Consider the following 64,326-nt stretch of genomic DNA (forward strand, 5'->3'; position numbering starts at 1 on the left):
AAATCAGAAGGGAAGGAGGGGGAAGGCGCCCTCTGTCATCTGAAGACACTCTGAAATGGCAGGCCTTAAATGTACAGCAAGCGGGTGATGTAATCACTCAGGGGAAATAACGAACTGGAGAGGTTTTTCCCTCGGAACCCGTGGACCAGACATCCTGAAAGAAATGTTGTCTGAAGAGAAAAAGTGCTTCCAAGGAGTCTTAAAACTTCATCTGAAATCCTCACTGTTAGGATCAAAAAAAAAAAAAAAAAAAAAAAAAAAAAAAAAAAGCCAAAAAACAATTTATTTTTGAAACTATTTTTAAAACTTTTATATAAAAAAACCACAAGGTAATATAAATAAGTAATTATGCAAACGCTGAAATCTGAGCTCGTCGGCGTGCAAGAAGAGAGATCTGGGGAAAAGATCAAAGAGACTAAGTAAAACCTCGAAATGTTGTATTAGACTTGGAGAGATCAGCAGACATACATTATTCGTTCAGGTTTTTCTGTTTGAAGGTGTGGATTTGCTGACTCCATCCACCAACAATCTTCAGAAGGAGTAAAAATCCAGAGTCACTTGAGCACAGCCTGGGTCAGAGTTTGTTCTCTGAACACCAGGAGGCAGGGCTCCTTGGAGAAATGACTGAGTTCAGGGTTGGGCCAGGAAATAGGTTATGGAAGCTTGAGATATCTCATTGGGCCAGAAAGTGATGACCCTGGATAATGCTGACAGAAGGCCTAAGGGAAGGGGTGCCCAATGGGGAGGGTCAGAGGGCCTAAGGGAAGGGGTACCCAATGGGGAGGGTCAGAGGGCCTAAGGGAAGGGGTTCCCAATGTGGAGGGTCAGAGGGCCTAAGGGAAGGGGTGCCCAATGGGGAGGGTCAGAGGACCTAAGGGAAGGGGTGCCCAATGGGGAGGGTCAGAGGGCCTAAGGGAAAGGGTGCCCAATGGGGAGGGTCAGAGGGCCTAAGGGAAGGGGTGCCCAATGGGCAGGAACAGAGGACCTAAGGTAAGGGGTGCCCAATGGGGAGGGGTCAAAGGGCCTAAGGGAAGGGGTGCCCATTGGGGAAAGATGAAAGAGTGACTGAGTTTATTGAAATACATATAACATATAAATACCCATCTGTTCATGTGTGTGCTAGTTCCTTCTGAGTTGTGTGACAAGAAACCAGTCAGAGAGGATTTATAAAAAGAAGGATTTATTTTGGCTCATTGTGTTAGAAGGTTACAGTCCACCAGAGGCAAAGGCATGGAGGAATGGGGGAGCCATGATGGCAGGAACCTGTGTTCACATCTCTGTTACAGTGTTGCTGTCTAGGAAGCATAGTAAATTAGCCAGGGTTGGATTCTAACTTACAAAGGCCTGGTCCTAGTGACCTCCTCTTTCTAAGCATTTATTCATTATCATTATCATCATCATCACCACCACCACCATCACCATCATCATGGGTGATATGTCTTTGGGTATGTGTGATCAGAGGACAATTCTGTGGGCTCAGAACTCCTCTGCTGCCTCCACTTGGTGTGTAGGTTAGCTTTATAAACTTCACACAGAGTCATATAAGAGGAGGGAACCTCAACTGAGGAGTTGTCTCTATCACATGGGCCTGTAGACAAGTCTGTGGGACATTTTCTTGATTGATGTGGAAGGGTCTAGCCCACTGTGGGCGGTGCCACACCCAGGTAGGTGGTCTTGGGTTGTATAAGAAAGCAGACTGAGCAAGCCAATAACCATTATTCCTCTGTGGTTCCTGCTCTCACTTCTCTCAGTGACCAACTGTGACTGGGTCATGGGAGGCAAGCAAACAGTTTCTTCCCCAAGGTGCTTTTGATCATGCTGTAAGCAATCTAGATTGGGTGGTAGCGGTACACACCCTTTTTAGTCCCAGCAGTCAGGTGAGTTCGAGGCCAGCCTGGTCTTCAGAGTGAATTTCAGGACAGCCAGGGCTACACAGAGAGACCCTGTCTTGAATGAATGAATGAATGAATGAATGGATGAATGAATGAATGACAAAATAACTAAATAAATAGCAAATTTGGGTCCCAGGGATTGAACTCGGTTGTCAGGTTTGCCTGGCAAATGCTCTCTAATATGAGCTATACTGCCGGCTCCTTTTCTTTCTCCTTTTCTTCTTCCTCCTCCTCCTCCTCCTCCTCCTCCCTTGTGAGTTCATATGTGAGAAGGTCCATGGGGTGGAGTCTACATGATGTGTGTGTACAGAAAGCCACGTGTTATTTCTTAGGTGCCATCTAGCTTGGTGTTTGTTTGTTTGTTTGGTTGGTTGGTTGTTTCAAGATTAGGTTTCTGTGTGTAGCCCTGGCTCCCCTGGAACGAACTCTCCGTAGCCCAGGCTGGCCTGGAACTCACAGAGATCCACCTGCTTCTGCCTCTTCAGGGCTGGGATTAAAGGCATGCACCTCCACACCCGGACAGCTTGTTTTTTTGGACAAGTTCTTTCACTAACCTGGAGTCTGTAGATTATTCTAGGCTGGCTGGACATCAGAATCTGCCTGCCTCTGCCTCCCCAGCACTGGGAATTACACATGTGCACCCCAGTCCCAGACCTCTGTTTGTGGGCTCTGGAGCCTGGACTTGGGTCCTTGTGCTTCCAAGACAAGCACTGTATGGACGGAGCCAGTTCTTAGGCCTCTAGAGACCCAGATCCATCAGCCTAGCCTGGCCTTCTAAAGACTCCACTGCCTCTCAAAGTTGAGCCACCAGGCAGGAGACAAGCACTGAGAGCTACAAACCCATCAAGTGTCATAAATACCATTAGAAGTATCTAGGGCACAATTCCTCATCCTGAGAATCAGCAATGAGGAAGAAAAGAATAAGGCCCTTAGCCTGTCCCCTCCTCTACCACTTCATCTCAACCCAAAAGTCCTGCCTTATGAGGAAAGTTCTTTTTGTATATATAGATATAGATATATGAATGCTCCCAGCTAAGAAGGATTGATAGAATTTGGAAACCACTTTCTTTTTATATCCCTTAATAAAATAATTGATTCAGGCAATAATCACTGATGGATGGAACAATTAATCACAGAGGTTGATAATGAATGTTCTAATGGGAAGCAGGTCATTACCTCTGATGGCACCGACACTTGAGAACTTCATGTGTCCCCTGAGATGCTATGACACCTGAGACCCTAGAGAACGGGTTCGGGTCCAGGTAGTTTCCCTGAGATATGGTTGTAGGGATTAAGGAGAAGGGTGCTTCTAAGGAGGAAGAAAGCCAACAACAGAAGGAAGGATCAGGGCTGCAGAGGTGACTACACAAGCGTGAAGACCTGGGTTCAGATCTCCAGCACCCTTACAGCCTGGTGGAATGGGATGTGCCAGTGATCACACCCCAGAGGAGGTGAAGCCGGGGGACCCCAGGACCTCACTGGTAGTCAACCTAGCTATATGGGTAAGCTCTAAGGTATGGTGAGAGACTCTGTCTCGGAAAAATAAGATGGCCAGCAAATGAGGACGACATCCAAGATTGCCTCCTGGTTCTATATGTATTCACATGTCTGCACACATCTACACACACACACACACACACACACACACACACACAAGGTTAAAAATGAACTGTTGAGTGGCTTACACTCAGGCAACGGAACCTCAAGACTACAGAACATTCCAGAAGCCTCCCCTAGAGAAAGAGAAGGCTTGGGATTTAGCCTCTGGTTCCCGCTCTGTTCTTATCTAAGTGTCTTCCAGGGATGCTAACCTCCCAATAATTCTCAGGACCAGAGAATTCCCTTGAGTGGCTGGTTCAGAACAATGGGTAGAGTATGCTCAGGACCTCCAGGACCAGCTCAGGACATGTGGCCGAGCATCATCAACGCTGCTATGGAATCTCACCAGAGGGTCAAACCTCAGACTGACCTTTAGTTACTGGAAATAACAGGACAGGAAGAGGAGATGAAGGTCACAGTGAAGAATCCAGTAGATGTGTTTAGACAGGAAACATCCCACAGAACACAGGATCCTCCACCAGGGTGATCTCTGAGCTGGTTCCCACTGTGAGCAACTGGACTTGATCCCAGTGGGATCTCTCTGAGGAGTGTAAGGGAAAGCCCTCACGAGGTCTGGAAGCTAAGGCATCCCTCCAAGGACTCTGGACCTCTACTTCCTGGATCTCCAAAGTTGTGCTGCTCAGGACTGAGTGGCTTCTCACTTAAGCCCTAATATGGAAAAGCAGGTTATGGTCAAAGTGGGTCTCAGGCAAGCAATGGTTTCCTCAGCATCTGCAGCATCTTGACAGATTCTCAGGGGAGCTTGAAGCTCAGTTATTCCTTCCAGGCACAGTACCTGCCCCCCCATTACCTGGACCCCCTAGGCTGGTGTCTCAAACATTTCTTTAGGACTAGGGTTCTTGTGACTGCAGTCATGTGCTGTGAGACCCCCGTGGAGCCCAGCTTTGCTCAGGATAACCCAGTACTTCCTGGGCCTGATCTTTCTCCTCGCAGACTTGGGCTCTCTGTGAATATCCAGGTTTGCCCTGGTCATCTGAGCAAATCATCTGGGTTTGTTCGAGGTCATCTGAGAGCCACCCATGGTCCCTGAGCACCCTGGCTCTGAAACACTGGGTTGAGGCTGAGGATGGCTCGTTACTCAGTTGCCGGCCTCAGGACCCGAGGTCTGTGTAGTTGGTGTAAGCGTCAAGTGCTGATAGGGTTTCAGGGTACTGAGTTTCTCCACAGGCCACGCAGGGTCCAGTCTCTGCCCTGACTCTGTCAGGTGTCAGGACCTCCCATACCTTCCTTCTCAGGTTCCTCCAGCTCATGTTCCCTCTCTGCCCCCCATTTTTGTACTGTTCCATTTACCCCTGGGGACATTTCTGCAGTCTCAGCCTCTGGCCTCTTTTTTTCTAACTGTCAGTTGCTCAATGTTCTTTCTCCCCTGAATTGCAACCTGTGACCCAATTCTTCATAGCAACCCCACAAGCATGGCAGGCGGGCAGAGCCATCATTGGCCACCTTCTCAGCCATCTTCTGCTGGACATGTTGGTAGATGTAGGATTGTCAGTTTAAAGGCAGGCATATTTACAGTCAACAGAATTGCCAAACCGTCCTTTATAAAGGCCTCACCAGTGAACTGTCTAAAAAATTTTTTTAACCTTTTATCCATTTGTTATCTTTACATCATGGACCCCCCAATTCCACTCATCTCCTCATCTCGGTGTCTGCTCTTACAACCCCCCCCCAAATAAACTTAAAAGACAAACAAAACAGAACAAAATAATAAACAAAAAAAAATCTTCTCATGGAAGCTGTAGTGGGTCCCACAGTATACCCCTTTCCCACACATCTTGACTTGCAAATGTTCCTTGCAATGAGTCATTGGTCTGGCTGGAGGCCTCTGGCTTCTGCTACTCTGTCAATACTGGGTCCTCACCTGGACTCCTTACCCATTGTTGTCCTGTGCCACAGAGAGTCTGCTGCTTTAAGTCTGCAGGACCGACCCCTTTATGAGCTCTCGCAATTCACAGATGGGGTAGATTTGGGGTGGGCCATCTCAGAACCCCGGATCTGGGCCTGGGTGGTAGCTGAGATCAGCCCACCAGCTCCCCACACCACGGGAGTGAGCTGAGCTCTTCTGTATCCACGGGAGTGAGCTCTCCAGCGCTGCTCCGCGGGCCCAACCCGTGTCACAGCCAGTGTCACAGCCAATGTCACAGCCAGCAAGGAACAGGATCAACTCTCCTACTCTTGAGCCCTTGGGCTGGATCACCCACCCCGATGCCACTAGGGGCAGTTCTTTTGTGCTACCAAGGCAAGGTGCAGGGCCCACTCTCCCGAGTGCCGAGTGCCGCAGTGAGAGGCAGGACTAGCTCTGCACAATCCTTGGCCATCAATAATACGTCCCAGGCAGCAGCCCAGACTAGGGATATCTGCATGGATTTGGTGGTAATTGAGCCACAGACATCCACACAAACCTCTGCTACTGCATGGCCGTGGGCTCAGACATGGTCCTCTGTGGCACCTTGGGCTGGAACTTCCCCATGGCTTCAGGCAGCAGGGCAGATTGTTCACACCAGGCAGTTTCTCTCCACCCTCTCTCTCTACCACTTGCCCATGGTAGTGGCTCCAGTGGTGGGAAGGGTCTGCAGACTTTATCTGCTGAGCTGCCTCATTAGCTCTTTTTGTGGGGTTTTGAAACAGGGTCTCCAGATGTAGTTCAAGTCAGCCTTGAACTCGCAAGCCTGCTTTAGCCAGCCACAAGTGCTAGGATTCCTGGTGTGACTATCTAGTATCTTCCTTTAATATCGGGTTTTCGTTTGATCCCTTTTGCTCATTTTTCCTATTGGGTTGGGGATCTTTTCATCGATGAGGTGGTGCCTTTTCTGAACTGTAGAGCTCTCTAGGCAGGGACAATCTTTTGCCTAGGCACAGGTTGCAGTGGGGAGTGTTCGTACGCAGACGGATTTCCTCAGAAAACCTGAGTCCTGGGTGGATGGGTATCACTCCTGATGGGCACCCCAGGCACCTCTCTATGGAGGTCCTCAGCAGACAGTGAATTACTGCTTGGTTACTGTTGCCCTCCAGCCAAGGTGGCCTGTTGCAGACAGAGAAGCTACAGAGAGGACCAGTCAGGGGTGGGAGGTAAGTAGGGCTGGATCCTAGAAGTTCCAGATGCTTGGGGCAGGGGGAGGGGGAGGTTAGCGACCTCTAAGCCCTGACCTCCCCACTTTGAAGTCCTGCTGCGACTATTTCATCCTCCCACATCTCGTGACCTCTGCCAAGGTCACCTCACTCCCGCTTGCCTGCCCGGGTGCCCCGCGCACTTCCCCAGGGGCACACAGCCCGGGTCTTCTCAAGTCCTGCTCGATATCTAGTTAAGGCGCCACGTCTATCTCCAGCTTTCCCGGGACCTTCCCTTTTGATTTTCAAGAACATTTTCTTCCCTCTGCCAAAGCAGTCCTTTCGAATCAAAGGCTCGGCTTTTCTAAAGCGTGGTTTCTGATGTGGGCTTCAGTGGACTGGCTGCGAAGTTACGGAAACAATGAGAAGCAACGCCGGCTGTCTCTCTCTTTATCTCCTTGTTGTAAAGCTCTAATTCTCCTTGAGGTAAAGTGGAGCCTCTGACTGACGCGAGGACACGGGGAAAATGAAAGCCAAATTATTATTATTTCAAGTAGTGTTCTTGCGGCGTTCCCGAATGTCTGTGGTGCGTCTGTGTTCCGTGTGTGTTTGTCGTCTTTTAACTTTAGTCACAGAGTCTTCTGTCACTTGCGAGTTAAGTGTTTTTAGTCAGATCTAGATGTTTTTCTTATTTTTCTTCTAATGCTGTTCTGGGGTTTGCTTTGTACATTTAGTTCTTGAAATCAAAGGGACTTTGTATGGGTGTTGAGCGCGAGGTGGAGTTCAAATTTTCTACTCTTCTAACTGTGTTTGTTAAATTATATCTTTATCCAGGGCTTAAAATCCTTCGCTTCCAGTCCATAGATGGAATTCATCTATAGTTTTAGAAGATATTTTTATTTATGGCTTGATCAGTCCCTCATTTTTCCGTGTGTGTGTGTATGTGTGTGTGTGTGTGTGTGTGTGTGTGTGTGTGTCTGTGTGTGTGTAGGCCAGAGAAGGAGGTCAGATGTCCTCTATAACCTTCTGCCTTGTGTCTTTATTTTCTGGACACATTCCCTCACTGAATCTCTCTTTTATTTATTTATTTATTATTTTTGTGTTTTTAAATTTCTAGTTAGGCTAGCTAGCCACTTCCAGCTATCCTCCTGCCTCTGCCCCTCGCAGCCACTGGGGTTATAGGTGTATGTGGCCAACCCCACCTCTTTGTGTATGTGTCTGAGATTCAAACTCATGTCTTCTTGCTTGTACAGGACGAACTCTCACCCACTGACCGGTCTCCATCCCTGACTCCTCTAATTTTCACTAGGGGAAAAAAATGTGTTTTTGAGACACGGTCTCTCTAAATAACCTTGGATGACTTGGAATTCACTATATAGACCAGGATAATCCAGGACTCAAGGGATCCCCCTGCCTCTGCCTCCTGAGGGCTTCACTCTGTTATTTTCCTTTGATGGTGGCCCATGCCTATAATCCTAGCGTTCTGGAGATGGCTGAAGACTTTGAGTCAGGCTTATGTGCTGAGGGCTACATGGTAACTCTGAGGCCAGTCTGGGCTACGTAGCAAGCCCTATCTTCAAACACAAAAGTGGGTAAAAGCACTTATGGGAGGGCCCCAAGGCCAAGTCCTCAGAGCACACATGACCTAGTTCTTTTCCATTGCTTTGGTGAACTGTACAGCCAGAAGTGACTTCAGAGGGAACAGTTTATTTGGCTCACACATCCCAATTGCAGTCCATCATTGAAGGAAGCTAAGACAGGAACTCAAAGCAGGAACCTGGGGGCAGGAACTGATGCAGAGCCTGGGGAGGAGACTTGCTCAGCAGAACTCAGAAGTGGTGCTGCCCACATGGGCTGGTCCCTCCCACACCAATCCGGATGAAGAGAATGCTACAGACATGCCTACAGACAAGCTGGACAATTCTCCAATTTCAGTTTCCTCTTCCCAGGGGACCCTATTTATGGGAAGTTGGCAGAACTAATCGGCACACCTTCTGTAGTGCTGCAGCAGGACGGAGATGCGAGAGAATCCTTGGAAGCTCACGGGTGCTTAGCTGGTGTGCGCAGCTCCTTAGCAATGGGCAAACAAGACAGGTCATCTTCCAGTGACCTCGTGTGTGCACTCACACACAGGAGTGCATACAAACATGTGTGCACTCACACACAGGAGTGCATACAAACATATGTGCACATACATCAGACACACAAACATAAATAAAGCACATGTGTTTCCTTTTCTGCAGGTGGAGTCAGTGCTTAACAGGCGCAAAGTCTCTATTTGGTTCTAGAGATGATGGTACTGATGGTTATTGGGCGTCTTGAATGGGCCAAATACCACCAAACTGCACAATTAAAACAGTTAAGATGGCGAATGTTGTGTGTATTTTCCTATCATGGAATACTGTATTTTTTTCCCAGTAGATCTTATTCTTGTGCAATCAGCTTTGTGGTTTTTTTTTCCCCCTTCCAGATTAACTTGAGAATCAGCTTGTCACATTCTATTAAAAGTCCCTTTGATATTTTTACTGCAGTTACATCAAGTTTATGGATTGCCTTGGGGAGAAGTGACATTTTTATGGCCCCGAATCTTCCCCCAGGTGGAGGCCTCCTCATTGACTGGGACCTCTCTTTATGCCTTTCAGAAAAGTTGTATAATTCTGTTCCTACCAGCATATTCTTAGCTATGTGACAGTTTTAGTTGCTGCTGTGAAGGGAATCTTAGGTACTGCAGAGGTACCCTTGCTCGGGTGACTCAAGCCCAGCCCTGGGAGTCATGGCTGGCTCTACACGGACGTAGGACAAGAAGCACACACGTTGGGAGCCATTTCACCAAGGTCCCCATGAAGGCAGCGTGTGGATCTGTTCAAGGTTTCATAGCAAAAGCGAGAGGAGGGTTGAGCTCAGCTGAAGGGGACAAAGTCAAGAGGAGGGACTTTCTGGAAGGTTCCTCTAGATCAGGGGAACCTGAGTTTGTCACCAAAGGGGTCACAAAGAGGATGCTGGGAGGCTGAGATGGGAGCTGCTACTCACTGCTCTTGAGGATGTGGTTCAAGCTGAGGTGCCAAGAGATCCTGCCATGTGCTTATTTCGGTAGTTTCTCAGAAACCTACTGTCCTCACCAGCAAACTAGGGTGAATTCTAAGGGTAGGTTTCACTGTCTCCACTGAACTGTGTGAGCTGACTTCATTCTTGGGCGGGGTTCCTGCTGGTCCCCAGTGGACGCAGGTGGCTTTGAGTCCACAGCTTGGCAAATGGCAGGGCTGGGGCTGTGCCCCACTTACTCTTGGGCCAGGTTCCTACCCAGTGCACAGTGTGAGCACGGGGGGGGGGGTGTGTGTGTGGGCAGTGTGCAGAAAAGATGACTAGATAGATGTGGGGCTTTGAGAGATGAACAAAGTATTTTTCCCCGTGAAGGGTCCTAACTTGTGTCCCAAAGGAAATCCTTCTGTAGAACAACATGGAATCCTACAAGTATCTCATTTCATTTTCTTTCTTTCCTCCTTTCCTTCTTTCTTTCTTTCCTTCCTTCCTTCTTTCCTTTTTATTTATTTTTTATTATAAAGGGTCTTCTGTAGCCCAGGTTGGTCTCTAATTCAGCACATAGCCAAGGGTGGCCTTGAGCTTCTGAGTTAGCAGTTAACTCAGTGCTGGAGATTGTACCCAGGACTCCATGCACGCTAGGTAAATAGTCTACAGAATGAGTTACATCCCCAACTCTGGTTCATGCATTTCTGCAGAGGTCTGGTAGGATGGGTGCTCTCACGCACATTAGTCATGGACGCATCTGCAGAGGATTCACCCTAGGTGAGGTGGATGCTGGTCACAAAGCCTCGAACAGTCTGGGAAGACAGTCATAAAGAGCACTCGGGGAAGGAAGCTGTATGGGAAGGAACAGGCTGGTGGTGATCCGCACCTTTAATCTCAGCACTGGAGAGGCAGAGGCAGGCCATTTATCCGATTAGAGCCTAGCCTGGTCTACACAGTGAGTTCCAGGACAGCCAGGATTATTTAGAGAGATAAAATAAATAAGAAATAAATAAATGGAATTTGAAAGAAAAGCTGAGAAGAACATCCTAGGCTAGGGGACAAACTCACAAAAGACCTGAGGCTGGATGAGGACTCTGGTACCAAAGTGGCTGCACCTCCTTAGAACTGCCACCAGTGGGAGTTCCTTGGGATTTCTGCAATAGTGAGTTTGAAGAATTGATACACACCTGTTTCTGCCTCCCTTTCCCCAGTGCATGTTACCTCTCTGTGGCTGACAGAGCCATCTCTCAGTCAGGGAACAACAGCTTGTGTTCCCCATGGACCCTCCTCCTCCATCCATAAAATGGAAGCATGGTCGTTGAGTTGCTGGAATTTTCTGCTATCAGCAAGGCAGGAGCAGAAGACCTTGCTCAGTCAGGACACTGCTGGCTGTCACTTGTGAGGACCTAGGGTGATGGTTACCACTCAGTATTATCCTCAGCCCTACAGAAAAAGCTGGGCCTGGTGGTGCACAGGGGAGGCAGAGTCAAGACAGTCCTTAGGGCTTACAGCGCAGTGGCTGAACTTAATCAGAGAGCTCCAGTCCCAGTGAGAGACCCTGACTCCAAACACAAGCTGCATGCCTTAAGAAGAACAATGCCTGAGGTTAACCTCTGGCCTCCATGTGCAGAAGCACGTACACACCCATGCATGCACGCATGCACACACAAATTTTATATGTGTTAAAACATCTATCCAGCACCTCCTTCCCTCCATTTGTCAGCTGACCTCCTGGTCTGGCTACCCTCTCCCTATCTCCTTTTCCTCTGTCACCAGCCACTCACCCCACAGGGAAGTGTTCCTCTCAACTTTTCTTTTAGAAAAGAATTCGTCTATAGCCTTGGACATGGGGCCAAGCACATACTCACATCGACAAGCACCAGAGACCCAAGGATGGACCTCGGTCTAAGATTTCAGGTCACGGTAAGGAAGAAATCGGGCTGTTCAAAGCTTTGACATACTGTTCCCCAGGTTCCAGACTTCTTGTAAACCTCAGACATATTGCCTTTGCTTTTATACTCAAACAACAGTTTGGCAAATGAAGTTCTTGAGTCATACACACACATACACACATACACTCACACATACACACACACACACACACACACACACACACACACAGCTTTGTAGGTACTGCTGTATGGCTTTTTCCACTTGGTATGACTTGTTCCATTCTGTCTAGGCACCCAAAGGATTATTTATTAGCTTTACAACCTAATAATTTTTTAACCAGTTTTTCTGGGTCTCACTAACTTTTCAATACACCTCCCTTTTTTCTAGAACATTTCCTTATGTCTTAAAATATTTATTTTATGTTATCTTGGTTGATTTTTTCAAAGACTTTTTTATGCATATATGATCTGTGTTAGCTCTTTGTCTCTGTAATGAAATACCCAAGGCAGGCTACTTTATAGAGCAAAGAGGATAATTTATCTTACAATTCTAAACTGCATGACACAGACTCTGGAGAGGGTCCTCCTGGGATATCTCATGAGGGAAACATTGATCGATCTCTGTTTCTGTGTCCTGCCTCCCCTCCCTGTGTGAAGCCACTTGGGTCCAGTCATGTGGATTTCACCCACATGAAGTAATCTAATTGATTTCCATAAGCTACACTTCACAGTCAGCCTGAGTTTCCACCTTCTTTATATCATTAACCTGTCACACTGTGGCTTAAACTCCTGCGTGAGCTCATGGTCCCTGACTGTTGCTACCTGTGTGCTAGTATAACAAAATACCCAAATCTGGGTACTTTATAAAGAAAAGAAGTTGGTTTTCCGTTCATGTTCTAAAGAACCAAGAGCACAGCACTGGTCTGCTGGCTCTGGTGACAGATGGCTTCGTGGTAGATGACACCTCAGTTGCCGAGTGGCCACCTACAGCCCAGCACCTGTGCAGTTTGGTTCCTGGAACCTTGACTAGAGCCATCAGAGGCATGAAACAAGTACAGACACAAACAGGAAAGGTCAGGTGGGATTCTGCTGCGGCTACACCAGTGCCTTCAATTCTCAGTGGTCTCTGTGGCTGAGCAGTCTGGGGCTGTGAACATGGGGAGGAGGAAGCTGCGGTTGCTAGTCAAGTGATCTATATAGGTTCAGGACCCCCAAGACCAAGTCCTGAGCACAAAGGAGATTTATTTGCAGCAGAGAATCAGAGGGCAGGGAATAAGAGACAAAGATTGGAGACAGAGGATGAGGGAGAAGGGGAAGAGAATGAGAGAGAGGACAGGGATATTTGTCTCTGAGGAATGGGGACAAAGGACTGTCTCTGGTTAGAGGGGAGATAGACAGATGTGGCTCATAGCAAAAGGCAGTTTATAAAGGGGAAAGGGGAAACCCCAGGGTTAGGATGAGTTAGTTTGTTTTGATTGGGCATGTTAATTAGGGCTGCCAATGGGGGCTTTTGATTGCTGACCTTCATTACCTTCATAGCTGGACCTTGATAGTCAGCCTCAGGAGGAGGAAGTAGCCAAATAAGGGACTAGGCCTTGGTGGCTAGCTCTAGGAATGTAATAGAACGGTTTTTTAGCAAGGCAGGGGGAACTGGGGAGAAGGGCAAGGCCTGCCAGAGCCATGTTTGCCATGCCTGAGCTGGCTGGAGTCCCTACAGGCTACTCACCGTCAATCTTTTATAAACACTTCTCCTCCTTTATCTAATTGCCACCCACTAAGCCCCACCTGGAAGTTACCCTGGGGGTGAGCTTCCAGCAGCTGTGCCACATACCCAAAGCTCCCCCAACTACAGTAGTCATTTTTTTCCTTTCTAATCAATCAATTTAAAACAATGTACCTTCCTTTCCCCTGCCCCTGTGAGTTCAATCCCAGCCCCGCCCATGTTCTGCAAGCCCTCCAACACTGCACAGCACCCTACTCTCAGCCAGTCCTCCCCCACCCTGCACCCCCTCCCAAGTCTTTCCTGTTTTTCCCCTTTCCTTTGCACCTGCGTTTTGGTGTAGTGTTTCTTTGTGGCACATTCGTGCAAACTGACTTCTGTTCTGCAGTCTCGGCCATCTTCGTCTGCTCCCGAGGCTTTGCCCTTCCCTTATCTTGTTATTATCTCCCCAGCTCTCCTATCAAGCACTTTATCTGGGCGTTTGGTTTGTTTCTGCTCCAGTGTTCCGGTTTATTTGACTGCCTGGTTCCTCTTTTCATCTCCTTGCTTGTCCTTGCGCTCCTTGGCTATTGTATCTGGGTTCAGATCTAGAGGAGGTTCACTGTTGATTGCAAATATTTGACTGACGTGAACTTTCTCTCAACAAGCACTGGCAAGAGGTCAAAGTGGGGAGGAGCCGGGGCTGTTTCGAGATAGCAGAATTTTCTGTATCAGTTTGAGCTTTTGTTTCCCCACAGGTAATGACTGTCCCCAGTTGGGAACCCTCCTTCTCCCCACACCTCAGCTGCCTGGGTGGGATTTTAATTTCATTTTTCTATATTTTTAAAGATTAAATAAAATTATACTGTGTGTGTGTGTGTGTTTGTGTGTCTGTGTTTGTACCTGAGAGTAGAGTGCCCATGGAGGCCCAAAGAGGGTATTGGATCCTCTAGAGCTATAGGTGATTGTGTAGCAACGGGGTCTGGAAACCAAACTTGGATCCTCTGTGAGATTAGTGTGTGCTCTTAACCCCTGAGCCTTCTACCTCTCCAGCTCATCTTTCTTTCTCTCTTTCTTTTTTTAAAGATTGATTTATTTATTTAATGTATGAGAGTACACTGTAGCTATCTTCAGACACACCAGAAGAGAGCATCAGATTCCATTACAGATGGTTGTGAGCCACCATGTGGTTGCTGGGATTTGAACTCAGGACCTCTGGAAGAGCAGTCAGTGCTCTTAACCCATGAGCCATCTCTCCAGCCCCAGCTCATGTTTCTTTAAATGAATGTGGATTGTGTGTATGCACATATATGTATGTGTGTGTGTGTGTGTGTGCATGCACATGAGTGTACACATGTATGTATGTATGTATGGGTACATGTATGTGCATGTGAGTATGGAGGAAGACCTCAGGTGACTTCCCTAAGAATTTTGTGCCTTTGTTTTGTCCTTCCTTCTTTCCTCCCTCCCTCCTTCTCTCCTTCCCTCCCTCTTTCTTTCTTTCTTTCTTTTCTTTCTTTCTTTTTTTTTGAGACAAAATTTCTTATCAGTCTGGAGCTCACCAATGAGGCTTGACTGACTGGCCAGTGATCCTGAAAGATTCTCACTTCCCCACCTCCCAACTGCTGCCATGTACAGGCAAGTATCACCGTGCCTCGGGTTTGCACGGCAAGCTCTTATGTGTAGGCACACACACAGGTGGCCTGTGGAGGGTATTTTCTCTGTTCACTGTAACACGGTATGAGGCTGTTGGGCTTGCCAAGTGCCTTTACCCACTGGGCCATCTTACAGGCCCAGTTTTGCTTTCTGACACAGCATTTTGTTGTTTTGTTGTTGTTGTAGTTTTGTTGTGTTTTTAAAAACTCTGTCACCCAGGCTGACCCGGAATTCACTGTGTAGCTCAGGTTGTCCTTGAACTCACAGACTCACACTTCTGAGCGCTAGAATGACAGGTGTGTGTTACTATGCCCAGAATGGGAATGGTTTTCAGTTCAGCTCTAGTTCTTTGATGAAAACCTTAGGTTGGTCTCTATTTAGAGATCCCCCTCTCATCCTACTCTGAAAGGGAAATTCCCTGCCACACCCTTCCCCCAGTTTCCTTCGGAGGCTTCTCTTTGTCTTCCTTGGGGCTACACAACTCTGCACTTTGTTGACCTAGGTGGTCTCATCTCCTATGGTCTGTGCTCTGTCTACATTAGCTGACATCGTTCCCTTCCCTTCCTTCCCCTCCCCTTCCCTTCCCTTCCCTCCCCTCCCCTTCCCTTCACTTCCCTCCCCTCCCTTCCCCTGCCTTTCCCACCCTCAGCTTTACTCCAGAGCTTCTGCCCCTCTTGGTGTGGCTGATTCTATTCAGCCTTCAGTTCTCAGCTGAGGTCAGTCTTCCAGGAGACCAGACTCCCAGTGAGGCTCAAGCCAGGGCCACACAGAGTTAGGACAAACAGGGCTCTAAGTCCACCCAGGGAGTGACTGGCCTCTTCACTGTGGTGTTCACAATCCAACAGTAGCCTTGGGGTCCCCACAGTGGGATCCAGGCAGCTCCTGGCGCGGAAGGACAACCGTTGCTGAGGATGCACAGTAGTAGAGGAAATGCTTCCTGTTTCCTGCGGGCTTGAGTTTCTATTTTCTTTCTTCTTAAAGAATAGAATCTTATAACGTAGCCCAGGCTAGCCTTGAACTCGTCCTTCCTACCTCAGCCTCCCTGTTTCCTGTTCACCAGTGAAGAGGGACAGAGAACACAGAACTCCCTCAATAGTTTGTAGTTCCGGCCTGACCCTGGGTGCTGGACGATGGGGCTGTGGCTGTAACCTGTGGAGATCTCGGAGGAAGCAGGGCCAAACTGCAGCCTAGAGTCAGCTTTGGTTTCCCTTTGAATTGTGTTTTCATTGTGCAAGTGGCATTCAGGCAGCAAAAGGCTATGTTCAAGAAGCAGGAAAGGCACTGTCCCCTGTCTGTCTTCCCCGTCTGATCTGTCGGGAAGAGCACCAGACCTGGAGTCCAGTCCCAAGACTGTTATGTGTCTGTGGTCCGGGCCAGGCCACCTCCGTGCCTATCTCTGTGCCTTGCTGACTCTCTTGCCTGGCTCACAAGTGTTTGAAGGCAGCTGGGGAATGAACCGAGACCCCTCGGTGGAGAGTGCAGCCAGCACAGGGCGAGTACTCCGTACAGTTTCTTTTTTATCAGAGCAACTACTTTCATTTTTTTCTCGTATTTCCTGCCAAGCTTTCATCAAGTCCAGATGAATGTTTTGCACACTGTGGCCATGCTTTAAATTTAACTCTGCAGTTATCCTTGCCTGTACCAAGGCAGTGGCTTTGACGTTGTCATAATTATTTTGTGGCGGAACACCTTGCCACAGGATTGATTCATCCTTATTTACGGAGCCGACCTTCTGCTCTTGGACTCTTTCTGGCGTTATAAAAGATTCTGGGCTGAATGATTCTGCACTCTGCCTTAGCAATCCTTTCATTTGTATCTGTTTGTATCTCTTCTGCTGAAGCCAGAAGAAGTTACTGTTTCTGTCTCCTTTCTGGAATTGTCTGTCCATGGCCTTGGGGGTGACTATCACTTAGCAACTCAGATTTCTTTTTCTTTTTTAAAGTGGAGTTTAGAATCTATGTAATGCAAATGCTCAGGTGGATTTTTTTATTTTTATTTTAAAGATGTGTGCCACCATATGCTTCCTCCTGTTCTTTCCCCTCCCCCACCAACCTCCTTCTCTCTCTTCTTTCTCTCTCTCTTTTTGGGTCTCATTGGATCCCAGGCTGGGACTCAAACTTGCTGTGTAGCTGGAAATGACCTTGAACTTCTGATTCTCTCACACTTACCTCCTGAGTGCCTGGATGATGAAGACACCACCACCACCACCATCACCACCACCACCAACCCACACAGGTGCTGGGACTGACCTCAGGGCTTTGTGCTGGAGACATGAACACCCTACCAACTGAGCAACATTCCAAGATCTAATTTATAGTTTCTTTTATTAAATTTATCCAACAGACAGGATGCAGACTTCTGATCTGTGCACCAGCTGCATGAGGAGACATGGAGCAACAGACAGGGCAGGCTCTGGTTTGCAGAATGGGATGCAGCCATGGAAACCATTGCAGTGTAGCCTGATAATTAGATACAGAAGATCAGCAGCAGGGGTTGTGGGACTCTGCCAGCCTCACCCGAAGAACTTCCATGTGCTAGTTCCCTCAAACTTCACGGAAGTCCCGAGGCCTGATAACTATTTTTATTTTCCCCATTCTGAAGTTGAGGAGGATGGTCACATGTTTTTCTCAAGAACCAAAAGCAAGTTACAATCAAGCCAATAGCATTTGAGGTTAAAAAAGGGGGGACTTCAGGGATTGCCTTCTTCATCAGCCCAACAACAACACCGAGAAGCTAGTGGTGGTGGTGGTGGTGGTGGTGGTGGTGGTGGTGGTGGTGGTGGTGGTGGTGGCAGCTGTGTCAGTGGAGTCCACTTGAGGGAGTGCCTCCAGGGATCGTGAGTCAAAACTGAGCATTGGAAAACAGAAGACAACTTCAGAAGCAGGTGAGGGATCAGAGAGAAGTGGTGTGGCATAAAGCAGGGCTGGTATCCCAGTAACCTGATTATTCACCACAGGTTCCATGTAGGACACTTGGAATATGGAGTTGAGGAAGGCTCTCAAGGTCCTGTCTTCATGGAGTTAGCAGTACTGGAAGAGGTGTGAAGGAAGCTGGTTGGAGAGTATTTGCCATTCATCAGTGCTCAACAGACTTTAAGATTCCTTCCTGGGGCCAGAGAGATGGCTCAGCAGTTATGAGCATTGGATACACTTCCAGAGGACCTGAGTTTGATTCCCAGCACTAACATGGGAGGGAGCTCACTACAGTAAGTCTGTAACTGTACTCCTGGTCAGATCTCCAGGCACTGTGTGTGCATAAGGAGCATGGACATACCTGAAGGTAGAACACTCATTACACATAAAAAATTAATATTGCATAGAAAGATTATCTTCTGCATTTTGGATCGGTCCCAGGAACTTCAGTTGCTCCTTATCAAAGCCCAAGGCAGCCTCCCTTGCAGCTGCAACCTCCCTTGCAGCTATAGCCTCTTTTGAAGCTGCATGCAGGTGTGTGACCTAGACTTCTCCAGTAGACTTTTTGGTTATGATGATATGCTAGTACCTCTGTTCTAGAATCAGCAGTGGCTCTCCCATGGGTCCCTGCAGTTTGTGACTTGGAGAGACCGTCTCCAAAGCAGTACCTAGAGCCTGTTACTCTTAACATTCTCAGTACTATCTGATTAAACCAGCTGCCTTTGAGTAGGAGTACTAACATGTGTTCAAAGAAAAAAAGCATCTATTTAGATACCCAGAGGACCTCACGGGTTGAGAGGCTAAGAGCCTGGTCCTACCCACAGAACCCAAACCCACTAGAATACAGGTGTTCCCGGGTGGACACTTTCTTGGTATTCTTGGTCCAGCTCCCTACTCTGGTGCTGCTGGGTAGATACTCCCAGTATACTTAGTTCCTCAGGGGATGCTCACAAAGTTGATCATTGGGCCTCTCTTTTTTGTGCTCATCCTGGATGGACAGAACAAAGCTTTTCTTTCCCCTAGTGAGGCACACAGGCTGCCACTGTCTGGGAAAAGCCTCTATCCATGCTGCCCAAGTACAAGGCTCTGGATCTCTTGCAAGGACTGCCATTCGGTGTGTGTTGTCATATGTCCTGTATCCAGGTCAAGGGTCATGAATGAGGGGCTAGGATTTAAAGCCTTATGGACCTATCCCAGGACAAAAGGACAAATAGAGTCAATTCAAGTCTGTGGCCCTGGGCTAGAGCTGTCAGCTCTAAGTACATCTCTCAACAGGCTGGCTCAGTGCCCCTGGGAGCCAGACTTGTAACCTTGAAATCACTGTGCTGGTCAGCTGTGGAGAGATAACAGGAGCCCTTGCCTACCATTCTGGATCTGCTTTAATGAAATCATGTCCTGCGGGGATAAACTAACTGGAAGGGAGTTAGGGAATCACACAAACGGGTTTATCCACAGGCCCACAGCCTGTTAGCAGCCCGAGAAGCAAAGCTTTCTTCTGCCGGATATATTTCTCTGCATTTCCCAAGGCTGGTGGATCAATAGCTACAAACAGCCAAAATAAATTTCTGTCTCTGCTCTTTATGCCCTCAGATGGAGGGGTGGACGGTTAGAAAACCCAGGTTCGCATCAGGAGTTACGGCTCTTTATCGGTGTGCACAGCGAGTTGTAGCAGTGCTTTGTCTATCAGGGCTCCAGTGCTTGTTTCAAAGACTTAGAGACGGAGCATAGGAGAAGAGGTACCTGCACCTGCCCTGTTGGCCTGGGGACTCTGTGAGTGTCAGTTATTCTGAACACTGTCAGTGTCTGCAGCCGGAAGCTATACCCATCCTCTGGGAAGGGAAGGCCCCTGTTCAAGGTCACACAGCTAGTGCATGACAGAGCTGGGCAGAAGCCAGCATATGGGCTACAGTATCCTTGCCCCAAAAGCTTGTCCTCTTGGGTCATCTGGCCTCTGTACGAAGGCTAGGGGAGAGGCTGGAGTCTCCTACAAGTCTCTGCAGGAAGAAAAGCCTCCTCCTTCTGGTTGAGGCACCAGGGGTGAGGAGAGTGATACCAGGCTTCAGAAGGACCTGCTCCCCTGGGCGGCAGCTCTATTTTTAGCCTCAAATCCATCAATAAATGGAGCCTGGTGGAGCCAGAGACTCCTGGCTGCCTGATACTAAGAGCAAGAGGATCATTTATTAAGCACTTCCCGTGCGGGGTATCATGTGGTGCCCTGGACTGTCAGCCTCGGTCTGCACATTATTGCTGTAGTCACCAGGATAATCCCTATCTATCACCGCATACACAGAAGGCAAATGAAGCTCAAAGGGTTGGGGAAGCCCGGCACCTTATACACTGAGCCATGATCTAGAAGCAACTCATACTCCTCAGGCCTATGGCCTCCTTATTCATGTTTCATGGTCCTCATGGCTACTCTGACAAAACTGGTTCTGGCTAATGGCAGGATGAGCAGTGAATAGTCACAATTCTTAGAAGGCGTTGTCACACAGGAGGAGACACTAGCTATCTGGGAAGGGTTTCCACCTGGCCTGAAACCTGGGAGTGCCCAGATGGAGGGAACCTGGTGGTGTGAGGAAGGAGAACACAGAGAAGGGAAAGGTCGGATGTGCCAGCATACATCGAGTCTCTCACATATACTGAGATCAGAGAACTAAGGGTACAGGCAGGACAAGATGGAGAGAGATGCTGAAGACAGGTTCGAGGAGACAGCGGTACCTGTTGTGCAAGTCTGAGGACCTGAGTTCAAATCCACGGCACCCATGGAAAAGCCAAGAAATGCAGTGTGCACCTACATTCCTAGGGCTGGGAGGCAGAGACGGGAAGCTACATGGAGCTCCAGGGTCAGTGAGAGACGCTGTCTCAAGGGGTATGATGGGGAGAGACTGAGGAAGACAATGGACTCCCATGCACAATCACACAAACACCCAGACACCGGTATACACAGGGGATCTTGAACACAGGAAGCTGTCATGTCTGCACTTTATGTGCAGCAGACATATGTGGGTAGAGCTGGGGTTTGAGGGACAGACTGGAGAGAAGTTGAGACTTCGGGGAAACAACAGCAGCAGTTTATTAACTACCTGCTGTGTGCGCTGTGTGTGCTGTGTGTGCTGGTAGGAGCTTCCCAGAGACATCACGTAATTCCCAAGTCAGGTGCTCAGCCAATATCAGCCATTTGGGGATCTTGTTATCCCTCTGTGACAGATGAGGAAACTGAGGCCATGAGAGACTAGTGATGTTCTGATCACCACAGGGGCACTCCAGTTGTATGATTCTGGAAATGCTGTCCTGTTAAGTGAGAGAGGGTGTGACAGATGTTCTCAAGGGGGAGGGCGATTACCTGACATCCAGGAATGGGGACAACACAGCAGGCTTCAGAGGTGACTGTGAGGCCAGTCTTGTTATTTAGCTACCTTCCTTTCTCCTCCCTTGTCCCTCTCCCTTCCTCCTTCCTCTCCCCTCCCTCCTCCTCCTCCTTCTTTTTAAAGGCAGGATCTCACATATTCCAGGTTTGCCAAAAGCTCTTGGATAGCCAAGGGTGACCTTGAACTCTTTATCCTTCTCACTTCACAGCCTGTGGTCTCTGCAGGGCTAGGGATCAGACACAGGGCTTCTTCGTACATGCTAGGTGAGCACTCTACCCAGTAAGCCACACCCCAGCTGTTGTCCTTTAAATATATTCATTCACACCCCTCAGAGGGTGGCAGTTAGGTTCTCTCACTTAGAAGTTCCCTGAGTCTGAGATAAAGGAAAGACTTTCTGCAGGGGTGAGGAAGGGGTGAAGGGCAGGGTCTGAGGTTCCCACTGCAGAGGTGTAGCCAGGGATCAGGGGTCAGACCTCGGAGCAAGCCTGGGAGTGAGTGGAGAGGAATCAGTACTTTTCTTAACTGCATTCAGCATGACACAATCACACACACACACACACACACACACACACACACACACACACACACACTCGCGCGCACACACACACACACACACACACACACACACACACACACACGGCTGTGTACAAATGTCAAAGAGATTAGAGTCAACTGAAAGAGCAGGTAGTGGCCCAAACACGACTTTTGTTTGCTTTGCTTTTTAAAATGTATTTGTTCATCTGTTGTATGCGTGTGAGTGCTGTCTTCACGCACATCAGAAGTTGTCGGATCCCATTACAGATGACCGTGAGCCACCGTGTGGTTGCTGGGATTTGAACTCAGAACCTCTGGAGAGCTGTCAGTGCTCTTAACCACTGAATCATCTCTCCAGGCCCATTTTGCTTTGTTTTTGAAACCGAATTTGCATAGCCCAAGCTGGCTTCAAATGTACGACGTAGTTGAAAATGACCTTGAATGTCTAAGCCTCCTGCCTTCACCCCGAATATCGGCTTTGCAAGCATGGGTCACCATCGCCAATTTACCTCATGCTAGAAAACGAACCTCATGCATGCTAAGCAAACACTGTGCCAACTGAGCCATCCCTCCAGTCCCCAAACTGGATTATTTCCAACACAAAATAAAGTACTATTGAATTAGCTTCCATAGATAAAGCATCTCCAAGTCCACACTGAGGTAAATGGTAAATCCCTGGATGATGTAATCAAGGAATTGAGACAGAATTTGCCTGTGACATTCCAAAGGATAGATGCAGTTTCTGCACCTGTGAGGAGGTGGGACACAGACCCCTCATGTGGAAGATGGTGCTTGCACAGTGGCCTCCCCTCCCTGTCAGAGTTCACCGTGGGCAGAGGGAGGGGGAGGGGGAGGGAGAAGAATCTGTTTAGTGGCGAAAGCTGACCAGGTGATCCAGGTCAGCATCAACAGTGATATCCTACATGTCCACTGTCAGCTTTGATCAGGGTGCCAGCAGCACCAAGCCATCTTGGAAAAGGGCCAGCTGTCATGTCATATGGGCCACACACTTAACCACCAGCAGCAGCTGCATCCTCTGTTGGTTGTGGCTGTCAATGTCCTTGCAGGATAAGGACCCGAAGCCCCTGGCTTTGAACCCAGAGGCATAAAGAGTTCAGTCCCTTTACTACTACCCAGGACTCAGAGGTGTAGTCATGTGTGCTATGTCTTCAAAGGACAAGGACAGTGTCATCTGGTAATTTGTAGTTATGGGGTTGGCACCTTCCAGGGGCAGCACCCTGAGTGCTCAACTGTGTCTACAGGAGTACCTGAGAGGTTAGAAGGAGCCTCTGGTTGGGGGCTTCCAGGGTCTGCCTTTTGGTTTTCTAGTTCATGAGTTTGGCTACTACAAATGCACCCACCAGCAAGCTCAGGAGCCCAGGAATGGGCCCATCTCACCGGCATCCCTGGTTGTTTCCTGTGGTTGTCAGAGTAAGAGTGACCCCCATAGGCTCATAGATGCACGGCCTTGTTGGAGAAAGTATGGCTTTGAGGGTTCAAAAGCTCATACCCAGGCCCTGGCCCAGATCCAGGCTCACTCTCTCTCTCTCTCTGCCTGTGGATCACGATGCAGCTCTCATCTACTGCTCCAGGGCCCTGTGTGCTGCCATGCTCCCTGCCGTGACGATAGTGATAATGGACTAGACCTCTGAAACCATAAGCAAGCCCTCAGTTGAGTTGCCTTGACCACGCTGTCTCTCCACAGCAATAGAACATGCGCTAAAACATCTCTCCTTTGCAAATTCTGCCTTCTTTCCTGGATGCCATCTGTTTGTGTCCTCATCCCTGTCTCTACCAAGCCTTTAGCTTCCTCTCCTCTGTCACACCCGCTCTTACACACTCCCTCAGTTCCTCTGACAGTCCAGCCTTCCAGCCCTGCCCCGCTACTCCGGTCCAGCGTCCGACAACCCAGGGCCGCCCAAGCCCTTCCTTAGTCTTTCACTGCCGGGCCCTAATGCCACGATTGTTGTTGCCTAGGAAACATAAAATTTGTTTCTACTCCCGTAAGCTGGGCAATGGTGGAACTCACCTTAAATCCCAGCACTTGGGAAGCTGAGGCAGGAGGATCTCTAGGAGTTCTGTTTTTAAATGTAAAAGAAATACAGGGGGTGAAAAAGTGAGATGTGTTTCTGACAGGAGAGAGGGAAGTAGAGAGAGAAAGAGGGGACTGTATGGGGGGGAGGAGAGAAGGGGACCCCAGCTGTTGCAGAGGGCATATGATTACTGCTAACAGAGTGCAAACTGGCACCTCCACTTGGGAGCACAGTTAGGTGTCAGCAGAGCAGAGCATTTGTCGTTTCTACCTGGCAGTTGCCTCTGGTACCAGAGTCACCCTCCCTCAGCCCCCTCTAGTTTAAGCAGTTAAGAGCTTGTACTGTTCTTTCAGTGGACCTGAGACCTGAGTTCAGTTCCCAGCACCATGTCTGGCAGTTCCCACCTGCCTGTTATTCCAGCTCCAGAATGCTCTGGAGTGTTCTTATGGCTTCTGGAAGCACGTACAAACGGTGAAATGCACAGGTACATGCACACAGACACACACACACACACACACACACACACACATTTAAAAATAAAGTAAAAAAAAAAAACCTTTCTTTATTTTTGAGACAAGGTTTCTACGTCTTAGAAATCATTCTGTAGAACAGGCTGGTCTTGAACTCACAGAGATCTGCCTGCCTCTGCTCCCCTGAGAACTGGGGTCAAACGTGTGGGCCAACACTGCCCAGCAGAAATTAAAGTAAATCTTAACAAAAACAAAAAGAAATTTAACCTCAGCACGGAGGAAGTAGAGGTAGGTGAGTTCAAGAACAGCCTGGTCTACGTAGTGAGTTTAGGACAATCAGGGCTACATAGAGACCCTTCCCCCCCCAAATAAATAAATAAATAAATTTCACATCATATATATTAATTGTGGAGCAAGGAAAATACAGAAAGCAAAGTAGAATGTTTGAGGAGCCGGCAGCAAGAGCCTTCCACCCAGGCCCTCTGATGTTTTCCTGTTTTACGTCATAGGATGCCACTTTGAAATAGCCTTTGAAAATACTACCTCTCCCCATCTTAAGACTCTTAAAATAGCAACTTGGCCAAGGCCGATTCTGGAAAACACTCTACCCGTGGTGAAGGTTAATGTCACTGGTAGCTGTCATCTGCCCCAGTAGGACGTGACAGAAGATACTTCCCTCAGTGGCACTCTGAAACATGCTGACTGCAGGAGGAAGCCGTCAGAGAAGCCCCAGCTGATAAACATTGTACAGGCCTGTGGGTGCCCCTCAAAACCCGTCAAGGTCATGAGAAACAAGGAGTGACAAGGACACCGTAGAACAGGAGATGACAGAGCCAAGGGCACTCTGGGGCCCAAGCTGGAACCTGAGACCTAAAGGTCACGGGATTCAGAGCTTAGCAGACAGCCCTGTGAATGGCTGCTGAACTATAGGGACTGTTCCTCGAGAAGCGGAGAGCAGGCAAGGTGTAGACGGAGCTTCTAGAAATATATACCCCCCCCCCCCCCCCAGCTGGAATTACCCTGAAGTAAGTAAGCTTTTGGGACAAACATAATCCTTGGGTTCCACATTTCTTTTTTAAAAAAGTATCCTTTGTATGCTTCTTTAAAAAGTGGTTTTGAAATATTTAAAGCAGGAATTTAGACTCTTAAATCCACAATAGTAATGTGAGATTTAAAAATACTACATTGACATAGGGGGTAATTTTTAACCCATGACTGATATTTAAAAATACCCACGGAGGGTCTGGAGATGTGGCTCAGAGGGTAGAGTGCTTGGCCAGCATCCCTGAAACCCCAGCTCTGTCCCTTGCACTGCCTAAACACGAGGTGCTGATCTACACCTGGGACCCCAGCACCCTGGAAAGTAGAAGATTAAGGTAATCACTGGCTACTTACTGATTTCTAGGCCAGCCTGAGATTCATGAGGTCCTGTCTCAACAAACCAAAACAAATCAAACCAAAATCTATAAGAGAGAGAAAGAAATTGATATATCAATTAGACAAAAAAAAATATTTTCAAATATTGCTTCCGTTCTCCCATTCCAGTGTGCCTTCCTGCTCTCTTCAGAAGAGGGGAAGTGGAAAGTGGCTTCCCAGAATCCCTTGCAACTGGTACAGTATTTGTTCATATCTGCTGAATTCAGGACAGGGTCTTATACATCCAGGCTGGTTTCTGAACTCGAAGGCAGCGGATGATCCTAGGCAGCCTTCACATTTTTCTTTTCTTTTTTCTTCTTTTTTAAAACCACATAGCTTTGGCTATCCTGGAACCTACTATATAGCCAGGCTGACCTTGAATTCAGAGATTCATCTGCCTCTGCCTCATGAATGCTGGTATTAAAGGTGTGGGCCACCATGCCCAATAAATGCAATCTTTAAAAGTTAAAAAAATATGCAAAAGTTACAAACTGGGTGGAGGGGGGAAGAATAGTAAATAAAGTCACCATATGTAGGATCGATAACTAATTAATCATAAAATATAATGTGTATATCAAACAATGAGTTATACTATTAATAATACATATAAACAATTATTATTAATAAGCTAACAAATTATTAAGTACCATATTATTTGGTTTTAAAAATTTAAGAACCAAGTAATACAGGCATGGAACTGTTACCCACAGTTACGAAATCAGGCAAGCTAAATCGACCACAAAGAAAAACCTCAAAGTTCCCCAGAGTGGAGGGCTGAGAAATGAGAGGAAGTTTAACCTTTTCTATTTCTAGACGTTCTATTGGACTAGAAGGCACACGTGTATCTAGATATATTGTATTCCAGACAAAATATCTAATTAGGGAAAAAATATCAGATTTGAGTTTAACAATCCCCTGGGGGTTCAGACACCTCCTCCACTCTGTTTATGTTCTCAGGAAGCTTTCAGCATCCAGGGGGCCTGGGGCTCCTTTGCCCACGCACCCCGCCCCGTCGCATGAATGATTGGCACCTCTTCCCAGAAGCCCTCGGCAGTGAGCGAGCGCCTCCTGCTGGACAAGAACACCAGCACCCCTAGGGAACCGTTGCTGCTCACCATCAGGCCCGGCCTCCCACGTCTGGGATCAAGGACCATCTCCCCCGCATCATCACGTGCTTCTTCCCTCATCGCCCCCTCCCCCCGCTCCTCAAGAGTAGAAAGAGAAGGAGCTGTAGTAACTCAGGAGTAACTAGTTGGAGTTTTAGGCCTGAGATCCTAGGGCGTTCAGGGACTGACTTGATTCAGAGGGGTCTATAGGGGTGGGGTATAGGGCTGACGGTTTCTACTCCGTGCTTAGAGCTGGGCTTTGCATTTCTAGGAGTATCTCCTCTTTTCTGTTCTTGGCGTGTTACTGGGCAGTGTCTGAATCAACTAGGATGAAGCGAGATACCTCATTTCACAGTGTCACTGATAAGCAGTGACTTTTACCCTATTCCATTTAAGCAGAAAGCTTGTAGGGTAAAGAAGCCCTGTCTGAGAAAGCTTGGAGGCACTGGCCCTATCTGGATAGCTTCCCTTCTGCGCGCGGGGGCGGGGGGGGGGGGAAGAGGGAGGGGGCGGGCGTGGGGGGGTACTTCTAGGAGGTGAGGTTGCCAGCCCAGACTACCCAGTCAGATTTTCCTGGAGACCTCCCTCTTTTCCACATAAGCCTATTGACCAGCTTGTGGACAATAAGGTGGACAGAGGACCTTGTCTAGGTTCCAGGACTCTTTGTGACTTCTTACATCACTGGAATTCCCAAGTAGAGTACTGGTCTGTACAGAGGGACCAGCAGGGATGGAAGGGGCCAGCAGCCCCAGCCTTACACAAGCCATCATGGTCGAGGGGATGGTTTTCCCAGAGGGTGATGTTAGAGTCTCTAGACTAAGCAAAAAGGGGCTCAGTGAAAAGGGCCTGCCCCCCTCTCCAGTCCTGCCCCCTCGGAGGAGCCGAAGAAAATGCAGGAAGTGTAGCATCTGCCCCCAGGATGAGGAGGAGCCAGGCTTTTCCTTGAGGCTTGGTCAGAGACCGGATGGGGACTGCCAGCCTACGCGAGACCCTCCGGAACTTGCTTCTCCAGAGGCCTTTGCTGGTCCCCAAAGGCTTCTTCCTTCTAAGGACACTGAGCCTGAGGAGCCAGGTGGAAGCTGGGTGGAATGTGCTCTAGAATCTGAGGTTGAAAACATGTTCTTTTCCAAGGACGTGGTTCCACCCGACAGCCTCGATGACCTTTTTGAATTCCCGGGGCTCTTTGGAGGTGAGCCTCTTAGTCTGGTCACACAGGATCCTTCCCAGAGTCCAGTACTGTGCCCAGGGGTGCTGACTGGAGATTCTACAGAGCAGCCCGAAATGCAGCCCAGGCTTGTGGTTAGCAGCCCTGGCACTCCACCTGTCCCAGAGGATCCAGAGGACAAGGCCCAGGCAGGGTCCAGGATGGAGCTGAGGCAGGGACTTGCTGCTCCAGCTGATATCTGTGCCAGCTCCCCAGAGCCCTTGGGTGGGCTCGATGATGCATCCCAGGAGCAGAGAAGACCCAAGCATGTGAATAAGCGACCTTGGGCAAGTCTGGAGGACTCAAGCCGGGATCACCCAGAGGAAGCCAGTAAAAATGATTGCCCCAGACTGGTAAGTTGGAGCTGATAGTTTAGGATAGGATGGCTCCCACGTTTCTCCTCCAGAGCGTGACACTTAACAGAGGTAAACTTCAGTGTCTCTTAGTGAGCATTTTCTCTCATACTTGTTCTGTTTGGTTTGCTGGGAGCTGAACTCAGGGTCTCCTGTACACAAAGCAGACGTTCTAGGACTCAACTGTATACACCAAACCGCTTCTATTTGGATGTGGGGGTGCGGGGGTGTCATTAAGTTGCTGGCTTTGAACTCACTGTAGCCTATGGTAGCTCTGGTGCCTCAGGTTCTGTGTGTGGGATTACAGATCTGTGCTACTAAGCCCAGCTTCCCAGAGTCTAGCAATTGAAATTTTGGAATCAGGAAAGGAGAAATAAACTGCATTACATCCTGGGTTCAAATATTGCTCCAGCCTACTTCCTAGAGGAGCTGCCTCCCACTGTTCTTTAGGAAGTTTCCTCACATTTGAAAACAGGAATAAGTTGGGTGAGATGGTGAATGTCTTTGATCCCAGCACTCTGGAGGCAGAGGCAGGCCAAAGGTAGGTCTGTGAATTTGAGGTCAGCCTGGTCTACAGAGTTCCAAGCCAGCCCGGTGAAACCCTGTCTGAAATAAGAACACACACGTCGTTCTTTAATGGGATAATGAGATAGGACATGAAATCATGTGTCCAGCATAAGATGGGAGGTAAGTCACTCCATTCCTGACATGTTTGCTTTTTCCATAGTGTTAGTAATAGTCCTGCAAAAACAGAAATTGGCCCACTTTACTAGATGGGGAAACTGAGGCACGGGGGGATTAACAGACTTCTACGGGTACACACGGGGATGGAGTTAGGGCTTAGCCATGTTCCCTCTAGTCACTGTCTCTCTTTGCGTACATTGTCTGTTTAATTATGATGCTGATTTTGTTAATAAACATATCTAATGCCCTCAAACCAGGGATGGAAGATGGCACTTATTTTTTCCCCCACATAATGATTGTTTTTATATTTGTTGAGCATGTATTAAGTGCTATCTGCTTTGGATATGATTATATGAAATATAGAAAAGGAAATGACAGCAGCTCCCAAACCCAGGTAGTTTGTCATGTGTGTGCTTGTATGTGGTGCGCTTGTGTGTTCATGTCACCATCCAGCTTGTTCAACGTGCTGGGTGCTGAGTGTGTTATCTGAGAACTTTGTACAACCTCTGAGGTAGACACTGATGATGTACCCATTGCACTGATTTGGTCACCGAGGCTTTAAGAGATATAAAATGACCAGTCAGGGTCAAAGAGCTCATTAGTAACATTGAGACAGGACACAGTGAGCTGCCTGTGTATTTATTCTTATTTGTAGGATATTTGCATCCCAACCCTATGATATTGTTCTTGCCAGCACCTATATTTTGGCTTTTGTCGAGGTGGTGGGTCAAGGTCTTAGGTAGCCCAGATTAGTCTCAACCTCCCTATGTAGCCAAGTCTGGCCTGAGTTCCTGACCCTCTAACCTTCACCTCCTGAATGCTGGGATTGTAGGCATGTGTCACCACACTTGACTTAAAACCATCCATCTGCTTGGTTGTTGTTTAGACTTGTTTTATTCTCCACTTTGCACATGTCTCTGTGTGTGTGGGAGTGTACATTCCTGAGTGCAGGAGTCGGAGTAGGCCAGAAGAGGGCACTGGATTCTGGAGCTGGAGTTACAGGCGGCTGTAACCCTTGAAGTGGGTGCTGGGAACCGAACTTTGGTTCTCTGGAAGAATAAGAAGCATGCTTCATCTCTGAGCCGTCTCTCCAGTCCCCCAATTAGTCATCTTTAATTTCAAAAGTAATTTTAATGTGTCTTAGAAAATAAGGAGGAGACAGAGGGGGCGCACACCTTTAATTCCTGTACTCTGGAGGCAGAAGCAGGCGGATCTCTGGAGAGTTCGAGGTCAGCCTGGTTTACAGTGTCAGTTCCAGGACAGCGAGGGCTACACAGAGAGGAACCCTGTCTTGAAAAAAAAATACATACAAACAAAAAACAACAGCAAAGACAAAATAACAACAAGAAAGAAGATGAAGAAACTGCATGTCCCAGCATTCAGCGTGACCTCTTGGCAGCGTTTAGAACAAGCTTTGTACAAATCTTTTTTCTACACATGGGTCTTGTTTTACCCCAAACTGGCATAATTGTATCATATTTTATTTTTCCTTTTGATATTTAAAATATGTTCCAGTTAGGGTGAGACTTGGCTCAGTTGGCAGGGTACTTGTATACCGTGCACAAAGCTCTAGGTTCACCACTGGACCATTCCAGTACTTGGGAGGTGGAAGGAGGAAGATCAGGAGTTTCAAGTTACCCTTGGCTACAGGGCGAGGTGGGAGCCAGTCTGGGAAATGTAAGAGAACTTGTCTCAACAAAAGAAACACAGAATAGAACCCTGGCGGCATAAAATACTTTGCAACCTACTTTTAATAAGGGTTCAACCCCTCCTCTAACCCACCACCCAGCAGAGGTAGTGGAAGAGAAAAGTTATTAGAAATAGTTCTTTGGAGGCGGGCTCCATCTTTTTTGGCAGCAGTTCAGACCTGCGGCAAACACCAAATACGACTCAGCAGCTGCAGACCAGTCCTGTAGGCAGGCAGCACACACGGGAACTGGCAGCTACAGAGCCATCCTTTTAGCAGGCTGACACCAGGCATGAACCAGCAGCTGTCCTTCAATCTTGAAGGAACCATCAGGCTCACCAACCGGCCTGAGGTGAGGCCACGCTCGGGAGCCATTCTTGGGTGAGCAGCCTAGCGATGAGTGGCGAATAAGGAGGCAGAGCGAACCAACCCAGTGCCCCATGCTTGTCTCCCGCTGTCTGTGGGGTCATGCTTTTCCTCCTTCATTAAGCATCTGCTTCAGGAAGACAGCCTTTCCCCTGTGTCCCCCAGCAGAACATCATTAGACATAACCGACTTTCCAAAGAAACTAGAAGTTTCCACTTCAGAACCCAGAGCTGGAGAAATGGCTCAGCAGGTGACAGAGTTGAAGCTGAGTGAACCAGTGTGCATGTGTCTCCTGAGTGCTGTGGGGGATGGAGGGCTTGCTGGGGCTCGCAGGGGCTCCCTGGGGCTCACTGGCAGCAACCTGTCAGCCTACATCCAGGTTTAGTGAGATACCTTGTCTCTGAAAATAAGGTGGAGGTAATAGAAGGAGACATTTTGCTCCTTCCTCTGGCCTCTGCACCTTCACGGATGCACTTTCACACACACACACACACACACACACACACACACACCATACAAAAAATAATTTTTTTAGTAGAGTAAGAAGTTTCTTTGGATGCCTTTGAGACTTCGTTGAGAACTGTTTGAGACCCATACCCTCCAGGCTCCTTTTCATGAGTATCTATATAGATGTGACCATCTGCTCTTGGCCTTTGTGTGTGTGTGTGTGTGTGTGTGTGTGTGTGTGTGTAGGTTGTCTGATTACACAGCATGGTGCTGGGTGGCTTTGCGGTTTAGGCTCTGTACCATTTGAAGGTCTTTCCAGGTTGGTGCACATGGCTCTGCAGAAGTTGTGCCTTTCCTGACCCTGCGTCACAGCTGCATCTCGCTTTATTTGTCACGGCCGTGGGCTCGTTGCTGAAAGAATGGGCAGGGACTGCCTTTTCTCGTTTCCAGCCACTGGAAGGTACTGAGGGCTGCGGCTCAGCCTCGCTTTGCCTGATGACCCACGGGATGTCACGTGGGCGTTAATAATACTCACCTCATGGGGTGGTGGTGAGGAGTCACTGTGGTGACACACTTGCCATTTAACTCGATCTTGTGACAAGAACTACGCAGTTTTGTTGTGCAGGAAGGGCTGCTGGGGAGAGGTTTCTAGTACATCTGGCTTCTCCCCACGTCAGACAACCTACTTGGATTGAACGCTGGGGCTGGGGTTCCTGGGGTTACAGCGTTTTCAGAGGGGAGGGCTTGTTGGACTACTGTGTCGGAACCAGGTTTCCTGCCTGGCTTGGCTGGATGCAGCCCACGACTGCTTGCTGCTCCAAGCGTCATTCTGGATACTGCAGCTCAGCCTACCATCCCACAGCTGCCCAAACAACCCGTTTCCATGGAAACCGGTGCCAGCTGCAGGAGAAGAATTGGGGCTGGGTTGTGACAGGGACGGGCAGTGTGGGTGGTTGAGGACAAGCCGAGTGGGGTGTGGGCAAGCATGGGTACAGAGCCCACTAGTTATCTGCCAGAGCCCCTGGGGGACCCCACAACTTTTCGCTAGAGAATGCCTACGTGGAGGCCAGACTGAAGAGTTCAAGGTCAGGCTCTTGGTACACAGAGATTGTCCTCTCTGAGTCGGCATTGCCTCCACTGTGGAGTCGAGAGCACCCACTCAGACCGAGGACCACCCAGCTCTGACAGGAGAGCTTAGCCATGTATTCTGCCTTGAAACGGAGACTCCTAGAGGGGAGGTGGGGTCAAGATGCCATCCTTTCCTCTGTGCTGAGTTCTGCAGTATCCAGAGAGGTCAGGAGCTGCTCTGGGATGGATGGGGTAGAAGGAGGTACGGACAGGGTGGTCTGCCTGTCTGCCCTCTTCTCTGGGGATGCCATCATAGCTCCTCTACCTTGACCCAGATACCCAGGCACAAGGTGCAGCCTACTGCTGTCAAGTGTCAAGAGGCAGGGAAGAGTGTCACCCAGCGGGTGACCTAAAAATGCCACTTTATCTGGGAGTGTAGATCAGGGGTAGATCATTTGTTTACCATGCACAAGGCCCTGGGTTCAATTCCCTGCACTGAAACTAACCAAGCAACCGATTTCTCTCTCCCCCTCCTCAATTCAGCTTTGTGTGTGTGTGTGTGTTTGTGATACAGGGTCTCCTGTGTCCTAGGCCGGAGCTATGAATGATTATGCACTTCTGAGCCTCCTATTCCTGACTCCCATGTGCCGAGCTTGCTGGCATATGCTACCAGGTCTGTCCCATGAGGTGCTGGCAACTGAGTCCAAGGCTTCACGGAAGGGAGGCAAACACTTCACTGGCGAAGCCACACCTCAGCCCCAAGCTCTTTTTTGATTAGCGAATTTATTTGCTCTAACAGGAGCTCCACACACATGATCTCATTTAATCCCACAAGAGCATGATAGCCAACGTTAATATCTCTGTCCAACCGATATTAGAAAATTGGCTTTCAGAGGTTATTGACTCAGTCAGTTTTACATGGCTGAAGTGGGCAGAGCTGGGGTTTGTAGTTGGGCTTGTGCAAGTCCAGAGGCTGTCCATGGCCTGGGTAAGTGGTTCAGGTGTGTATGGAACTCGACTGTAATTTGTGGGATGATTGGAGCAGAGTTGGGGTTGGGGAGGGTTCCTACCTGGATCTCCCAGTTTGGGAGGGGCACAGACACAGTAATCAGAAAGCTGAAGTTCAGAAGATCACAGATATGCAGATGGTGGAGTAAGGCAGCGGGTCCGGCTGTCTGAGCTGGGCGGGTCTGGACAAGGGACATGGGTGCTCAGCGGGCAGAGGAGGTAGGAGGAATATGCTGGAAAAGGGAGGGAAGAGGGCAGTGCATGGGCCAGAGCCTTGGGGCTGGGGCAACTGGCGTGTTACAGAGGTAGAATGGTAGGTGGGATCAGGGGAGACTGAGAAAGATCAGCCGAGACAGCATTAGTTGGAAGAAGAGCAGAGGTGTTTGCCAGGAGGGAGACCTGAGGTAGGAGCCAACGTTGGAAGAGAGCTTGACATGTCTCAGGTGCTGATGCCATGGTCCTCAAATCAACACTGGGGGTGGGGGAGCTAGTATTATCCCCATTTGGCTGATAGGAAAACTGAGGCCCAGAAAGACTCAGTAACATTCTCCTGATTGCATCAATCCTAAATGCTGGCAGCAGGTACCCACTGCACGCAGATGCCAGATGTATTTACAGTCTACGGGACTTTGTCATGTTTATTTTTGTGTTCAGCTTATGTTCTTCGGCCTAGTTGACCAAGAATGTCTTCAGAGGGCACAGCATCTGGAGGCGGATGTCTAGATTCTAGGGCATGCACGTCTTTAGTGCCAGGTACACCAAAGTGCCAGAGGTCAGGTGTATGTCGGGGTGGTGTGACCATAGAGTTACTGAAGCAGCGTGTATCCCACCAGCAATGTAAGTGTGTGCTGGTCATTTCACATCTTGGCTGACATTTGATGCTATCAGCTTTTGATGTTTGCCAAAGTAAAGATAGATAACACGACTCTGTGGTCTTGATTTTGTCTTCATGTTAATTCCTTAATATAAGAAATTTTCATCTATTTTAGCAATCCCTGTTAAAACTTTGTCCAGTATATATATATATATATATACATATATATATATATATGTATATATATATGTATATATATATATATATACATAATCATAGACATATGTGTGTCAGTGTCTTATGAACTCATAGGAATTCTTTATATGTTCTGAATAAAATTCCTCTCCAGTTGTGTTTTATTGTTATTTTGTGGATGTGTGTGTATCTGTGTGTGAGTTTGTGTGAGTGGAAGGCATCATATCTGCAGGAGCCAGAGTTACGGGAGATTGCGAGGCACCACATGGAAGCTGAGAACTGAAACCAAGAATATCAAGCATTCCTAGCTACAGTCAGTTCACAATTTTGCTTTTCTTACAGCATCTGTTGGTGAAAGAAATTCCAAAAATTTTAATGGTGTAAAATACACATAACATAAAATTTGGGGGTTAATCCGTTTTTAAGTGTGCAGGCCAGTGGCATTTAGTACACACACGCACACACACATACCCTGTTACTGAATCAACCTATCAGACAGTAATTCTCTGTTCCCATTCCTGCTTACCTCTAGACCCTGGTAACCACATCTATCTATCTAGATGTCTTTTTTCTTTCTTTTTTCAAAAAAAAGATTTATTTATTTATTTATTTTATGTGAGTACATTGTCTTTGTCTTCGGACACACCAGAAGAGGGCATAAGATCTTATTACAGATGGTTGTGAGCCACCATGTGGTTGCTGGGAATTGAACTCAGGACCTCTGAAGGAGCAGTCAGTGCTCTAACCACTGAGCAATCTTTCCAGTCTCCTTCCTCCTCCTCCTCCCTTTTTCTCTGTGCAGCCATGGCTGTCCTAGAACTTTCTCTGTAGACTAGGTTGTCTCCATCCCTGCCTCCCAAGTGCTGGAATTAAAGGCATGCGCTGCTGCCTTTCTGTACAGAAACAATTGTGCATTTTAAAGAGCAGGCAGGAACTTGGTCAGGGAAGTGAAAATCCCAACGGTTTGGTTGGTGTAAGTATCAGCAGAATAATTTTTCTTCTAGATGACAGATACAAGTCTGGGAGACTTGTCCTGTCTGCAGATGTTGGCAGAACTAGCAGTGAACTTGAAGGTCTCCACTGGGATTCCTCAGGCAGTTGATTTAAGTCTAGGGTCATCTTAGGGGGTGGTGTTGAGCTTTTAAGTCCTTCTGGGCCTGAGTTTGAGAATGGGTGAGAAGAGTCCTTGCAGGAACCTGGATAGAGTTTGGTCAAGGGAACACAGTCTTTGTCATTGGCCATGTTCTCTGTGTAGCCTCTTAAAGTAATTTCCGATTTCTGGGATGAAGTCCCTGTTCTCCCACCCCATTCTAGACACCAAATGTCACCTTTCTTTCAAGATGGCAACGATTCCTTGATAGTCTTAACAATTAAATACTCATTCAAGCCAGGTGGTGGTGACATGTGCCTTTAATCCCAGCACACGGGAGGCAAAGGCAAGCAAATCTCTTTGTGTTCAAGTCCAGCCTGGTTTGCAGAGGTAGTTCCAAAGCTACACACGGAAAAACCCTGCCTTGGCCTTCCGAGTGCTGGGATAAAGGTATGTGCCACCATGCCCAGCTCCTGATTTATTTTTAATATTTTGCCTTTTAATGTTGGCTCCCCTGGAACTTGCTCTGTAGATCAGGCTGGCTTCAAACTCAGGCTGCCTCTGCCTCCTGAGTGCTGAGATTAAAGAAAGGACCACACTGCCTGACCCTGTGTGTGTGTGTGTGAGGGGGTGTTGTTTGTTTTTTTTTTTTTTTTTACAGTTTCAAACATCCTGGAGAAGAACCACCCAAGGAGGACTTATTCTGGCAACTGATTTCAGAGGTTCTAGTTCATCACCGCAGAGAGGTCAGGTTAGGGCAGAGTCAGTGACCAGGAAGCCAAGTGGTCTCCCTTACTCGTTTGGTATATCTAGGCTCCCAGCCCATGGATGGTTCTGCTCATATTTAGAGCGGTTCTTCCTCTTCTGTGCATCTTTCTGGGAGACCCCAGCATGGGCCTCCAAGAAGTGTGCTCAGAACACTCTCCTGGTGGTGTCAGTACAGCTGGACTGCAGGTGGGCTGACTCCCTTTCTGTTCCCTGTAGTCCCTCCAAGGTGGTATCTGGGTCATCAGTTCTGGATCTCATGTCACTTCCTAGGGAGTGGGGGTGGTCTTCCCACCGCAGGGCTCACAGTAACTACTCACACTGCTTGATATTTTCCATGCCTTTCTAACGTGGTAACTTTAAAAAATCGCAGTGTCTGGCTGGTGCTGGCATATTAAAAAAAAAAAAAAGACACATGATTGATTTTTGCTCATTGATTTTGTACGCAGGAATCTTGCTGAACTTTTACTAATTCATATAATTTATCTGTTAGGCAGTTGCTGTGTTCTATAGATCCAGTTCCGTGCAGACAGATGGCAGTTGTGCTATTTCCTTATAATCCTTTGTCACTCACACACACACACACACACACACACACACACACACACTCACACACCATCCTTACCAGGGAACTGTGACTTGTCGTGAGTGTTAAATGAAACTGTTCAGGGTTTCACGTGGCAGTGATTCCCTATTGATGTTCTTTGGCATGCCGAGGAAGCTTTCTCCATCCCTGTACTGCTAATTATTCCAAATGCACAGTGCATTTGGGGAGATAATCGTATGATTTTTACCTCCTAATTTATTAATGCAGTAGAGTTAATGAGTTTTTAAATATTAAGCCAATCTCGCCTTACTGAAACAAGCCCGACTTGATAATGTCCTGGTGGGGTTTTTCTGTGTATTCGTCCTATTTGCTAAGTTCTTATTAAAAATTTGCTTGTAATTTTTTTATTTTTTTTTTGCATTTCAGTTGATGAGTTAATTGTCCCGAAATGACTGATCTGTGGGTTGTTCTGTCATCTGGAGTAATTTCTATGAGGTTGGAATTATTTGACTTTTGTGTGGGAATAGAGTACTGGTTTAAGAAAAGAGAAAAAAACCCCATAACTCTTAGAATTATTTTTTTTTTCGGGAGAGATGTTTCCTCCCTGTGGATTGGGTGTCTCCCATGGTTGTAGGTGTCTAATGAGTAGCTGGCTGTTCTTTTGCACTACACAGAGAGAAATGGTGGACCAGGTGCTGGTCCCTCTTAGCACTGAAGGAGGCAGTAAGCAGGTGGGAGCCACAGCAAGGTACCTTGTGTCTTGGGTTCTCCCGCAGGCCTCAGGTATGAATGCTTTGTCCTATAAGGTGATGATTTGTGGATGGGCCTAAAAAGCTGGGATTCCTTAGCCCTTGCTTTCAAATGGCTTTGCAACTTCCAGACAAGCCTAGGTGGAAATAGTTGCAGACTGTAACCCTGGCTGCTGTCAAAGGCGGAGTTCACTGGGATATGTGGTGGTAGCATCTGACAGAGGCTGTGCCTTAAGGGCCTGGACAGTGAGCTGGTACAGCCTGCAGTTTGCTAGTTTTAATGATTTATTCATTTTTTTAAAAATTGATTATTTTATGTATATGAATACACTGTAGGTGTCATCAGATACACCAGAAGAGGATTCCCATTACAGGTCCCATTACAGACGGTTGTGAGCCACCATGTGGTTGCTGGGAATTGAACCCAGGACCTCTGGAAGAGCTGTCCGTGCTCTAACCACTGAGCCATCTCTCCAGCCCCAGGTTCACTCATCTTTATTTCTTACGTGCATGGTGTTTTACTTGCATATATGTCTGTGCACCATGTCCATGCGCGATGTCCAGAGGCTGCAAGAGAACACCAGATCCCTGCAAATGTAGTTACAGGTAGTTGTGAGCCTCCACGTGGGTGCTTGAAATCAAACCCAGGTCCTCTGGACGAGCATTTGGTGCTCTTTTCTGCTGAGCTTTCTGCAGACCACCTGCAGTTTTTAAAAGACATTTATGGGGTATTCTGGTCCTGATGTAAGGCCATTAGTCTGCCTATTGGACTGATTGTTCAAGGTACCGAGAGTCCCAAGAGCTGCTAACTAAGGAGTCCGGTTACTCATCATCAGCATCTTGTCAACTAGAAAGTGACCTTTGGAAGGGATCCTTACAGGACAGACTTACAGAATATGGGGCTAGCGAGGTAAGTCAGGGTGCCTGCCGCCAAACCTGAGGGACCTGAGTTTGATCTCTGACATCCAAATGGCAGAAGGAGAGAGTATACACAAGTCCAACCTGTCCACAGCATGCCCACCCCACCTAAATAAATAGATGTAACAAAATTAAAACTGCCCCTTTAACATGTCGTTAACACCAACAGTGACTTGGACAGAGTCTTTGTTTGTTTGCCTTTTGAGACAGGGTTTCTCTGTGTAGCCCAGGATGTCCTGGAACTTACTCAGTAGATCAGGCTGGCCTCGAACTCGCAAGATCTGTCTCTGCCTTCTGACTGCTGGGCTCAAAGGTATGTGCCATCAAAGGCATGTCCCACCATGCCTGGCCGACTTGGACAGGTTTTGCTTCACACCTGTCGGTTTTGTTGAGTTGTATTTTTCTGGATATGTGTCTCCGTGATACACACTTATAGATTCATTGGCATATTGGCATATATATTTCACAATGGCTTCTTGCCACTGACACACCTCCTCCCACAAGACCACACCTTCTAATCCTTCCAAACAGGTCTAACATGTGACCCTATGGGGGCCTTTCTCATTCAGACCTCCAGGGCTGGTTTAATATTAAGAGGCGCTGCTGCTTTTGTAGAGGCTCTACTAAGTTCAGTTCTCAGCACCCACATGAGGGTTCACAGCTACCTCTGAACTCTAGTTTCAGGGAACCCTCTTCTGGCCACCTTAAGCAGCAGGTACACCCGTGTTCCACTTACCTGCTGGCAAACGTGAACACTAACCTTTGGTTTATGGCTCAGGCTGTGCAGTGTTTTCATGTGCGTTGCATGTATACTTAAAAAGAAGGTGTGGCCATACTTTGGAGAGAGAAAAGCCAAGCAGCCAGCCTTCAGGATCACCTCCTGTATTTCTAGCTGGACAAAGAATCATCCAGCTATGGGGGAATCAGGGCTCCAGCCATGATATCACCGGGTGGTTCTGCGGGGGAGTCAAGGAAGACTCGGAAGAACAGTGTGATGTGAAAGCGGGGGTCTTCTTTCAGGCTGGAGAGGGGAGAGACGAGAAAGGTGCACAGGGCCAGCCTGGAGTGGGAGCGGTGGGAAGACTCCAATGGAGAAGGCCACTTTGGTCCTGGTGCTCCCGGTCCAGTGGGTGATGGGGACAGGGCTAGTGGCATGGAGCAGGAGCAGAGTGAGCCAGTTGCCCGAGGGCACTGGGAGCCAGGAGAGAGTAAAACCAGAGGGTGAGCCGATGCCCCTCCACCGCCCTGGGTTCACCCAGCAGTGGCTGGAGGCATTGGAGACCATTTTGCAACGCAGTGATTCCTCCAATGGCCCAACAAGGGAGGATCTTGATGGATGGATTTCAGCGTGCCCAGAGTGCAGAACTGGTTTAAGATTAGGAGGAAGAAACGGGAGGAGAACACCGATCCCTGAATATTTTAGAGGAACATTTGAGTGCCCTGCTTGTCTTGGCGCAAGATGTCCTTTTGCAACACCGAGATTTTTGACCACATATGCCGGCCATGACAGTTCTTGCTCTTCAACAGTTATGTCAGCAGTAAAGAGGTGGATTCTCAGTTAAAAAAAAAAAAAAAATGTGTTCAGCGGCAGTTGTTGGAGCAGTGTTACCCATGCAGGGTAAAAGAGCTGATTATTTGTTTTGCCAAATCTTTTTTATTCCTAGTGATTGTCTCCTCAGCTTGACTCAGAGACACGGGCTTGTTGTGATAGTGGATTTGTCTTTTTCTTGTAGGTCTGTCAACTTTTGCTTCCTGGCTTTTGAGATTATGTTATTTGATGCTTATAAGTTCCAAGCCGTAGCTCTGTGGTAGACCCGAGTCTCGCTGAGCTGTGAAGTCTTTGGAATGAAATTATTCTGGCTCCGAAGCCTCTTCTTTGCCGTTTACATCACGCCGGTGTTTTGTGGTGCTTGGCATACTTCCTGATCTCATATTACTCCATTTTTGTCTCTTCGCCTCGTTATATTTTAGAAATAATGCTTATTTTTCATAACGGGATTTTCTTTTTCTTTTTCCCTCTGCCCCCTGCAACTCCTTGAAGTGGGACAAATACACTTTTCCCCCAATCAGTGAATAAATAGCTAAAAACCTGATCACTTTTGTAATTGTCTGGAATACTGATTCCTTTATGTATTGTTTTTTTTTTTTTTTTTTTTTTTTTTTTTTTCAGTTGAGACATGAAATCAGTATACATCCCAAGCAGGCCTCTAACTCATGATCCTCCTGCTTCGGCTCCTGAGACTGCAGGCATGTGCCACAGACCAGAGTACACTCTTGCCACTGCTGGTTTGTCTGCATCTGTTCTGTCTTGCTTGGGCTGGTTCACTGGCTCTCCTGGGGATTTTGACACGAATAATTCACTTACCCAAGGATACATCTTCCCCGGAGTGGAGCAAAGGGTCTTGGGATGTTTTAATGCTAAGCACGCTCCTTCCCAAATTACGTACCATTGTTATCTGGTAAATCGGTCCTTTCTTATGTTTTTAATTCTCCAAATGACACAGCATCATTGTAATTCTAGACAATGTTTGGGTTCAACATGGTATTTTTCTTTTTCCTGGCTCAGAGTGTCTCATTTCGACTCATCTTTCCTGCATGTGCGATAATTTGTTTTCCCTTCCAGCACAGGTTCATCCTTCAGCATTTTTACTTTTCTTCCCCCCTTGATCTTTTTGGTCCATTTTGCCATAAGTACATTTTGTTTACTGAGTAACATACAATTACCGAGAAGAGTAACTTCTGTTTTTCTCTGCCGTGTCTTTTCTCATTGTATTTTCAAAATGGATTTTGCCCTGATCTACAATGGCTAGGGATGATTGCTTTATTTGAGCTCCTTAAAAACAATATCCCGCTGTCTTCTGCTTTCCCTTCTTGACACTGGGGAGCCAGCTGTTTGGCTAAGTGCCTGCCCTCTTCATAGGCACGGTGTCACTTAGTGAATGCTACGTCATGATGGATGAAGGTAGCATCTTCTGGCATCAGACTGGCTGGTTTAAATGTCAGCTCTTTGGTCTGCCACCTAATTAGCCAGTCACTGTGCCTCAGTCTCCTGTTGTGTGATATGTGTTAAAGGCAGTATGGTTGCCCCCCTGGGCCCGGTGGGGGGAATTCAGAGCACAGTAGCCGACAGTTTTAATGTTCTTGCCCGCCATTATTTGTCCTTTTTGGTTTCTAAAATTCTATTTTTATTTTTTAAAGATGCCTATGCCTCTATGTGCACCTCAGTGTGCACCATGTGTGCCTGTGGGGCCTGTGGGGCCTGTGGGGCCTGTGGTGTCAGAACCCCTGGAATCTTGGTTACAGGTGGCTGCTGAACTGCTTAATGTGGGTACCAGGAACTGAACCCCAGGCCTCTGCAAGAGCATCAATTGCTCCAAACCCTTGAGCCATCTTGCTAGCCTCCCTCAATCTTTAAATTGTGAGTCTGCATTTGTGCGTGTGTGACTGTGTGTGTACGTATGTGTATGTGTATTTGTGTGTATGTGTGTGTGTATATATATATGAGTGTGTATGTGTATGTATGTGTGTATGGGTATGTTTGTGTGTATGGGTATATGAGTGTATGTGTGCAAGTGTGATGTGTGTGTATGTGTATGTATGTGTGTATGTGTATATTTGTGTGTATGGGTGTATGTGTGTGAGTGTGGTGTGTGTGTATGTGTATGTATGTGTATATTTGTGTGTATGGGTGTATGTGTGTGAGTGTGGTGTGTGTGTATGTGCATGTGTGAGTGTGTGTATGTGTGTATGTTTATGTGTGTGCATGTATGTATGTATGTGCGTGTGTGCTGTGCGCATGCGGGTGGGTACACTGGAGGTCAGAAGAGGACACCCACTCTGCCTGGAGCTGGAGTTCCCAGCAGTTATTGTGAGTCATTACACGTGGGTGCTGAGACCAGAACTCAGGTCCTCTGAAAGGGCAGCTGAGCCACCTCTCCAGCCCGTTTCTTGATGTTTTTTGAATTCTCTTATTCCTGAAGATTGATGTCTGTAGGTGTGAGGTTCCTTTAATTTTCCCGTCTGAACTCCACAGAACTTTTTTAAACTGTGAATTGCCCTCTTTTATCAGCTGGGGAGAAATCCTTAGCTGTGTACCTTCAAGTGCTGCTTCGACTACGTTTTCTTCTCTCCCTAATTAGTTAGATTAATTAGTCCAGCTCAGTCCTGCAGCTTGCATCTTCTTGACTTTCCTCCACAGTCTCTGTGCTGTGACTATTCTGGATAATTTCTTGAGATCCATCTCCCAGCTCATTAATTGGCTTCAGCTGTGTCTAATATGCCATTAAACCTATACACCGAGTTATTTTACTTTATTTTAATTATGTTTTTATTTCCAGAAGTTGTGTTTGGTTCCCAACTGAATCTGATTGTTTTTTGTCTTTTCCTTCCCATCCCTGTCTCCTTTTAACTAAATCGCACGTTCATCCCATTTGTTCTGCATTCTGTCTTCTATATCAGAAAGTCGGAGCCTGTGAGGGCGGCGGAGGGACCCCTGAATCCAGAGCCAGCCTACTGTGAACAACGGGCTGCTCTTAATACCGCTCCCACTTCCCCGGACCTGTTTTCCTTCTTCCTCCCTGGTTACTTTTTTTTTTTTTTAAAGACTGATTCATCTCAAGGATTGAAAAAGAAACCAAATGCAGTGTCTCTATCCCAGGGCCTTCCCTGCCAGCAGTCAGGAGGACCATTAGGATCTGTAAAGACTTCCAGATATATTTTATGTGTAGCCAAGCAAATACACATTTAAAAAATCATCCTCCCTGTAACGCAAATGGTAGCATGCTACATATATTGTTCTGCCCTCGCTTTTTAATAAAAAATATGTTTCTGGTTATGAAAGAAATACATGCTCGTTTTGAATAACATCAATTCCCAAGTGCACACATGTAGAAAATGAAAGTCTCCCCGGGATTCATTCCCTAGAGATAACATCTATTTTGCATCTATAAATATATATCTACATAAATGGGCTTATGCAACAATGTTTTCTAACCCACTTCTCCCCCCTTCCTCCCAATAACACATCACGACATCATTCCATGAATCTTTCCATAGCTCCATAGGGCTGTGGATGAGGGAGAATTAAGTTCCAACATGAACTGCACGGCTCAGTAGCTTAGAACGCTTTCCAGCCGACTGACGCCTCAGTTCCCTCATCTGTGAGGTTGGTAGCATGGTGTTCACCCCCTCGTGGTCTGGGATGCCTGTGAGTTCATGCGGGTTGTGTGCCCGTCTTCCAGGCCCCAGGAGGTGGTTGTCTCTTAATGACTCCTTTTCCTGATTAATGCCCACATAGAATTTATGGTCTGGGTGTGTTACAGTGTATTAACGATGCCCTGTTTGTAGATGCTGGATTGTGCCCGGTGTCTTTTTACCAATGTTAGTCCTGTAAGCACACACTGTTCCTGTGAGTTCTCTGGGCTGGGCTGGATTACTGGGTCCTCTGGGTTCTAATCTCTGAACCCTCTTTATTATTCTTTTTCTCCAAGGAGGAGGTGCGAGTGTCCTGCGGGGTGAAGCTCGTGTACTACGTAGGTGCTCCTTCTTCATTGTCCTCCTTCACCCTGTTTTGCTCTGGGGTGTGGGTGGACCAGCCCCACTCAGCAAAGGCTCTCTGACCTCTCCCCTGACCTCAGTGATGCTAAAGCTTAGTAGATTTCTGGTTCCTCTCAGACCTTACAACCCACTCACCCCACCTCCTACATAATTCCTGTGGCTTGCAACATATTAAAAGAATTAAAATGCACCTTTGAAAAACAGAGAAGAGTCCAGAGGAAGCAAGGAGAGGAAGGAATTGAAAGTCTTATGTGACAGTCCCTCACCCTCTATCTACCAACCGAGAAACGGCACAGCTTCTGGGCTCCGAGGGAACTGAGGTTCCCAGCAGTAATGGTGACAGGCAGTCATAAGTTAGCCAAATTATGAGTCACCTTTCAATAGCCAGGAAGGAATTTCTCTTAGGGACAGCACATGGGTGATAGGAGCTTTAGCTTCATAGAGAGTCCCAAGGCATGTTTGAGCAGGAGGGGTGGAGTGAGGACAGGTGTGTTCTTCCTGATAACGGTGACAGGGGACCTAGTGTAGAACTTGATGAGAGCACATGGAGCTGGGAGGTTAGAGGGGACGTGAGAGAGGGAGCACAAAGACAGAGGCTGGCCAGGCAGCAGACACTTAGTGAGCCCTACTATGTGCCAGGCCTTTGTGGATACTAGGGGATATAGTCCTGACCTTGTGTTTATTGATGTCACTGACTGGTGGAAGCCAGAGACAGTAAACAGTCGAAGCCAAGGCAGGAACTGTTTTGGACAGAGCGCTCTCTCCCAGCAGGTCTGCTCTGGGTCAGGGATCAAGCTTGTGGGAGCCATCAGCAGCAGGCAGCCAGGACAAGTTGAACCTCTGGAGGAGTTGGAGGACAGTTCACCCAGGAGGAAGAGAAGGCCCGTGATGGCTGACCCTGCTTGTTGTCAGGTACAAAGCTGGCTTCCTTTCCTATGGGCTAGAGATGGATCTTGCCCCCATGGGGACTTTCCACCTGCCGTCACTGAGGTCCAGGATGGAATGATTTGGCCAAGGTCACAGAGAGGTAGGTTATCCCCATTTGGATGCTGGCCAGGGTTCTGTGGCTGCTCTTTGTACTGGTTTGGGGTATTTAGGGGAGTAGGGGAATGATTTTTCCTCCATTGTGTTTAGAAAGGCTCTATCGGCGGCCTCCCAACTGACCCACAAGCTCTACCGCACCAGTGTTTGCAGCCATTCATTGGAATGGGACCATGGGGTGCTCTTACATGCTTCTTTTGCTCCACAGTTCCTTGGGAATCTCTCCATAGGGGCGGAGTTTATCCATAGATAAATGGAGCCCCCCCCCCACAAGGCAGCTTTGGCTGGAGTGGGCTTCTCTACCATGTTCATTTCTCTCTGCAGAGTGACCCTTCCGAAACTGAGAATGTGGAGTCCCTTCATCAGAGGGCAGAGGACCCAGGTGACGTCCACAGAGCCAGGGGAGGAGTCTCACCCTGCTCCTCACTTCTGGGATTCTTTTCTTCATTCCCTACCAGCCCAAAGTTCTTCTCCAAAGGAATGGGGGTCCTAGAGTCATGATGGGGGGATTCAAGCCCTCTCAAATTTGCCCCTCCTCATGTCCCCTGTGGTCCCTTGGGATTGCATGACACATTCTCCCTACCCCAGGTGAGCAGGAAATTATGCCTATGGGTGTTGGAGTGCGATCCACTGTGGTCCGTGCCATGCAGGACGTACTATGGACTCGGTAAGGCTTTGCTCCCTACCAGACAGACAGACAGACAGGCAGGCAGGCAGACAGACCGACAGGCAAAGACAGACAGTGTGTGTGTGTGTGCATGTGCTAAACCTATCTGATACTGGGTTGGTTACTGACCCACACGGCCAGTGGCGAGCTGAACTGTGAACCTGGGTGTCTGTAATACATGGCTTCAGTGGCAGGGAGAGTCTGGGATGGCAGGGTCTCAGAGATCTGAGACCAAGCTCTGAGAAGGCAGATTCAGCAGTAGATCAGGATCATGGCTGCCCTTCCCTTGGTTGATCTTTTACTGTGCCAACCTCAGCTTGTTTCTTTTCTCTGGTTGATTCCTTAAGCCCCAACCCCAGGCTTGACCCTCTCCACACAAACTCGGATGTTTAGTGGGAGCAAGCAGCCTGATTGTGACACTTGCTTTGTCCATTGGGTAGCCTTAGGGTGAGTCCTGAACTCTGAGCTCTCTCTAGGAAAATGGAAGACACACCAGATCTTCCTCACAGAGCAGAGGGTGGGAGTGCACAGGCCCATGGGGGAACACCCATACAAGAAAGGGGATGGCCCGTCCTCTGTCTTCCCACCCCTACATCTCCCTCTCAGGCAAAGAGACCTGTCCTGCTCAGGGCTTCCTTGTCCTCACAGTGCCCAGGAGCTTCCCAACCTGGCGTTGAAGGAAGAAGAGATGGGGAGTATTGCAGAAGGCATTGAGGAGGCCCTCTTCCACCTGACCCAAGACACCAACCTCCGCTATAAGAACAAGTACCGCAGCCTGCTCTTCAACCTGCGAGATCCCCGAAATGTTGTGAGCTGGGGGAGGTTCAGCCTGCCCAGCCCTTCCTTGGGGGACACCAGGAGTAGACAGCAGGTTGGAGTGGACGCTCTCAGGGCGGAATGGTGCATTCTTTTCCCCCCATAGGACCTGTTTCTCAAAGTGGTGCACTGTGATGTCACTCCTGATGACCTGGTGCAGATGAACTCAATCCAGCTGGCCCCCAAGGAGCTGTCCCGCTGGCGGGACCAGGAGGAGAGAAGGGTGAGAGCTCTGTAGACAAATTTCAAGAAAGGAGAGGACAGTGGGAGATGGGAACAGAGGAAGCAGGACAGAAGGACAACCAGGACTGAGAAGGAGCTGGAGAAAACAGAAAACAAGCTAGGGACTCTTCCAGAACAAAGGTAGGAAGAAAGCCTCCCCCTTGTTTCTCTGTGGAGCTAGGCTATGTGGGGGCAGGAAGCCTTGTGTGAGGACGGACGTCTCCATTGCTCTTCTTTCCATCCCGACCTCAGGTTTGGAAAAGGGGCCCCACAACTCCATCCTCTTCAGTCAGGTCCTCCTGTGTCCTGCCTATGGGTCTTGCCCTGGGTGGAACTCTTTGGAGTCAGGAAGGGTTAGCATTGAGATGGGTGTTAAGAACGCTGGCCCAGTGCTTGGTGGCCAGAGGCCGCAGTCCAGTGCTGAGGTGCAGTTCCAGGAGAGCTAATAACCCAAGGCCAGCTGTGTATCCATCCATTCAGCTAAGTTTCTGTCCAGGCACTGCGGGTGACATAGGATGGAGCAGCTGTGTAGTTTGGGGGTCACTGCAGCCTCTGTGCAACAGCCATTGACAATTCCAGGGTGAGGTGGTGGTGGAGAGGTGGCTCAGTGGTTAAGAGCACTGGCTGCATTTCCAGAGGTCCTGAGTTCAAATCCTAGCAACCACATGGTGGCTCACAACCATCTGCAGTGAGATCTGATGCCCTCTTCTGGTATGCAGGTGTACATGTGGATAGAGCACTAAAATACATAAAATAAAAGAAATCTTAAAAAGTTCTGCAGGGACTTGATGTGCCAGGGTTAGAGAATACCGGGATAGGAGAAGGGGGGCTCATCCTCTCAGAAGAGAAGAGGAGGGGAGGATGAGGGGAGGGACCGTGTGAGGGGGGACTGGAAGAAGGGGAGCAGTGATTAAGATATAAAGTGATAAATAAATAAATAAATAAATAAATAAATAAATAAATAAATAAATAAATAAGACCTTGCCTCAAAATGTAAGGTGGATGACTCCTGAGGAAGGACATCCAAGGTCGACCCCTGGCTTCGACATGCATCTAGCCGTCCACTAATGTGCATATCCACATGTGTAGATATGTACACAAGTGAGAGGGTAATGCACAGGGCCTGACCAAGTGTGAGTCCAGTGTGCTGTCATCATGGAGTCCCCCTGCCTGGGTGTGGGGGTGCAGGGCCCCTATCTTCCTGCACCATTAGGAGAGGAGAGGGGCTGGAGAGATGGCCCAGCGGTTAGGAGTGCTGGCTGCTCTTCCAGAGGTTCCAGGTTCAAGTCCCAGCAACCACATGGTAACTCTAGTTCCAAGAGAGACAACACCCTCGCACAGGCGTACATAGAGGCAGGACACCCATCTAAATAAAATTGTTTTTAAAAAAGGACTTTACTTTAAACAGACAAACAGAAAAGGTGAGACAGGCTTACAGGTCAGGTGACTTTGCTCAACAAAGGGAATGACAGACAGACAGACAGCTAGTCAGTCATTCCTGTGAAGCTAGGCTCGGCCCTCCTTATGTATTGCTTAATAGCTTGGTCTTAATCCCCAGAGAATAGATAAACTGAGGTTGATGGCAACTAAGTGGTGGCCCAAAGTCAATCTAATCCTTAAATCTTTATTAATGGCCCATCTGGGACTCAGCTTGCAACACTTGTTCCGACACCACAGCCTCCCTGGGGACAGGTGGGTGGGGCAGCCAGAATCATAGCTAACTTGGTGAAGACCAAGGACAGCGACATTGCTTAGAGGAGGTTGGAAATGAGGGGAGCCTCCAAGGGAGGGGGGCCTTGAAGGAGGGAAGGGAGTGACTGGGTCCTCGGTGGCCAGAGGCTGAATTTGGCTTGGTTGCTGTAGGGCCTGGACATCATTGAGCAACAACAGAAGGAACTGTACAGCCTTCCCGCCTCCAAACTGACTCACAAGGGTGAGGTAGAGATTCCACGGGACTCGGACCAGATGCTGACCTTGGAAGACCTGATGGTAAGGGGCGACCTGAGTTAGGCACAGGCACTAACTCATCCTAACCGTGGGGCCCTGAGTAAGGTCAGTGCCTACTCTAGGGGCTTCATGTCCAAGACAGTAGGCCTGGCACTGGTCTCCCTTCTTTTAGCTTAACTCCAGAACACCTGCACCAGTGGCACTAAAGGCTAGTCATTGCAGTCACCCCAACCGAAGCCACTGTGGCTTCAGGCAAAGAGGTTTTCTAGATGTGAGAGGCAGAGACCTGTTTTATAAGTAGGTTCATTTGCTTGGGATTGCCACAGACAGGGAACCACCCACCGCTCTGGGCAGTAAAGCCAGAGGCCCTCCTGACATTGCCCTTGTACTGGAGGAGGCCCAGGATTTAGGCCTCTAACTGATGGGGCAGCTGCATCTCCTGGCAGACCACCATCTTCTAGTAGAGCACCTCCATCTTGCCCGGATCCTGCTTAGTACAGTGGCTTATCTGTCCCAACTTGGTTAACCAGTGTCCTGTGGTCAGCAGGACCTTCCCCTTGTCCCCACATCCATCATTCTCAGAAGCCCACTCTGGCTTGGTTGGGGTCTTTATGGGTCAGTTGTCACCTGGTTCTGATTAGGAGATGGGTGGAGGGCAGGCAAGTCTCTTAGGTCATGTTCATTCACCCAGTACAGATTTATTGAGCCTTTCCTGGGTACCAGGCCCTGGGGGAAATGACAAAGGTTTGACAAGACCATACTTGGGGGTTTGGCACCTCCCACCCCAAATATCCAAGCCAAGAAGAATCACTGCTTGTGTAGAGAGGAGCCCTCAGGGGGTGCAGCTGCTCCCCAGCTCAAACCAAGCACATTCCCTCAAGAGGCTGAATGTCAGCATTGGAGAGGGACTGGAGAGGCACTGAGAAGTGTCAGGGAAGAGAGGAGATGGCAGAGAAGGGAAAGGTGACAGAGAAGAGGAGTCTTCACTCTTCCCAGCACCTCACGTGAACGTGGCAATTACTGACATAGTGCACGCTCCTGATGGAACCAGAACCATTCATCGACTCAGCTCAGTGTAGTGGGCTGGGGTGGGGTGGGGATGTGCGCCCGCAGGGCTGTGAAATCTTTCCAAACCTTCCGAGCAAAAGGGATTTCTATTGTGGGGGGCGAAGATGGTTAGACTATTTACTCTCCTGGGCTCTGTCACCTGCTTCTGAGGACGTGACCCAAGGAAAGATGCAAAAGTGAGGAAAACACTTTGTGCACACAGATGCCTTCGGGGCTTCTTGCTAGTGACAACTGGAGGTGACCTGAATGTCTAGCAGCAGTCTACTGTTGTCTAGCAACTGCCACACAGTTGGCCCACAGGGGTCTAGAGAAGGTGGCAGATGTGTCTGCTGCAGTGAATGGGATACGAAAATGAGGATGCAAAGAGTATTTGACCCCAGCTATTATTACAGGAGGATCCCCCCCCCCCCGACCCTCTGCATAGAAAAACTGTGAAAGAACACCCAGTGTGCCAACAGTTGTCTGAAAAAAATGGTGGGGTGGTTTTTTTATTATTATTATTATTATTATTTACAATTATTAATTTATTTACCCGAGTTTCTTTATGGATTTTCAGTTTTTGGAATATTAAAACGTATTTAGAAAAATAAACCAGATTCTCGAGGCTCTCTACGTACAGAGGACTCCTGACCTTGCCATCCCACCATCTAAACCCTTCTATACCCGTGCTTTCCAGGTTCCCAGCGAGTGCAGCCTACAGGCCCTGATGACCCCCCTGGAGGATACCACAGATTGGTGTCAGCACCACCTCTGTGACTCTAACTGCCAAATCTGCACGTGTGGGAAGGAAGGCAAGAAGGAGGCTGAGAACGGTGACCAGCCAGAGTTACAAGCTGGCATCAGCCACAGCATGGGTGGGTAGCCGAGTTTGAAGGGGACAAGACAGAAGTGCCTGTGCCACAGGTCACCTTGGAATGAAGCTGGCTCAAGACTTGGTTCAAGTCAGGCTGTGGGCTGGCTTCTCCCTCTGTATACACATTTTAATTCTTGCCCCTGCTCTTTGCAGATCAGGAGTCCTCAACTAAACTGCCAGCCTTCCCTGGGGCCACCATGAACAGGGAGGAAAATGCCATCCAGAAAGCCGCAAGTCCAGCTCCTGGGTCCTCTCCAGAGATGTTCCAAGTTGGGAAGACACCCCCCAAGGAACCTCAAGACAGGTATGGGACCAGAGGCCAACAGGTGAGCAACCCAGCATCCTGGGTGAGAGAGGCCACCAGCTGGAGTAACAGCATCCACACACTGCAGGAGCTTCTTCCTTTATGACCACGTAGTCCTTTTCGTGCCTGTGTTTTTCTATCTGAAGTGGAACTCACGAAGCTTCCCGGTTCCCTCCTGCTCAAGACCCATGCTTGGACCAGTGTTCAGGTCTCTGCAGTAAGAACACAGTACCAGCTCTGCAAACTAAAGGGACCCTGGGACATCCCAATGAATGACTCTGCTTGGCTTTGCCCTGTCCCTTCTTCTAGGCTCCAGATGGCTGCTGAGCCCAAACACAGCCTGCCCAGTTTTCCACCCTGGGAGGGCTTACTGGATATGTTCTCCATCAAGCACTTCCGGACGAAGGCACAACTGATCTTGGGACACAGCAGTCAGCTTATCCAGGTACCTATGTTTACAAGGACTCCCTTACACCCTTCTCAGCCCAGTTGGTAATTCATCCAGTGAGCCATGTGCTAACCAAGCATGAGAGCAGATGATACTCTAACCAGATCCTGACACACTGAGGCTAATAACTCTACCCCAAGACTTAAGGAGAGTCTTAGGGGGAACATCCTGGGGCTCCTAGGTTCACAGGAGGGTTTTTGGAGTGATTGTTGGGGAACTGTTAGTTAGTTAGGGAGTCCCTGAGGGTTCAGATACATTGCCTGCCCTTCTCCTTCTCTGACTTAGGCCTGAGGTAATGGGAAATGCATCTGCCTAGGAGGGTGGGAAGCTAGGTGCTGACCAATCACCTGCTCCTCCCAGGCTCTACCCAAGGTCATTCGCTCAGCAGGCCGCCTCCCTCCAAACCATGTCTGGGATCTTCTAGATCGTATGGGCTCATCCAAGATAAAGGTAAGCTTCCTGCTCTTAGGACACCCTCTCCTCTGCCCCCACTTCTCAGCTTCTTCCCTCCCATCTAGCTCACCAGTGACCCTGGACAAGATTACCTTTTCCCTCCTACTTCTTCCTTCCTTCCTTTCTCTTTCTTTTTTCTTTCTTCCTTCCTTCCTTCTTTCTTTTTTCCTTTCTTCCTTCTTTCTTTTTTCCTTTCTTTTTAAAGATTTATTAATTATATGTAAGTATACTGTAGCTGTCTTCAGACACCAGAAGAGCATCAGATCTCATTACAGATGGTTGTGAGCCACCATGTGGTTGCTGGGATTTGAACTCAGGACCTTTGGAAGAGCTCTTAACCACTGAGCCATCTCTCCAGACCTCCCTACTTCTTTCTAGAGCAGCAGTTTTCAACCTGTGGATCATGATGACTCTTTCCCAGGGGCCATCAGCTTTCCTGCATAAGTATTAGATACTTACATTATGCCCCATAACAGTAACAAAATCACAGGAAGTAGCAACAAAAATAACATTATGGTTGGGGTCACCACAGCACGAGGAGCTGTATTACAGGGGCTCAGCATTAGGGAGGTTGAGAACCCTTGCTCTAGAGGAAGTAGGCTCTCAGAGGTCTGCTGACCCTGAGTGAACCTGTAGACTGCTCTTTTGCCACTTCCTCTGTATTCTCCAGGACGTCTGTGTGATCAGATTGTGTCCCCACGGGTCTCAGGACATCCAGAACTACCGTCTGCTTTACTCCTACCTCAATAACAAGCAGTGTCACTGCCTGGCCGCTGTGCAGCATGTGAAAATGGTCCTGCTGCCCCTGCCTGCCTTTGAGCCTCTGCCAGCCAGGCTGCGCCCTCTGGGGGGCCCAGGTGAGAACCAGTTATAACACACACACTCACACTCACACACACACACACACACACTCACACACACACACACACACACACACACACACACACACACCCGAATAGAACTACAGCACAGTCACATTTGATCCAAGGAACTGTAGCAGGACAGAGGCAGATCCAGACAACTTGCAGCAACAGTCATAGCAGCTAAGAGGAATAGGTGTGTCTGCCGCTGCACTAGCTAGACCTGGCTTCAGGGCAGGGATCTGCCTAGGCGTGGCCCTAGGAAATCACCGGTGGAAAAGACCTTGGGGACTCACGAGCAGATCGTGCCAGCCTGCCCTGAAGCAAAAGTCGTCACATCTTGGTGGGCTGCAGTTCCCAGGACTAGAGGTAGGTTGGCATCTCTTCTATTGGGCAGCTCTGGGCAAAAGCCTAGCTTGTGTTGAGACATAGCTGCCAGCTTGTTCATGTACACCTTTGTTCACAAGGTCTCTCTCAGTGATACATTCACCTCTCATTCATTCATTCATTCATTCATTCCTTCTTCAATAAGCCATTGCCTCAGTTTGTGGTAGGCTCAAAGACAGATAATGCACCAACTCTGGGGATGGTGTTGACTGTCTTCATTAAGCCTTGAGGTCAAACCATGGCCTTACCTCTGCCAGATGGCCATTGATCACCTAGATGGAGCACTCTGAGACAGGTCATTTGCCTGCTTGCTTCCCCCACCTTAGTGTCAGGAAGTTCTCATGACCAAACCTCCAGATCCACTGCTGCTGCTTTTGCCTGTGTGTGTGTGTGTGTGTGTGTTGATTTCCTCCAGGTTTTGGGAACCTCTTCCTTCTCTTTTCAGGTCTTAAAACTACTCACACAAGCCTGTTATTAGCTGTGCTGTTCCCGAAGGATGAGCTTCCAGACATAGCTATGTCCAACCCCGTGTGGAACAAGGTTCCAAAGACGGTGTCCTTCAGCAAAACCGTGGAAAGGATACAATACTCGCCAGAGGACAGGAGGTCAGAGGCCACCCCAAGCAGATCGTCTCTCCATGAGGAGCACCCAAAGCTGAGCTTGGCCAAGGGCAGCCTGGCTCCAAGGAGTGTTTGTGCTCCCCACAGCCTCCCCAGAGGCAGGGGGAGGCAGAAACCTGGGTGGGGACAGTGGTCCCCAGAAGCAGGCTGGCACTACTCCCAGCATCCCAATTCAGCAGGACCAGTGTTCCCGGGCATTGGCCATGGGCAGCACCTCCACAGGGCTTCCTGCTTCCACCATGATCTACTGCAGCACCTCAAGGCCCTAGTGACTATGAGTCACCAGTTTCAAGCGTCACTGTTGCCTCAAAGCCAGGATTCCCTCCTCCCATCCACCGTAGTATCTGCAGTTCCAGATCCTCCTGGGCCTTCTTTGGGCCCTTTGGATGGAGGTGGCTCTGACTGTCTCTGACCTGAGGGGCCTGACCCTTTAGAGCCTCCAGAACAGGAGTGCTGATTCCTTTACCAGCGTAACAGCAAGTGAGCTCTCCCACACCTGCCCAGTTTGTTTCTGTTCTGCAGTCTGTTTGATGTTGATTTTTGGTTCAATAAAAACTTGGCAAACTAAGAATTGCATCTGATGGCTGAGAAGGAGTCTCTAGTCCCATCCAGGTGTGGCTAGAAGTATCTTTGAATTTTTCTGCACAAATGCATGATTTCCCCAGTTGCTGATTGGAGGCTGGGGTGGGGTGGGGTGGGGTCCTGAACCATCCATCACTTTGTCCCAGGACAAAGCCCTTTCAATGTGGCTTCTGGAAACATTAAAAAAAAAAAAAATGTGAGCATGTTGGGTCTAATCCCAACACGCAGGAGGCAGAGGCGGGTAGATCTCTCGAATCGGAATCTAGACTGTTCTATATAACTAGTTCAAGACCAGCCAGTGCCGTACAGTCTGTCTGTGGAACCCTCTCTGTGATGGCTGTTCTTTCATGTCAACTTAAATCTAGATGGCTGGGAGCGCCTTTGAAGGATTTCTTAATTAAATCGTTTGAAGCAGGAAGACCCATGTCTAATCTGGATCTTTTGAGGTGGGAAGATCCACCTTTAACCTGGGCCACGCCTTCCGGTGCCTGTACAAAGACTGTGGAGGAAGGAAGCTTGCTCTTGGTCTGTTTGCTCTCTCAATCGAGTCCGACAGCCTTGCGGACTGAACCGGATTCTTGTCTTTACCTTGGTAGACAGCCATTGTTAGACCAGCTGGACCACGGCATGTGTGTAAGCCACTTTAGTAACTCCCATATCCTTTTACAATAAGTTCTATTCCTCTAAAGAACCCTGACTAATAAATACACTGTCTTTAAAAAAAAAAATCTGAATTAAGGGGCCAGATCAGTGGTGGGAGAGAAGAAAGACCAGTTGAAGGAGAGAGAACGGAACAAGCAGAGGTATGAGGAAAGCCACAGGAGTGGCTTAGTTTTATCATTCAGTTACGGTGTGCACATACTTCTGTGGGTCTCAGAGGTCAGAGAAGAGCATTGGTGCCTTCCTCCTTCGATGCCCACTTGACTGTTTTGAGACAGGCTCCTCTAGGAACCAGAAGCTCACCATTTTGGCTAGCTTTGTGTACTGGCCAGTTGCTACCTCTCTTGCTCCACAGCTCCAGGAGTGGTTTTAAATTTTGGAAGACAATTTTTCTTTTAGATAGGTCAGGGGTTGGCACAAAATATCATAATGTTGAGGGGCTTCTGAGTATATGTCTGTGACCTCGGTGCTCTCTGTGTGTGGGGTCTCTGTTGAAGGTGAATGCTTTCTGCAGGCCCTGCCAATTGCTTGAGACAGCCAAGGTTTAGGCCTGGGAAGACCTTCGGGCCTGTTGAGTGGTATAGAGGTTGACCGCTGCTGTTTTGCCTTAGGTATGGAGTGAGCTTCTCACAGCAGCTTTGAGCCTGGGGACTGACTAGCTTCCCCAGACGAATTCACCTAGGACCACTCCCTAAACCCCCTCTACTTCTCCTACCCTACCTTCGCCCCCACCCCCACCCCCCTTGCTGCAGTATCAGAAGCATGCCTCTTTCTACCCCAAGAGCTCTACGGCTGCCCTACCCCCAGCCGACAGCAGAGGGGGCCCTTTACCTTGGGATGGTGGTCGGGGCTGGCAGGAATGAGTCTGAGCTGGGGGCAGATGAGAAAGTGGGAGCGTTGGAAGAGGGGAAGGTGGGCGAGAGTGGGTTGTAAGTAGGAGCAGCGAGAGTATGCTGGGCAGATGAAGCAGGGAAAGAAACGGGGTTCTTGAGGGAACTCCTCTGGCTCAGAGGGCAAGGGACTGCCGCAGCCTCAGCGCTAAATGCAAATGATGCAAATTACTATGCAAACCTGCAGCTCCTCTCGGAGCCCACAACTTGGGTGGCTTTCCTAACGCTGCTGGGGTTGGGGAAACCGCAATACAAGTCTCTCCCGGGTCGTGGCTTTCTCCTGGAGAGACAGCAGAGGCATGGTGTGTGTGTGTGGGGGGAATTAGCTTCTGCCCACCCCGGGGCCTGCCCTTAGAGGTTCAGTTTGCCCTTCCATAAGCGGGGGTGCAAGCGCGGCCTTCTGACAGACAACTCGCCCCGGGGAGCGGGTTATAGATCGACCCCGAAACCCTCCATCCTGCCTCGGGGTGGGGGCTGGGCATATGACTCCCCACCCACCTTCTGCTCCTAGTTCTCAAGCCCTTTGCTTATCTCTTGATAGGGACCTGGAACGCAGCTTGGCATGACGTTGCTAGGGGGTGTGATCGGCGGTTGCTAGGTTCTAGGAATGTTGCTATGCAACGCCGGGCAAGGCCCTAGTTGCTAGGCCGAGGAGGAGTCGCCCGCTGCCCAAAGGGTTTTAGCGAACTGCACCCGCCCCCATCAGGACAGGCGTTGGCACCCCCAGGTTGGGCTCAGTCTCCCGAGTTCCTTCCGGTTCACACCCTCTGTCACTCCGAGATCCTCTGGGCTCTAGAGCGAGGAACCCTGGGTCTTTGTACACGTGTCTGTGCGCCTGCTGGTGCGGGGGGGGGGGTAAAATATCTCTTTTGAATTTCCATAGCAACTGCTCCGGTGTCACCCTATTGCTCCCAAAGGTTTAAGCAGTTGCATTGAAAATTTACATATATCTGCATGTTATTAACATAGAGGCGGAGCCGGAACTTGTTTGGGCCAATATCCCTGGACAGTTCCCCTTGCTATGCTTTATCCCGTTCGATGGCCACCTGGACTGCGCATGCGTGAGTGTTTTGCGTCCCCGTGTTCTCGGTTTGAGGTGGGTGGGAGACTTTTGATCGTGGCCATCAGCTCTGGTCCACTCACCTTACAGAAACATCCTAACCGAAGACTCAGTTCCTTAAGCAACAGTGAGACTTGTTGGACCCCAGTTCTGTGTTCCCTGGCTGGGTTGTCTTAGGTTTGTGCCCTTCGCTGTGACTCACTTTCCTTCTCTGTAAATAGGCGTACTAATCTTTTAACTCGCTAGGATTCGTGGACTGCAACTTTGGAGCACACTCGTTGATGTCCTGGTGCACAGTAGGCAGTGTGTGGTTTTCTGCCTACCTCTTTAGGGCCCAGTTCCCCTCAGTACCCAGATGTAAGGCAAATGAACTTCTTTTGCAGCTCCAGACATGGCCGGAGGAACTTCAGATGTCAGGGCAGACCGGATTCCAGGCATGAGATGAGAACTATTGGGCAGACCAGGTTGGTGCACCATGGACCATGTCCTGCACCCCACCGTCACTCTCACGGAGCCCACTGTGTCGGGATCCCTCGCATTCCTATCCAGGCACTGGGGTTTATGGTGGTTGCTGCTATAGCTGGCCGAGAGGCTGGTCTGAGATGCCTGCGATAGAGTTGGGATCAGAGGAATGGAGAGTTCCTCTCTGAGCTTTCCCCAAGAAAGGGCTGCAGAGCTGTGGGACAACTCCTTTGTCCTTCTTGGACCTGTTTCCCTCCTGAGGACACTTGGGATGGGGTGGGGGGTAAAGAGCTGTCTTGCTTCAGGGACTGAGTTCCCAATTCTTGGGACTGTGCAAGCAGAAGTGTGGCTGGAACGGAGCAGAGCTTGGAGCTGCTTCCTCCTCAAAAGGTGGGGAGCCCTTTCTGAGTCTGATTTCTGCCCTTCCTGTTCTGGTAGAGAGGCTCTCTTGCTTGCCTTCCTTTCTCCCAGTGACCTTCTAACCACAATAGCCTTGACTGCTTAGAGCCACATGGAGGCAGAAGAGGCATTAAAGGGCAAAACCCAGTTCCATTCTCTGCCGGGGATAGCTCTTATTAGGCTTAATTAAAGTAAATGGGTTTGCTTCCTGTCTAGTGTAGAATATGTGGTTGACGATGAAGAGGGGTGTAGGAGCTTGGCTCTGATGGGTCATTTGGCTTCTAGGAGGAGATAGCACTCTATAGGGACCATACTTTGCCATTCTGACCGCTGTATACAGTCAGGACTGCTCTCTGCTGGTAAGAGAGCAGCTCCTTTCCCGTAGCCACCTGTGCTCCACAGGTGAGAGTTCCAGGGACAGGCTGAGAAACTGGCAGTGCCCGACTGGCCTGCCTGTGGCCCACTCTAGGGGCCAATTAAGTCTCTATCCCTAGCTGCGCCGATTAACAGCTAATAAGGCAGCAAACACCTGCAGCTATGGAGGCGAATTAAGAGCAACAGTCGGCATAATACACAACCCGATAAGTGAGCAATTAACAACCGGAGAAAGATTAATAGAAGCAATTATGTCCTACTCGGAGCTCTGTAAATACGACTGTCAACCACTGGGGAATTCAGTCCAGTCTCACCTGGCCCCACCCCAGCCCAGCCATAGCTTCTGTGGCAGTGGAGACACTTGAGCTAGTCTGTAGAGGACTGGGCCACACAGCCATTGACACATGGAGCACGCCCAGACATGTACACATAGGTATATACATCCTGGCATATAGAGAAATGGCCCATAGGACACAGTTACACAGACATACCCCAACCGTAAAACTCACATTCCCACACATGGAGATAGAGGGACACAGACACATAGAAATATTTCCACAAATACAGATACACTTGCAGAAAAATGCCCCCTGCGTCACAAAGAGACACTCCCATGTCACACAGAGCTAGACATACAGTGTATGTGACATATAGCAATCTAAACATAGATGTATAAACACACATCCTCATACTCACGGGGTCATATTTGCATACCATGTTTGCCATCTCCTGATGGTCACCTTGTTTAGGGTCATCTTAGTAAGGGCTTAAGCATGGGAGAAGTGGATGGGAGGCAGGAAGGGACAGGAAGGGACAGAATGCACGTGAATGTATATGCAAGAATGATGCACGCTTATGGTTCTAAGCACTGACATGTGTGAACATGTTATCAGTTTGTAGATATGTTCCAACATGTCAGCATGCATGTACCTGTATGCTTGCATTTCTATTAACCTATATTGGTGTGTCATGATGTAAACACAACTGTGTATTCTTTATATGCTTGGGTCTGGTAGAACTGTGACTCTGTGTGTGTGTGCACACATGTGTACACATGTGCACACATGTGACTCACACTCAATTCTGCACAATGTACCACTGTACCTAAGAGGGGATTTACATAAGGACCTGTCTGTCTATGGGGCTGAGTGAGGGGAGGAGGAGGAGGATGGCTTGAGGAACTTAGGGACTCTGGTGATCTTTGAACCCCTGAAGATAGTCCACCTCCAGGAAGGAGAGATCCAGGAGAGTTAGGGATTCCTTAGGGGCTCCTTGGATTTCCTTACAGGGTCTTTCATCAGCTCTAAATAAATTCACCTGAAGGTTCTTCTGATCTGAAATAAATTCCCATGGAAAATCCTCAGACTGGGAAGCTGAGGCAGGAGGATGCTGTCTTAGTGTTACTATTGCTGTAATAAAACGTCATAACCAAAAGCAAATTGGGGAAGAAAAGGTTTCTTTGGGCTACACTTCCACATGAACTCAAACAAGGCAGGAACCTGGAGGCAGGAGCTGATGCTGAGGCCATGGAGGATGATGCTTACTGGCTTGCTCCCCATGGTTTGCTCAGCCTGCTTTCTTAAAGAGCTCAGGACCACCAGCCCAGGGATGGTCCACCCACGATGGGATGGACCCACCCACGATGGGATGGACCCACCCACAATGGGATGGACTCAATGAGAAAATGACCTACAGCCGGATCTTATAGAGACATTTTCTCATTTGAAGTTCTCTCCTTTCGGATAACTCTAGTTTGTGTTAAGTTGACCTAAGATTAGCCATCACTGCTGGCAAGTTCAAGACCAGCCTAACCTACAGAGTGAGTTCTAGGCCAAAACTGAACAAACAACGCTAATAACCAAGGTGGAGAAGATAGTTCAACTAGTCAGATACTGCTGTGCAAGCAATGGGAGCCTGAGCTCAACCTTTGGAGTCCACAGTGCAAGGGAGGCAGAAAGGAACATGGAGACAGGAGAGTCTCTGGCCTTACTGGCCAGCCAGCCTCACATAATCTCCAAGTCCCATGTTCCATTGAGATACCCTGCCTTGTTTCAAAAACAAAACAAAACAAAACAAAGCAAAACCCAAAATGAACAGTTCCTGGGAAACACTGCCTAAGCTTGACCTCTGGCCTTGATACAGACATACACACTACACACCCAACACACACACGCACACACAAACACACACACATACACACACTGCATACCCAACACACACACACAAACACTTCACTACCAACACACACACAAACACTGCACACCCAACACACACACAAACACTGCACACCCAACACACACACACAAAACACTGCACATACAACACATATACACACTGCATACCTAACATACACACACACATACACACTGCACACTGTACTACCAACACACACACACTGCACTACCAATACACACACACAAACACTGCACACCCAGTACACACACACACACCACAAACACACAAACTAATTCCTCCCCTCCAACTATTCACACCAAGTCTCTAATCTGGGACATACACCATCCTACAGAAAAATCTTATTGTAAAAGGATGCAGGCCAACATGTAAACATAGGAAGTCATGAACATAGATTATAGAATCCTCCCTACAGTTACACCAGGACCTAACCACTATGCCTCGGCTCTCTCACCTACAATATCACACACATAGGCCCACACACTGTCATTGTCTTAAGTGAGCCTACGACTAGACCTAGGAGCACAGAGAGTGTCCATTGACAGGTCCCTCCACCTTCCTCAACCTCCAACTAGCCAGATGGTGGAAGCTGCCGGATCCCAAGAGGGCTCTCCATCACTGCTAGCCTGCCTGCTGACAGGCAGAGGCACTGAGGCTTGGCTGTGTTGCAGGGATGGAGTATGAATAAGGGTAACAAGGCCTACCCACATCTCCTCCAGCCTCCATGCCCTGCACCAGGATGGACAGTGATGGTCAGAACCACCCCTACACTCAGGCCTCTGCAGGATCTACAGGATACCAAAGCACCTCGGGCTTAGATGGACACTCACTACCTTAGGGCAGAGGGAAGAGCCATCTCCCAAAGCCAGGACTGGCTTGCAGATGCCACAGGAAGCCCACTGCTCCCCTGCTGACCACTGGCCAATGAATGTCAACAGAAAGTGAGAGGTGACATAGATCTGGTGACCTCACAAATCCATCACAAAACATCTGCCTGTCGGACTCCCTCATCCAGTCCCTCTCTATGACTCACTTAGTCACAGTTTTCATCCATCCATCCATCCATCCATCCATCCATCCATTCATTCTTCTTCTCACTTATTCAGCCAATAAAGATATGAAGGAAACCCTGAGATTTAGTGACTCTGCTTTTCTGGATGCTGGCCTGGACATACAGAGTGGGTGAGGGGCAGAGGCCGTCTGGACCAGCAAGGATGAGTGGAAGGGATATCCCAGACTCTGTTTCTTCCTCAGTTTCTTGAGATGGAAGAGGAGGGGCCACTTCTGTAGCTGGAGGGAAAAGCACTAGATCCCAGGATGATGGGTAGTAATAGCTGACGTGATCTGCTTGCTCACTCGCTCGCTCACTCACTCGCTCATGCGCTGTGCCAGGCAGGGTTCTAAGTGCTTTCCCTGAATTAACTCAGTACCTCGGTGCAGCAACCCACAGAGGCAGCAGCTATTATTAACCCCATTTGTGGTCACAGGGAGGTTAAGTAACTTGGCCAAGGTCAAACGGCTTGTCAAGAGCCAACCCCAAGTGTTTAAAGCTTTCTTAAGGAGGCAGCTAGCCCTTCAGCCCCTCCCCTATCCTGCAACTCCAGAGGCCTTCTGTGCATGCCCACGGATACTTCTTCATTTCAGCTCATGGCTAGGTCCCCATTCCTGCCAAATAGCTCCTCTTTGAGGTGGGGAGATGACCTCCCCACAAGCTGTTGGGTGGCTTCTGGCAGTTTGGTGGGTGGAAATCTGGAGTCCCAGGTTGTAGTTCAGACTATTCAAGAGGGTGGAAGTCCCAGGTGACACAATCTTTTCATCCTGTGGACCTAGGAATCCTTTAAGTCTAGCCGAAAAGGGCCGAAGTGGAGGCATCTAAAGTAGAGGACCCAGGGAAGAGATGTCTGTTGCTTGGGTCTCAGAGTCCTGGAGTGTGACTGGTCCAGAGTGTCACCAGAGAGTCAATCATGCTGCAGGAGTTGAGGGAGAGGGGCAGAGTGGCTGAGTATTTCCTCTCCCATCTCAGCCCAGACCCCACCAACTTCAAGTTACTTGCATTCAGGAAAATACTCTGGGTCCAGTTCATGCTGGAAGCCACCGAGGGTCTCTGAAGGATGACTTAGTTCCTAATCTTGTCACCTCTACCACTGCATTTCTATTGCTCCTGCCCCAGGGGTTAAGGAGGAAGTGGGGTTCCCACGGTGGGTCAGCTGGAGACCCTCAGTGTCCACAGGCAACCCACTGCCTCCGCTTGAAGGGCCCCAGGATTCCTGCTCAAGTCTCCGGAGGCTTTTTCACACTATTACCCAGGCCAGGAATTTCGATCCCCGGTGCCAGCTCGGCCCTTGTTATGCAAATGTAGGCAAATGAGATGCAAACAGAGCAGTCCCAGATTAACCGAGAAATCCCCAGCAGCTGGAGGAGTCACCGCAAAGTCAGCTTGCTCTGGCTTCCCTAATACCCGTATGTCAGGCTTCACCCACCTGGATCCGCCAGGGCCGCCATCCTGTCCTATCCTAGAGACCAGTGGTCCTCAAACTTCCCAAAGCTGCGACGCTTTAATACAGTTCCCAGGTTGTGGTGACCATGAACATTCCGTTGCTACTTCATAACTGTATTTTTGCCACTGTTATGAATCGTAATGTAAACACCTGTGCATTCTGATGGTTTAAGGTGACCCCTGTAAAAGGGTCAGTCGACCCCCAAAGGGGTCTCAACCCACAGGTTGGGAACCACTGCTCTAAAAGCTGTCTTCTCGGGCATAGGAACGGCTTCTACTCTTCAATCCGCTCTCTTTCCACATTTACCAATGAAAGTTAGCAGTGTTTCCCAATTTTGTTCATGTGGAAGAGGGAATCTCTCTCTCTCTCTCTCTCTCTCTCTCTCTCTCTCTCTTTCTCTCTCTCTCTCTCTCTCTCTCTCTCTCTCTCTCTCTCTCTCTCTCGCACAGGGTATAAGAGTCTCTGCTAAGCACACACAAATACACTCATTCAGACCCAATTACACACAGCTTTGCCCACTGTACTGTATAAATCAGCCCGAGCCTTGCCTCTTCCCTGACACACTATAAATTAAGTCACAGTCAGTCATTCACAGGCTACAGTGCAGTGGGTCATCTGCCTGTGTCCTCTCTCTGGGACTACAGGGTGAAAGGTACTCACTCCCTAGAGAAAGCCACGAGGCATGATGAAGACCCTCCCCTGGGCATGACCCTGGAAATGGAGCCCAACGTGGACAGTGCCTACCAGAGCCCTTGGAGGTTCTGGCTAGTGTCTGTGCCTGTGGGAACCTGGCCCCTGGCAGGCCCAACCAGTCCAGGCCCAACTTCTAAAAATAAGAGTCGAGGAGCAAAGCCTCTGGTTGGTTCCGTGGGAGCCTGTTGCCGTGGCAACCCTCTCAGAGGCCTCCCTCCTAGCTGGGCTGCCCCGTTTGGCTTCAGGTCTCGGTGCCAGTCCCCCTGTGCTGGCCCCTCTGCCAACTAACCCTCTGTCCTGTCTTCCTTGGTGGGGGGAGCAGGTGTGGGGCGGGGCTGGTGCAAGCCGGAGGAACCTTGGGAACCCTGACAGAGCACAATGGCCTATGTGTGAAACCCAGGCTGGGTCTGCTTGTGTGGACGCTATGTGACAGTGGGGTGTGTGACTGTGTGATGGCCTCTGTTGAGCTGTTCGTCAAAGCCTGTGACACGACTGTCAGAGTCCCTGTGGATGACTGTGCTTTGTCTCTGGATCTGCACCCGTGTGCGACAGGAGGTGTCTGTGTGCTGAGGGAGGGAAGTGGCCATGGCTTCCTGAGAATGTCCCTGCCCTGTCCCTTACCTCCTGGAGTTATAGGCAGGCGGTATAGAGGAGAAGGTAGCACAGAGGTAGCAGGAGGAAGTCAGAGGTCAGCAGGACATGGT

General features: G+C 48.8%; 1 protein-coding gene across 1 annotated transcript; it reads left to right on the top strand.

Moving 5' to 3' along the window:
• Positions 1-27,453: 27,453 nt before the first annotated feature.
• Positions 27,454-56,508, top strand: SPOCD1 (SPOC domain containing 1; the record flags this gene model as incomplete). Its single annotated transcript, XM_080921248.1, has 14 exons — positions 27,454-28,230; positions 45,490-45,547; positions 45,754-45,832; positions 46,481-46,640; positions 46,755-46,871; positions 48,734-48,859; positions 50,562-50,739; positions 50,892-51,042; positions 51,352-51,487; positions 51,851-51,940; positions 52,614-52,800; positions 53,636-53,880; positions 55,860-55,981; positions 56,484-56,508. The coding sequence occupies 14 exons, from the start codon at positions 27,454-27,456 to the stop codon at positions 56,506-56,508; spliced, it is 2,451 nt and encodes an 816-aa protein (XP_080777374.1).
• Between the last annotated feature and the right edge of the window lie 7,818 nt (positions 56,509-64,326).

The sequence above is a fragment of the Micromys minutus genome (genome assembly GCF_963924665.1).
Source record: "Micromys minutus genome assembly, chromosome: 9".
NCBI lineage: Eukaryota > Metazoa > Chordata > Mammalia > Rodentia > Muridae > Micromys > Micromys minutus.